The sequence below is a fragment of the Thalia democratica genome, chromosome 5, assembly GCF_965202585.1.
Source record: "Thalia democratica chromosome 5, ktThaDemo2.hap1.1, whole genome shotgun sequence".
Classification (NCBI taxonomy): domain Eukaryota; kingdom Metazoa; phylum Chordata; class Thaliacea; order Salpida; family Salpidae; genus Thalia; species Thalia democratica.
The window spans coordinates 57,236,914-57,309,002 of record NC_139169.1 but is presented as its reverse complement, the minus strand read 5'-3'; the positions used below and the strand labels follow the sequence as shown (position 1 = coordinate 57,309,002).

At 26.2% G+C, this 72,089-nt stretch overlaps 2 protein-coding genes across 2 annotated transcripts; one reads left to right on the top strand and one right to left on the bottom strand.

The window, feature by feature from the left end:
• The first annotated feature begins 12,633 nt into the window (after positions 1 to 12,633).
• On the top strand, positions 12,634 to 19,455 carry LOC145835380 (uncharacterized). Its single transcript, XM_082942943.1, has 6 exons — positions 12,634 to 12,717; positions 14,933 to 14,952; positions 15,176 to 15,224; positions 16,826 to 16,936; positions 17,708 to 17,824; positions 19,378 to 19,455. The coding sequence occupies exons 1-6, from the start codon at positions 12,715 to 12,717 to the stop codon at positions 19,396 to 19,398; spliced, it is 321 nt and encodes a 106-aa protein (XP_082799069.1). The 5' UTR covers positions 12,634 to 12,714; the 3' UTR covers positions 19,399 to 19,455.
• A 27,062-nt stretch (positions 19,456 to 46,517) lies between these two features.
• On the bottom strand, positions 46,518 to 51,909 carry LOC145836663 (chondroitin sulfate synthase 1-like). The gene is made up of 7 exons (XM_082944449.1): positions 51,774 to 51,909; positions 51,320 to 51,517; positions 50,800 to 50,926; positions 50,199 to 50,399; positions 49,771 to 49,953; positions 49,299 to 49,538; positions 46,518 to 47,861 (listed from the first exon to the last, which is right to left on the bottom strand). The coding sequence occupies exons 1-7, from the start codon at positions 51,800 to 51,802 to the stop codon at positions 46,518 to 46,520; spliced, it is 2,322 nt and encodes a 773-aa protein (XP_082800575.1). The 5' UTR covers positions 51,803 to 51,909.
• Between the last annotated feature and the right edge of the window lie 20,180 nt (positions 51,910 to 72,089).

The window sequence follows — 72,089 nt, the reverse complement described above, 5'->3', positions numbered from 1 at the left end:
AAAATCAAATTTATATATTATTGATATTTTTTACAAACCACTACTAACAAACTTCTTACAGTTACTAAATATTTGTAATATCGCTTCTATAAATTCTAATTTGTATAATAATATATTTAATGTCATAGGTTTAATTAAAAGATAAATAGAAGTACGTTTTATTAAGTATTACAATATCTTACAAAAAAATATATATATCATATTCAACTATCTTCTGTAGCTTTAGTAAACAAAAGATATTTATATAAGTCTTGTATGATGAGTATACTTAATTAGTTGTCATTTAGAATACACAACTTCTTAAAGATTCTTTTAAGATAATGTATAATAATTTTGTTTTTCAGATATTTTCTTTTAATTAAACCTTTGACACTAATTATATCATTACACAAATTAGAATTTCTTTTTAAAATTTCTAATATACTATAATTACCTAAACAACAGCACATTTTTTTTTTAATTTATTAAACTTGTTTAGCAACTAACGAAATTTCACTGTAATAAAGTCAAATATTAGTAGAAATAATTCTATAAAATTAAACTTAAGCAGTAAGCTTATCAAATTTAAACAAATAAAGTTGTTAAAATAGTGCTTGTGATAAAAAAATGAAAAAGAAGTTTCCGTTTTTTCTTTTTAGTGTTTAACCAAGTTAAAAAAAAATTAAAGTTTTAAGTATTGCTTAGTTTTTTAATATTATTAGCTTCAGTTAAGAATTTCATTTTAGACTGCTAAAGTAAAACTACACTTACAAAAAAAAATCTTTTTTGTTCCATTAAATAAGGCAATAATATAAATTCAACTATTGAGTTCAAAACAAATAAATAAGACACAGTAATCTATCTACAAGGGAGATTGATAATTAATAATTTATTACTTTAAGAAAAATAATTACTAAGTTTCACCGCAGAGCGTATTTTCAAATTGTAGATCTGTAGTAAAATAATGATGTTAAAATGACAAAAAATTCAAACCATTTTTTTATTATTTGTCATGTTTACCATAATTACTTTACTACAGATCTAAAAATATATAACAGAATGCATTTCATTTTGTTTAAATTTATTTAAGTACTTTCAAATAGGACTCGTCAGAAATTGTTTCCTACTGGATTGCAATGAATACAAACTGAAATAAAATTATACTGCAGTTTAAAGTTTTAAGATATAAAATGACGTAATAATCAAATGTTTAAAATTAAATAAGTTCTAATGCTAAACAAATTTGGTATACTAATAAAACTCAGTAGAATTAAAACAATCTAAATGAAGAAGCGATAAAAATTTTAAATTAAAACTATGCTTAAAAATAAAGTTTAACAAGAAACTAATTACTTTAAAATTACTAATATAAGGATTTAAAAAGTGTAGTTTGGTAAACGAACTTTTTCTGCTGACATAAACTGGGCCTTAAAGATTGAATACATAAGGCTTCCAGAATATGCAATTGAAAAGAGTTCTCCGCTCTCACTAAGACTGAAAAATTGTCCTTTTTATAATTTTTAACACACTCAGGATTGTCCAACAAAATACAGATCTACAATTTGAAATTCCGCTCTGCAGTGAAACTTAGTTATTGTTTTTCTCAAAGTAATAAATTATTAATAATATAAATTTACAACAAAAAGTTATTAGTCGTAAAAAAGTCAGTCAAAACTTTAGTTTACTATGTAAATTTACTTTTTATTATTCGGTTATTATAATAACTTACAAAAATAAATTCTTTATATATTTTAGTTTTTGTTTTGTTTTCTTTAATGAATTATCATTAGCTATAAAATGTATCGTTCACTATGAACTATATTTAAATTTTAAAATGATTTATAGAACCCGCTAACATACTTTATAATTTTATTAGATGCAAAAATACTAACGGGACCTAAACAACCTTTAAAAAATAAATTTTATGAACTTTGCAATTTTATTAAGGTAAAAATACTTATAAATTACACGATACACTACTTTTAACTAAGTTTAAGCTTAATACTCTTTACAAAAAATTGTTAATACATTTGTACTACTGGACTAAGTTAAGACTTTAGTAAATGTTCAAGCTCATTAAATATCAATAGTGTTAAGAAAAAAATCACAAAATACCTTAACATTCAACAAGATAATGATAATCTTTAAATTTTGTTAAAAGTATAAAGTTGTAGATTAAATATTATAAATAAGAATAAAACAAACTGTAGACTATTTTACGTTAATATGATGTTTGCTATTTATTTTAAACGTCATGGAAACAAATTTTATATTTTTCAAGTAGAACTTTGTTAATAGTCGGCAGCAAAAACTTCTATTTAGAAAAAAAATTGTAGTAATACACTTTCTATGAACATTGAAAAATGTCTTTTGAAATCTAAATTAATCAGGACGTAATAAATAACTACACAAACTTATATTTATGCCTATGAAAAATAAAAACTCAAGTAAGTATCATTTAAAAGTGTTAATTAAATAAATAAAGTATCAGGTTTTTGATTTCTTAGTCGTTCTGTAAATCTCAATCTTTTTTACTATTTGGGATCTAAAATTCAAAGAAAAACAGTTCACCTTCTCTTAATCAGGATTTCCCAAAGGGACTGATATCGCACCCTTTGGTGAAATTTTAGTAATTCGAGAGCAATATCTAGTAAGGGAGTGAATGGAGTGGCGATATTGCAGTTTTGGCAATTATAAAACTTTTTTTAGCTTGCTGATTAGTGTTGGACTTTTAACTAGTAAGGCGGAACAACAGTAAACGAGTTATTAACTAGATATTCTGGGTTTTGTAGTGAAGAGTAAAAAAATTCTAGTTGTAACTTAAACTACAACTGCGATTTGCAAAGATTTGTTTTTTCAAAAATTGGCCCGCTTCTACCAAAAGCCTGCCGATTCCTGGATTTGGAAGAGCATATTTTATTGTTTGACAAGGGGACGATTACAAAAATGAGTTTAGACAATGATAAGCACTATACCTTAATGAAAAGCTACGATCTAATTTACTCCAGTAGTATTTACAGCATAAGGTTTCACAATTAATTACTTTTTTTTTTTTTAAGTTTGTCGAAAACTAAATATATAACGATTGTTTTAACTGTCTTAAAAAAGTGTATTGTTTTTATTTATTAATATTTCTTTTTACAACTATATAGCTTCTTTTAGCTACAAAATAAAAGCAACTAGAGTCTAATTATTAAGACTACTGTTTTTTTACTTAAAAACATATCTTTTTAATATAAAAGCAATGATAATTTAGAAAAACTTATTTTGAAAGCTACTTCTTTAAGTTTCATTACTTTAGTTCTAGAATAAGTTAGGTGAACTTTTTACTCGGACGGTCAAAATTACTAGAAAAAGTCTTTCTCAAGTTGGATTTGGTAAAACAAAGCATATTCAAAGAACGCATAATTTTAAGTTATGCACTATAGAAATTAAAAAATTGTTTAGAAGCAAAATTATAATAAAAAAAATCATTTAACAAGGATTAAAATAAAACTAAGAACAAAATTCGAAATACTTGTTCATAAAAAACTTAATTTTAGTTATTTTTTTCGAGTTTAAAAATACGTTGCGAGCCAGAAAATTCTATTGACATGACGCACTTGGTCGTACGTTCTTAACCCACCCATAATTTAGTAAATAAAAAGTCAATTCTGTTTCAAAGACCGTTTTAATAAAATTTCAGGACACCTAAGGAATTATTTTTTAAGATACTTAGAAAACTTTCAAAAGTATTAGTTTTTTTTAATTCTCAGTTAAGCGCGGTTTTAGTTTACCGTAGCCAGCGTACTAATTTCCTTCAGCCTTGCACTAAAAATTAAACTAGTACTTTAATTGCTATATTTAAAACCTTTTTAAAACCAATCTTAATAAAATAATTAAATCTGATTTTTTATAAACGTATTTGAATTTTTTATTGATTTAGGTAAGAAATAAGTTCTTAATAGTAATTTAATATTTTAACTTTATTCGGATTAACGGTATAAAAGTAAATAAATAAGTACTTAAAATTTTTTTAAACAAATGTTTTTAGGGTCTTAAAAAGCATGAAGCAAGTAAAAACATTAATCTTTATAACAGTAAAAAAGTTTTAATCAAACTTATTTAGCATTAAGTTCTTAATTTATATAATATAAACAATTATCAGTTTAAATTTTATCCGTTGTAACGTTAATTTTTTTATAATATAAAAATGTTATTTTACAAATACTTAAAAGCAGTTAACGTTTGCAACTAGTTTTTTTGCGATAAGCGTGTAGCTAAATATACCAAAATAACAAAAGGCCGTGCTCAAATTCAGCCATGAAAATTAGCTGGCTACCTGTCAACATGTCAAGCAACCTGCAAAAAGGTTGTAAAAATTATATGAAAAAATTAGCAGTTCACGTTAGATTTCAAGGCCAGAGACATAAGCTGTAATACAACGTATTTGACGTGGGACTGCGAGCCCGCAGACGTGAACTGTCAAGTGATACAAAACAGTATTCGTAGGATTTCTATGACGTCTATTCCGTATTAATCGACGTTAAACTTCCCATTAGACACATGTGCAGAAAAATTCAAGCGTCGTGCACCGTTTTGTAATTTTGTTCGTAAATTTTGTAAGATATACATAGTTTTCGTTAATATTTTGTAACTAAGCCAAGTTCCTATACCTAGTTATACCATTTAAAGAAGAAGATTAGATAACATAAATTAAAAATAACAAGGTTAGCAGTATGCTGATCATGACAATTTTGATACATGTTATTGCTTTTTAAGAACTTCTTCTCTTGAAGCCAATCCGACAATCAGTCAATTTACGTTTTACTCGGTTTTTTGCGAACAATCAAACGATAAAGAAGTGGGTTTTAAATCGTTAAGCTGCTTCATTATTTAGTACTTATCAATTTCGTTTTTAATTGATAGAGACATATTTTACAAAAAACATCAACATTTTCATACCGTTTCTCAAGTAATGAAAATATTTTATCTCATTCGAAAGTATTAGGAAAAAAAACTGAAAGAAAATTAGTTTAGAGATACTCGATTATAGGTGTTTGGTAAGCCTTTAATAGATATTCAATGTACTTTAGTGTACAAAAATAACTAATCATGCAAAAATTCAATCATTCAGCTAATCGGGATTTTAGCAAACACCTATAAAAGTGTACATAATATACTGAACAGGTTCCATTTCTTGACAATTTTGACTTAAAGATCAGTTTGAAAAAGGATTTTTTTTTAAATAAATAATAGAACTGTAATACAACAAAATAAACATTACAATTAAACCCTACACAGTTAAGCATACCCAATTTTATCCTACACAATAAAGCATACCCTATTTAACGCAAATACATTTTTGCTTTGTTATTATCACCAATTTGGAACTGGGGCATTGAAGTCTTTAACCTACGCAGTGCAAATTGTACTTTATTTTTTATGGGAACCACAACAGCAGTAGTGTGCTCTTCCTCAACGTTATTATGATCCCCATCAGCTTCATTTGTCTCATCAGTTCTGGCATCATTCAAATCATCTGAAAACATTGAAAGCGAGTCCAAAGATTGATGACTTTCATTGTCCTCTTCTGAGCTAGGTTGGTCTCGACGCCAACCATTAAAAGACTTTGCATCATTACTCGTTGAGATTGGATTAAACAACCTCAAAAACCTTCTATTTCTTTGCGTCAATCTCCGTGAGCCATCAATTTTCACCACAAAATGATCATGTGGAAGCACCTCCATAACAACTCCACTCCTGTCTCATTTACGTGGATGGTTGCCGCTCTGGTTCTGCAGTAGACACCTACTGCCGACGTACAAAGGTCGCACCTTCATAGCTTTGTGAGTGATAAATTCTGCATTTTTGACGAATCTTGTACGCAGTGCCTCTTTTAATTTCCATGCTTCACTCCATACATGTGATTGCTCCATACAGATCGCACTGCAGGATAAAAAAGTTTGTCCAGCTTGTTTAAAAAAGCAAAACCATCTCGCAATTGTCGTCCATGTATAATTTCAGCTAGGGATACTTTACAGTCGCTGTCAGGGGTGTTCCTTAACTGAAGCATCGCACTAAATCTATCGCTATCTAGGCTACCTGATTCAGTAACATTAGACCTTAGGAGTTTTTTTGCTTGCTTTAAAGCGACTTCTGTTCTTCCGTTTGACCTTGGATAGTATACTGAAGCTACTCGATGTGTGACATCCCAGGTTTTAAGAAATTCTTTTGTTGAACTAGACAAAAATTCTGATCCACCATCACTTGATATTCCGTCATGTACTCTAAATCTATAAAATAAGTCTCGTAGGCACTTAATCAAATCACGCAAACCTGCTTGAGATGTTCCGCTGGGTGTTGAAAATATTTCTGTCCAACCTGACAATCTGTCGCCTACTACTAGAAAATTGTTGCTAGCAAACTGGAAAAAATGTAAATATCTTCTCGAAAGGACTTGTAAGAGGATCAGATAACTCTTGTGGTAACGATGGTTGAGAAGGAAAGTTTTGGTCGCAGCTTTGACACTTTTCTCGAATTGATTCAATGTCCTGTGTAATCCCAGCCCAGAAGACAATCTGTTAAGCACGAGCATGCATTGATTTTACACCTTGGTGCGCTGAATGCAACTTATTGAGAACACGAGGTCGTAAACTTAAAGGCACCACTACTCTGTCCTTCTAAAGTATAACTCCATCACTCACGTACAAAGCACCATTGTATCTAAAATACGCTGACAAAGATTCATCTTGTTTTAAACTTCGACCTTTTTTGATACACCTAAAAACTCTTGAAAGTAGTTTATCGTTTAACTTCTCTTCAACAATTTCTTCCCAAGTTATTGCGGTTGAACCACGTACTTTATTACTTAATGAAGCAATAAGAAGTGATTCATTAACCAAGTCAACATCATGCGAATTCATTTCACTTGACAAGGTATGATAACGTGATGCAGCGTCTGCAGCTAAATTGGTTTTACCAGGCATGTACTGTACTTCAAAAAGCCATGGTAGTGTGCGCTGTTTCAGTGTAAATATTCGTGTGTTCTGAATTTCGTTTAAAGCACAATCACTTAAAATATTTACTAGTGGCTTATGATCTGTAACAACCACAAGATCTTTGCAGCCCTTTGAAAAATACTTTGTCTGCTCTAACGACCAATCAATGGCAAGCGACTCTCCTTCAATGGCAGCATAATTCTTTTCTGCTCTATTTAAAAACCTTGAACCTGCAAGTGTCACCTTCTAACCACTGGTGCATCAGTCTGGTAATCGGCGATTGCAATTGCAGTGTTTCTGTATGAGAAAGTAGCCTAAGCCTTGCTTCGACCAGTCAGGTCTTAGACATATCAACTTTCCAAGATCAAAAATTTGTACACCGCTTCTTATTGCATCAACAATCATTTGTTTTAACTCATTAAATGCTTGGTTCAAAATTTCTGTTTGATTGAATTTGTGTTTTGGGCTGAGAAAGTCTCTAAAAGGTGTCATAACTGTACGAAGTTTGACATAGTTGGATACTTGATTTATTAGGCCAAACCAGCTCCGTATATTTGTTACAGACTTTGGTGTTGGGAATTTCCAAATTGAGTCTAAGTACTTTGGTTAATGTTCTATGCGTTTGTTTGAAATTTTGAAATCTGCAAAATCAACTAACTTCTTTGGGTTAAGGACTATGCCTACTTTTCCAACTTTTGACAAAAAATCTATTGTTTTACACCAGTGACACTCTAATTTAGAATCATAAATTCAGAATGATTTACAGACCATTCATTTCTGTACAAATCAGATATTATAGCTGAAAAACGTCGATTATAACCATCACCAAACGAAACAAAGCCTTAAGGTGCTCTGGTATAACGAAACCTATCAAACGGAATGATAAATGTTGTGAGATGCCTATCACTTTCTCTCGAAGGAACTCCATGATACCCGTTCCAAGCATCTGTTAAAGTCTTGAATGTTCCTGTTGGAATTCTGCGTGCCAACTTAAACGGAGTTTCTGAAGCACATGTCTCTCTCTTGCAATACTTGTTAAGAGGTGAGGGATCTACAGTTCTTCTAGGTGACCCATCTTGTTTCCTTGTGACAATCATACGATAACACCAGATTACAGGTTCACCAAATGGGACACGTTTTTAACATCTAACTTCTTATCCCTAATGAGATCCGCTTCAACCTGATTTTGCCAATGAATTGGCACGTGTGCCGGAGTATGAAAAACACGAGATTTAGCATTATCTTCCAAATTAATTTCAAGTGGGGGCCGACTCATTTGATTAAGTGGTTTATGCGGACATATATTAAAAGTAGAAGCTGCATATCTTTGTAGAAGCCACTCACTCATCTTATTCACATTTTTATTTGTAGCCTTAAATGGAAGCTTGCATAGTTTATCTGGAACTTAGCTTCTTGTTGGGCGATTGCAGGTTACCTCGTGTGAGTTGAGTTACTTTGATCTTTTTCATTTAAATTTGCAACAACTTTAGAATACTGATGAGGCAGCTGAGAACCAATAGTGGGAAAATCTCTACTTATAATTAGGAGTTCAACCATTGTTTCATACGAGAGAAAAAACCCAGTAAGTGACTCACTGACATAAAACTCTATTGCAGCTGATTACCTCATTCTTTCCAGACATTCCACTAACAGTAGCTCTGAAAGCGCCTAAGACATTTGCTGGATTTTTTTTGCAGCCCAAATTGTGACTGATACAAGAGATAGTTTATTCTCACCAAAACCAGCATCTTGAAAGTTTTTTCATCTCCAAAGATTTGATTGTGCATCAGTATTAGCTATAACGCACTTACCATAACAAACTTATTTGTGCCGTATTTAGATACTTTAATTGATGCACGTGGATGGTCTAATGTCTTAGCTCTATAAAAATTTTTCTTGTCAAAAACATTGTTGTTCAATATAATTCGTTTATTAGCGTGTAATGACATTACTTGTGTATTCTGTTGCATAAAACAGGAACTATCATCATGGGTTTGAACAGAATTAACCTTTAAAGAGAAATTATACGGTAAATATATTTTACATGAAAAATAACTCCTTGTTGAATTAAGTGACTTTACAACTATGTAAAATATCTGAAACAAAACAAATATAAACATATAAACTAAAATGAGCTAAAGCTTAATAATTCTACAGATAATCTTTTTTTTACTCTCTTTTAAAACAATTATAAGTGCAATTTGCTTCCTTTATTTTAGAAAAGCATATTTTTACTAGATAAATATTATATAGTTTATTGAACGATAAAAAAAGACGCTCAAAGTATTTGGTCCTAGGACCTGGTGCACGAAGAACCTTTGTTTATCGGGTCGCACACCACGGATACCTTTAAACGTCTTGTCCAGTACATAATAAATAAAAACTCAACAAAATATCGATTTATAAAATACCTTTGCAAATTTGTTATTAATTAAATTCACTGATATATTAATGGAAAGTGTTTCGTTATTTAACGTAATTTTAATTGATACTTAGAATTATAAAATAATGTCTGTAATTATAAAAAACTTCATTTTAAGATGAAAGCTAACAAGTAGTGCGTAATTAATATTTTGTATTTGTAAAAGTTGTGCTTAAGTGTGAAAAATTGTAAAATATGTAAAGTTTGCGACTAGTGATCTACCGGATCTGGCCGGATCCTAGTTGAGATTTGACCGAATCTGGATCCAACAATTTAAAAAAACTAAAACTATTTTTTTTATAAAAACGAAACATTTGTTATTTTAATGAACATAGAAAAGACAAAATTAACCACTAAGCAAAAACAATTAACTACTTTTAGTGTTTTACAAACTGTAACTATGTAGGTTTACAATATTTTTACAATGAAATCGTTTTTAATTGCTTTAGAAGTTACAAAAATCTTAATTAATAATCTAAATACTTATGTTTTACTTGCTCTTTATTAGCATGTGATCTGCTTATTTCGATCAGAAAAGGTTAATGTTTAGTAGTTAAGCTTTTTACTTTATATTTTAATTTTTTATTTTTTTTCAGTTTATAATAACTTTTAATACAAACTTTATAACACAGAACTACTTTTTAAAATACAATTTTTATAGCTTAAAAAAAAGCAGTTAAAAACTTAGATTTTATAGAGTTATTATTTTATTACTGTGTAACAAAAAAATTATTTTAACTGCTTTAAAACAGTCTAAACTTGACAATGAAGGTTACTTAAGTTAAAAAGTGCTAACCTTAGTTTAAGTTAAAAAAACCAAGTAAACTTTATTTTGGATATTAAAACAAATGCTTTAAATAGATTGCGAAAGTGTTTTTAGTTTAAATAACTTAAAAAAATAAGAATGCTTAATATAGAGTCGTTATTTAAATAAAAGCGTTACTTAAAGTTTTACTAAAAGGAAAAACAGCTACTAGATGTACATTAAGATTATTAAAAATTGACAAAAAAAACTATTAGTGAGCAATACTTTTCAAAACTGATGAAAATATTTTATTTTGATAAGTTTTAACAATTAGTAATAGCCTATTGTACTTCACTCAAATTAATTTGAAATACACTAATTAAATTTGAGATCTGCAACGTACGACCCGCATAAACTGTTTTTTTGAAACTATGAAAAGCTTTCTGAGATCCATATTAAAATACATAAAATTTATTATTTGAGGTTTGAAACTAACACCTGGTATTTTAAGGTCAGTAATAAGTTTAACCTATGAGGTATGATTTTATAGGTAACTACTTATTTTTTATTCTTATCTGGTAAATTTAGCCCACTCACTGAAAACATTGCTTAAATTGACTAAAAGTTTTTGCTGGCCTTAATTTACACAGTCCAACAAAATTTACTTTTATCATACTTATTTATAAATAAAATTATAGTTTCTATTTTTTATTGTTACTAAACTAACACAAACGATTTAACTTTGATACTTATATAAGTTTTACTAAACTTGATTTAGTTTTAGTCAGAATGTTTATGTTTTATGTATATTTTAATTTAGTATTTCGAACCTATACTTATATATTGCTTCTAAAACTATTTACTAAGCTTGTTTCTACTCTAAAAAATCCATTTTTTTATGTTTATAAGTAGTTTTTGGACATTGTTTGATTTAAAAGCTATATAAAGTAAAATTAAGAAATTATGAAGCCCATTAATTACTTTTGTGACACAACTATTACAATGTAAAATTTACTAAATTTATATGCTAATATATCTTTGCTTATTTACAACAACAAAAAAAAACAATATTTTATTTTTTTTTTGTAAAAAAATTAACATATATTCTCAAAAAAAAAACTTTGAAAAAAGTTTAAAAACATAATATATAAAGTTTAATTAAAGGCTAAGGTTATTTGTTTTGTATTTTAGATTTCAAAATAAAGTACTTTTTTGAACTTATGTATAACTAAATTTGAATTTAAATTTTGCAATAAAAGAAAAAAAAGGATTTATATTTACATAACTGAATATTTTTTGTAGAGATTATTAAAAAAAATTGTTTCTTTTTCTATTTTTGAATATTTTATTCAGTAAAGTATAGAATAGTGTAAAAATGTTTTATACTGTATGAATCGAATCGATTACAGTAGTTGGCATCAAAAAAATTTATATAAATATTTAAAGAAATTATCTGTGAATGTTTTTTTATTATTAATAATTTATTATTGATTAAGAGTTATAGGACAGGCTCTGTCTGCACTACAGGGTTTACTAAAAAAATGCTTTGATAAACTTTAGTTGCCTGGTTTATATGTAAAAAGTCGCCACATTATTACTCAAACATGAAAATTTAATTATATATTTTTTTATTATTATTCAGTACTCAGAACTCTTCAAAACTTAAACTTTGGATACCTTGCTTTAAAAATTAGATATTCAAACTAGTTTTACCAAAAAAGTATACCCATAGAAATTTACTAAAAAAATCTGTACTGCGATGAAATTATGTAAAGTAATAAATAACGTTTTAAAAATAAACAAAATAACCTACTTCAAATCGTTCATTTAAAAAAAAAGATAATAGAGAAGAATTGTTTTATAAGTAACAGTAAAAAATAAAAAACACAAAAAAAAAACAAAAAAAACAAACATTTATATCAGATTATTTAAAGTAAAGACTATAATACTCGCGCAGTTTACTGAAACCTTCTTTACTTTGTTTGATTTTTTCGCAGTTATGTACTGCATACTTGTTATTAATAAATTAAATTTGTTCCAGCGTTTTATTACAACTGTCTTTTCGAAGCAAAAAAATTATAAATGATTTTTTTTTATATCTTGGTATTTTAAAACATATATTTTTTTACATTAGTTTGTCACGATTAGACGCAATCGACGACCTAAATTTAATTTTTTTTGATTTACTACAGCTAGTTTTACTCCATGCTCAAATTTTGGCAACTACGATTTTGTTGAGAAACATTTGTGAGCCATTTAGAATTAATAAGTTAGATCTAAGCATAATGTGCTCACATTATACATCAGTTTAATTGACCTTAGACGATTTTTTCATTTTATCGCAAAAGGTCAATGACTATATTGTTTTATGCCTTAAACAAATCTTTGAATTTTCTAAATAACATTGCTTGGGTAACTTTTTAATGCGGACATCATTTGTACAAAAATAAAAAGTCCCTTAGTTTTACTGTTTTGAGCTATACTCTGTTAAAAAAAAACACAAAAAAGCCATTTTGTTCATAAGTTGAATACTCTTCTATAGACATAAATTTTTCTTAACAATTTCTTGTTAAAAAAGGAAATTCAGAATGGTATGTTTTCATTGACTAATTATTTATATTTTTAAATTACAATATGTTTACCAGAAAAGTTTTGTTTTAAATTTTATACTCTGATTTTTTCATAAACTGAATTAAAGATTAAATTAATTGACAACTTATAGATGTCATTTACACTATTGATTTTTGTATAATGTTAGTGTAGTTTTCTAACATTTACTCTTTAGATTAAATGCTAATTTTCTATAGAATCATCTAAAATAAATGTATAGACATAAATTACTTACAGGTTTATCTATTAAATATTAACACATTAAGCTTACCATTTTGTGTTAATAGCTAGATATAATACGAAACAATAATTTATAACTTTAAAACAAAGAAGTTGATATTTTTGTAGGTGCCAAACACTGGTTTGCAAATGTTTTAGGATTGATGAATTTAAAAATGTACCTTTTTCCAGTTTACCATGTTTTAAGAATACTTAAACTTTCATGCATGATTGTCAATCATTAATATATATGTTGTGTATTAATTAAACTTCTACCATCATTATAAAACTAAAAATTCAGTATTAGTTTAAGCTTTCCACACCTTACTCAGCTTTATATTTTCATTGTAATAATAATGTAAATAGCAGAAACTTTAACTATTGTCAATCTTCACATACATCCAGATTCAGTTAATATGGTAATATGTTAAAAGCTAGACAATAAAATCTAAATGACATTCAATAAAGTAAAACAGCTCTAGCAGTATGTTTTTTTGAAAAATTATATTAAGGGCTGGTCCCACCTAAATTTATAAGTTCTTATCTAATGAAGTCTTAGATATCAGACATTTTTAACCGCCTCAAAAATTCATAGTAATTATTGAGATATGAGCAGTCAAAGTTGGTGACCTCATTAGGTTCCTAATGGAATGAGCAAAATAAAATTGCATAAAAAGACCAGCAATCTTCTTTAAATCTTAGGAAAATATAATATTAAATTTTAATATTCCTGCAGGAATTTTTTTGACATTGGAAAAAAAAAAACTTTTATTTAACAAAATCACTAATTTGTTTTTGTCTAAGATATTTATTATTTTAATGTTTTCAAAATTCGAGCATTGTACTTGTAATCTATAAAAGAAACTTGCCTGAAAATTTGAGGTCTCTAGCTCAAAAAATGAAGAAGGTAAAATTTTAGTCAGTTTTGAAATTCCAAAAAAATTGAACCCAAAAATTTACGGTCCATAAGATTGTATGGGAAACTTTTATAAAAATATCAATATCTCAAGAGTTGAATAAGAGTTTTATTTCTGTAAAAACTGGCTTGTAAATTGTACTTCAATCTTTCATATATAAGATCTAATGTAATTTTTAGTTAGTAAAAAAAAATGCTGGACCCCCCTATGCCATTATTTATACCCACATGGAGCTACAAATATTTTAATAAAATTTTTGTATGGTAAAATAGTATCTTAAAAATATGGAGTAACATGAAAAATTTCAGTAAACCATATCAATGGTCTTTTCTAACTTTTCTAACCTTTTCTAAAGCTGTGCACAGAGAATTACTGAGAATTTTTTTTCTGTACATTGGACAAGGAAAAACATAAATGATTTATACACTACAAAATTTTAGTTTATGTATACTATATTTTAATCTTTTCAAAAAACATTAAATTTATGCTGCAATAAGCTTTTTCTGAAAGAAAAACATAATTTTTAATCATGTAAAAAATTCCAACTTGATGAATTTCTGTGCACATTTGTATATTTTTAATGTTTCCATTCAAAGAAGCTCCACACCCAAGGTTCACTAAACTTTAAAATAAGAATTACCAAGTGAAAAAAATATTTAACACCTTAAGTATCTGAAAATTTTGCTTTAAAGTAGTCAACTTCATACTGTATTGTTACTAAAATATTACTTTTTAAATCAAACCTTAGTCTTACAGTTTAAATTTTACATACAATCGTTAATTTATTAACTGGCTGAAAAGTATTAAAATAAGATTATTTGATTAATTTATTACAGTGTAAATCACACAAATACTAGTATTTGGCATAAATAAATTTGACAACACTAGCAATAATTTATTAAAAATAATCTTATGTTTCAAATCTTGATCACAAACTTTTTCCTCCATTTAGGAGTAATCTTAAACAAATTCATTTTTTGGTGTGGTACTGTAGAATTCACTTATTTGTTAACTGTAGCAACTTTTAGTAATTTATTATTTAAACCTCAATTTTTTTCAGGTCAACGTTCCCAAATCCAGGTAAGTCCATTTATTCAAATGTTTTGCTGTACAAAATTTTAAAGTTGTTTATTTTAAGATTAAAATTTACCATTGGACATAATTGTTAACACATTTAAATTAAAATGCAGTTTGTTCTCTTAAATCTTTATCAAATTAATATAGCCTTAAAACTTTTTTTTCAAGTTAATTTTAAAATTCCTCTGGACTGCTATTTTTCCTAATATAAACTAATAATTTTTAGGAAAACCTACTGCTCTTCCAAAAAATGTCATCGCCATAGGCTTTTCAAGGTTAGTTTTAATAAAATAGTAATATTGTTAAATAATTAGTATTTAAGATAGGTTTTTATTTGAAGTCTTGAATACTTAATCAAAATTTGATAGTTATCTTGATTTTTCATAATCTCTAATTAAAAAGAAGTAAATAATCATTGATCATTTTTGTACAGATCATGTTCACAGTTCAAAGGTTGCATGTACATTCTAAATTGTTTTAATTTTGAAATACATGTAAACTATTATTTATTTATATATGTCCATGTGGTATGGTCTGAATAGATAATTATTAAGGTTGCTTGAAAGCTTGTAGTCCTGTAAATTGACAATTTAGGCTAAAAAAGTCTGTCATATAGACAATTATTAAGATTGTTTTTAATAATTTTTTTATTAAAAAACTTATATTAATTACCTTAGAAATGCCTTTTATATGTTGTGAAACTTATCTAGACAGTCTTTTTAACTTTAACTCTAATAATTTAAAAATAGTTCCAAAACTTTTACTTTTGAAAACCTGGAATAAACTTCTCAAAAACAATGGTTTAACCCTGAGTTTACTTAAAATTTTGTCAATTTTCACAATGCAATTTAATTTATAGAATTTTTAGAACTATGGTTAAAGTTGCTTTTACAGATTTATAATTTATTGATTAAATTTTTAGGTCAAGCCCATAGGAAAATTTCAATTTTTTTTTCAACATTTGTTTTCAAAAAATATTTTATAACTTATTGTTTTTCTATATCTATAGCATATTTTTTTTTCTTTCAAGAAAAAAGTATAAATATGCATTTTAGAAATCTCATTAAAATTGTTCCATTTTTGACCTGCTGATTCATGGTTTAGCCAGTCCACAATATGTTCTATTGATGAGAAGAAAACAAAAGCATTGTAAAATTAGACTTAAATTAAAGTCTATCTCATTAAGTTTTTCAAAGTAAATACCTCTAGTATTTAGATAATATTCTTGTAGCATGTAGTCTGTGGTAACAAATTATTCGAAACTGAAACATAAATTTAATCACTTGAAAACTTTTTGAAGCACTTAAAATTTACAGTTCGTTGACAGCTTCATATCTTATTGCCCGGAACAATTCCTGCAAATTTCAAGTATTAAACTTAAGTAAAATGTATAAGATTTTTATTTCTTAAAAAGAAAAAATATGAGATAGAACTCTAATGATTTATATTAAATTACTGTTTAAATTTTCTCCTCCTATAAGGAACCCATTTTACTTTTCGATTTTAATCAGCTATGTCACAAAATTCTTCAAATATTAGAAATCAGTAAAAAACATCTTTTAGGTAGTCTTAAAGTTAAATCTCTACATAAAACATATAAATATTCAAAAATAATTTATTGCTCCTCCTAATAGCCAAACAAATGTTATTGTCACCTCTAATTTCATTGTTTATTTAATTCTTTATTAAAATTTAGCTGCTTCTAAATGATCATAAACTCCAAAATTTGCCGTGTAATAAATTATCTAAGTTTGGAACTATAAATTGTCTACAGAAACTATAAATGAGCTTAAGATTTAATTAAGTGCTCTGTGTAGAAAACATAAGTAAGAATTAAATGAATTTATCACCAGCTTACTTACTTGATATATTTTAGGTGACCCAGTACAAAGCAGGTAAAGCCTCACTTACTGCCCAAGGTAAACGTCGTTATGACAGAAAACAATCTGGATACGGAGGTCAGACCAAACCAGTCTTCCACAAGAAGGTTATTAGCTTGAATTAAAATAAATTTTTGTAAGCTAATAAATTTTTATTATTATTACTATTCATTGACAACAGCACAATAGTGAATTATTAAACTAAGAAATAATCTTAATTTTAAAGTTATATCTTTTTAAAAGATGTTGCTGTTGAAAGTTTGTGATATTGAGTTTATAATTGTGGTTCTTTATTAAATTTTGTTATTCAAGGTTAAACATAAGCTTATGATCCATCCTTGCAAGCTAACACACAACTATAAATAAGCTATTTATCATACTGATTGATTTCTTAAAATTTCCCTTCTGAAATTTAAATGAAATCTTTTAGTTTTATCTTAAGATAATTTTTACATACATACTTACTATTTTTGTTCAAAACAATTGGTGTTATAAAATTGCTGATGTCTAAGTAATTAAAATATATTTCAACTTAATTTAAAGGTTATATTTATTATTTTCTATAACAAGTTGGTTATTTTTATTTTCTACCAAACATCAAATTTTTTTTATTGGTTTTGTATAAATTAAAAATATGTTTTTCTCTGTATCACTTAAATATGGGTACTTAACAAGTATAGTTCCTGTTCCTATTAGCTTTAATATACTACCCAAGTTTTTAAATTGATGTTTTTTGACAATAAATTATTTTTACAGTTAAATAAACAATTTTTTTAATTGAATTTAACTATGACATGTATGATTTACTAAGATTTAATTTATAGTTGTATGTTTATAATAAATCTTATGTATATATAGCTGAATAATTAAATTCCTAGGCCAAAACCACCAAAAAAGTAGTACTCCGTCTGGAATGTACCAAATGCAAGTCAAGGAAACAGCTTCCATTGAAAAGATGCAAGCACTTCGAACTTGGAGGAGATAAGAAGAGGAAGGTGAGTATATTGTTATAATATTTATATTTTACAATGAATGTTCAAGTAGTAATTACTTTACATCAGTTTGTTTTTGCAGGCAGTTTTTAAATCTAGCTTATTTACTCTGATAGAAATTAGTTCTAAATTAAAGTGTGAACAACTTTTGGTTTAACTTATTTTTAAAGCATCTTGAAAATTAATTCTTATTTAGAAATTGTCAGTCTCATTAAGCTGAATATATGGTTGCTACTGATACATTAAAGTTTTCATGACCATATTGAAGTAGAAGTTTTTCTACTTGATTCCCTTTTAATTTTATATAAATATAGAAAAATACTCATTCTTCTAATTGGTCATATTTATTATTATTTGTTGGTGGTAACCATAAATAATGATGATAAATTTTACCAATTTTGACCATGAAATTTAAGTTAAGTTTTTACTGAATATTCTATTAAACATTAAGCTACATATTTCATTTCTATTTTAAGTTAAAAACTAAGAATTTAATTCTTAATCTGTAAACATTTTCTGATTAAAAATTTTTTATTGATAATATTATTATATATCTTGTAAAAACCTTCAACTTAAAAATACGATCAGCTTTATAATTTTTGATAAAACCTAAAGATTACACTTTCTCTTTTTAACTGTTTATTCCTTCCTTCAGGAACTAATATTTGATAACTAGTGTTTTTACAAAGTATATTTATTAATACCTTTTTGGTAATGTCTTCCATCATTATTTACTTGCCCATTCTACTCACCATTTCTGTAGTTTTCAATATACTAACTAGTTTTTAGAGTAAGTAAATTTTTGTGTTCAGCTTCATATTATTTTCATCTTACAGAATCACTATTTTATGAAACATATTTTCATTTACTTTCTCAATAGCTCTTAAAAGATTAAAAAAAAAGATTTAATTAAATAGTTTACTGTACACCGCTTAGACATAAATATGAATATTTGTTATCTGGCCTAGGAAACTAGTAAAAAGATATAATAATTATGAGACCATCACAAAATCAAAGAAGTTAATTTAATAATAAAACTTAGTGCAAAACTTAAAACTATAAATGAAACTCTAGAATGATTGAAGCTAATAAGTATTTAATGAATATTATGATAATTAGTTATAAAAGTAAAAGTGCTTCGTAGCTTTTAAGTAGAGTTTCAATAACTATATTTTTTCATACTACTGACTATGTCTTAAAATTTTAAAATTATAATTTATCTTATTTTTGTACTTAATGTTTTCTGTTTGTAAATTAATTAAGTGTAAGAATAGTTGAATGAAACAAAATTATAACAAAAGATTTTGTATTATAACCAATTTAAGTCATATAACAATAACTATAAACATTTTACCATCATTTAAACGCTTTACCATCAAAAAACATATAGTTTTTAATTACTAAAACTAAAAAATTAAATTAGATTATTCAGAAGATATATATGTAAAACTGTTGATTAAATAGTATCTCTTACCATATTTTGATAAATTTTTGTTATTTATAAATTTTATTGAAGTTTAAGATATATTTTACTAACTGTTATATTTTACTTACAGGGACAAATGATCCAGTTCTAGATGAAAAATTCAATAGGATATTCTTTTGTGTTTTTTAATAAACTTTAGAAAATACGATTGCATTTGTTTTGCTTTTCTTAGTTTAACTTCATAATCCAAGTAAATTAAGCTCTGTTGTTGTATTTTCTGTTGTAACGAAATTGATCTGTACACTTTGATTTTATAAGTATGTATATTTCAAACTACTCACTAGGCAAAAATTGTAACCATTTTTTGAAGTTGAACTTTGAACGATTTTTAAGAAAATTACAGTTATTGTATTGATTGACTGACTCAATATTACATTCTTACAAATAATTTCATTGCGAGTGAGTAAATGATCTTGAAAACAGATTATCTAAAATTAAAGTTAATGTATATAGTGAGATGTGAATGAAGGATTAGATAGACTTTGTTATTAAATAAAAATAATTGGATTTTACGATAACTTGGATCCGTTTTTTATTTGGAAATATTCCAGATCTGAAGTCGGAAACAAATCTGGATAGTGCTTAATTTTGACTAGGTTTAGTTATTTTGGATATTTTTGATATTTTACACAGAATAAAATTATGAAAACATGTCTGTTAATTAAATAATAAAACCCAATTTATATAAATTTACTGAAGGATTAATTAAATTAGTAAAAATAATGTTTGTAGTTAACAGTAGACTACCAATTAAGTACGCAAATTGAACCTAACCAAAAAGTGCGTACTTAGCACGGTTAGACCGTACTTTTTGACGACATAGTATAATACGAAATTAGTTGTTTGTTTTCTTACAACTAGTCACCAAATAAACAAGTCTTTTAATTTTAAATAACATTAAATACATAATTCAAATCTGCAAAATTTCTAATAGACTTTAAAATGATTTATTTTTTTCTGTATAAAGTTTCTACAAAATTAATACATACATTTAATATAGATACTTAAATAACAGTACTGTCACAATCTCAGGCCACTTGGACTACTCAGGTTTAGTCACCCTAGTTTAAAAATTGTGAAAGTCTTAGACTAACTCAGCAGGTTGGCAATTCTACCTGGAAACATAAAATAATCTGGAAAAACTTGATGATTGAAAGTCTAGGCAAAGAAACTGGAATTTCTTAGAAGTTTTAATATAATATCCTTTATTTTGATAAATGGATTGTACATATAATGACACAGTTTAAAATGTAGATTTTTTTGGATAAATGAGTACTTTAGGCGGGGTGCGTACCAAAAAAAGTGCGTACTTAGCGGTAGTCTACTGAAGATTAAATTCTGTAATGGGATGAAAATACATACTAAGCTAAATTTGGCTGTTGGTTTTGAATTTTTATTTTGATTAGTATAAATAACCTGCAACAAATTCGCATTTTTATGTGCAAGACTTCATCTTTGGTTTAAACACTTCCCATTTTTTTAACCACCAAACCCAAAATAAATTTGGTTTTTAAAGATAACATAAAAAATCTTCTAAATAAATGAATGTCAAAAATCATTGGATTGAGAACCGATGCTAATAAAAATCTGGGATTTTAACTTTCTACTTGTGAAGAAACAAAGCTTTTAATAGACCATCGAATAATATTTGAATATTCTTTCATATGAATACCTATTTAGAGTATTTGTATGATAATATACTATTCAAGACATTTACCTTTATTTTTATACAATAAATTAACTTTTAAAAATCCTGGAAGAGATTCAGAAATCATGAGAGAAATTCACCTAGAAACATGATAACCGTTTAAATATATAAAAGGTTTAAATTAATCGCACTTTTCAAAATTACTAATCTTGGTTAGAGATATTTAACTATTTATTCATAAAAGTTATTCCAAAACCAATGATCAGCAGGCATTTGGTAGCTGTGTGTGGGCAAAGTTTTGATAATAAATGGGTCGCATTTTTAGTTTAAAACATTCCTAAAACTTTTAGTGTGAGGTTTGAGTACCAATTAAAACTTGCGACTTATTTCACTTCAAATCATAGATAATCTATTTTTTTCACGGGACACTTATATTTTGCAGTTCGCTGACCCCTGTTTTCTCACCAGTTTCATCAGCCAAGTGAATAAAACAGTACTTTTTTAATAATTAAATTTCTTATTGCAAACTTCCCAAAAAAACCTTAAAATTTACATATGAAGTAATTTTTTTGTTAAGTTTTAATATTCATTTAAATAATTATAATCTAAAGACAATAACTTGTTTGTCTTACTTTGTACTTCTTTTATATGAAAAATGCTTATAAAGTAGCAGCACAAGATCTTTTCAATATTCTTTTATAGTTCAAGGCAGTTTTTAGTTGTTTTATATATAAGTTAATGAAAAAAAGTACTTTAAAAAAACCAAGAATTACAGATAGATACGTATATTGAAAATAAGTCCGATTTTTTAAAATCGAGTATAAAAACATTGTCATAAATTTTAATAGAACTCATTGTTTACGAAGTTCTACAATCATTACTTTATTACCTTATAAAGTTATAAAAGTTAGTTTTCAAAGATGTATTTAATATTTCAAAAATTAAATGATGAAAACCAGCAATAACTATTTCGATTAAGTTTTTCTGTACAACCAAGTCCAACTTGGCTGTTAATAAAGAGACCTATAGAAATTAAGTTTTTATACATAGTAACACACTATTTAATGTGACTTTGGTTACTAAATACAAAAAACAACTAATGGAATTTTTAAATATGGACGGATCATACATGTAAGTTTAACGATAAAGTTCAAATTTTATAGTAATATTTTTATAAGTTATAAGAAAGTTTGTTCATTATCATATAAAATAACAGAGTTTAATTAAACCTTCAAAGAAACTTGCAACTTTTACTTCCACTAGTTCGTAAAAACTGATATAATTTTACTTATACTTTTCAAACATCTAAATATTTTAAAGCAAATTTTGAAGAAAATAAATATTTTAAACTGTAAAATACATCAAATATTTTTTTGCATTATCATAATTAATCTAATAGTGATAAAATATTTTCTTGTATAGTTTAAAGATCTAAAAAGTAAGGTTAGTCATTTAAAATCTCCTGTTGACGACGTATCTTTTTTTTTAGAGAATCTTGAGTGAAAAGCAACTCAAAATTTGTATTAAATTTTTTTCTGAAAAGTTTCTACAATTATAGTTTTGGCAAAAAGCAAGAAAATGGTTCCTAACAGTTTTTTATTGTTAAAGACTTGCTTTTAAACAGTTTTTTCATTTTAATCTTCAAAAATAATACGGCTCTAAGAAGACAAACTTCGTAGCAAATTCATACTTAAAATAGGGTTTTAAAAAAACTTGTTAGTAAGTTATAAAACATGACTGACCCTTGCTATAAAAGATCATAAACGTTTAGCAGATCAAAAAATGCTTACATAATAAATTGCTCGGAATTTACAAGTCTACTAGTACTCAGTTTTAGTAAATTAAAACAAAGTCTCTGACTTTTGACAATGATGCAAATTCCTTAGTTTAGAAATCCTTTTATAAACTAATAGACCTGTATAGTTTTATAAAAACATGTATAAATTTGCGCGTTTAAAATACTAGGATATTTTTAATAATATCATATGAAAAACAAGAGTTCTTGTCGTTATTTACGCAAAAAAGTAAAAAAAAAATCTGATTTTTTTTTCTTCATGAAACTACATCAGTATGATTAACTCATAGTGATGAGAACTATAAAAGTATCATTAAGAACTGAAAAAAGTTATTTAAGGTATAAAAACGTTATAAACGTTATTTGAAATAAATTAGAAATAATATTTTCTTAGACTGAAAGTAGTTAACTTATAAAATAAAAATAAATAGTGCTTCAGCTTGTATAAAAGAATTGTGCTTTCCCCATTAAAGAAAGTGGGAACAATTCTCTTCAGTAAATAAATAGGTAAATGACAAAAACTATACTTTTTAGCAGTTTCTCAGAAAGAAATAATAGTATCAAAGATGCATAAGGTTATATAGTAGTTACTTATAAAATTTAAAAACAACTTATTTACTCGTTATTAATTTTTAAGGCATTAAACTAAGCATAAAGTAAAAGCATGTACATTGTACATGCTTGAAAAAAAAGTTTGATAATTAAAAGCTCAGTTTTAAACTATCACAGTTTGAAGTTTATTTAAATGATGCACGATTCGACAAACTAGTTTTTTTTGGACACAAGGTCCTAGGGCTAATTAGTTTAAAGCTTGTTTTTTCGTTCAATAGATATTAGTGTCTAATTAGGAAAATAATAGACAAGCCGTTTTTAAAATGAAAATATAGTATTTTTTGTTTTAAATTTTATTCAAAGTTTAATCTCAGATGTAAAGAATTATATTTTGTTTTTAGCTGTAAAACGTCCTACAAGAGACTATGATAAAATTTCAATTTTTCCAAATGACTCAAATAATGACATTATTGTCTATTGAACGACAAGGAAAGCTATCAAAATAATTGGTAGAAGGGCCTGAAGTAAAAAAAAAACACTTTTTGCTTATCGAGTCGTACACATACAGTTTAACTTCTTGTCCAGAACAATGTAAAAACTAACAAAACATAAAAATAAACACTTTAAAACACGAATCGGTGCACATATTCTGCAGTAAATAAAAGTTCAACAACTTTTACAATGTAGAATTTACTTTATATTGTTAAAAAAGTAAACAAATAATTAAAGTATAAAACAGTATTTAACAAAAAGTCGCAGCAAACAGTTTAAAACTATAAAAAAAAACGTTAAAATATTTTAAAATTAAATTTTAGATACAGCTTTTACAAGGTTGACCATTTTTTCTAAAAATAAAACCTAAAGATACAGAATTTAAGCAAAAAAAAACATTTTTAAGAGCATATATATAATATAAAAAACTAAACTAGTTATGAAGTAACTAATACACAAAAGAAAAAATCATACATCAATTAAAATTTTATTATTTATAAAACACTTCTATAGTAGCATTACAGTATTTATTTAGCAATTTAGTACTATAAAAAAAATTCATTTTACCTAAAGTTAATTTCATATCAAAAATAGAACTAAAAAACTTGTAAGTTTAAAATCAAGAAAAAAATAACTTGAAGAAAATTCTTAAAAAATAGTAGCCACCCTGTTTTACGATTAAAATCTGACCTGTGAAGTGCATAATAACGTCTAATAAAATTTCAAAACAGCACACACACATTGTTGCAAAAACTCTTATACTCTAATGGTGTTTTAAAATATTTTTGAGTCGGAATAAAAAGTTATTTTACAATATTAGAACTACTACACTGTTGTGCTAGCTTGAATTTGTAAAAGGGCAATTCATATCTAATAAGAATTAAAAAAAAAACACTGTCAAACACAAATTTCGGCTCATACTTTTTTTACAAAAGTTTAATCAATTCAGTGTTTAGGATTGTGAAGTTTAGTTTATAAATACAATATTAGTAAAGCTTTATAATCAGTGAAAGTTGCTTAAGTTCTTTGTTAAATTGAAAAAAAGCTAAAAGTTTTCATAAAACATTGTCCTTTATATAAAAAAGCAAACACCTAAGGCATTTTTATTTGTAATACTTCCCACTTTTAGCTCTTTAAGTTGTAAATATAATATAATTAGAATAATCTTACTTTAAAATCTTATAGTTTTCGAACAGGAGTTTTAAAATCAGTATAATAACAATTAAGTCAAGGGCCAGGTATATGACTTTTGCACGGTGTCGCTTTTCGGGGAAGCCAGCAAATTATTTATTTTAATTTTAACCTGGATTTTCGACAAATAATATTGATAACGCGGTTTACTAAAGGCTTGTATAATTTTTTTTAGTAAAATTTAAATGCGTTCAACTTCATTTTAACTAATTTGTGTAAACTTGAAACAAAATAAAGTGTGAAATATTTTTTTTTTCAATTGATTCTGAGGTTTTATTAATATTTGAAAATCAGTGCTAAAAACCGAAAGCTTTCGATTTGTGCATAATGCATATCTGACACGTTCTCAATAGAGTGTGTAACCCGATCATGGTTTTAGTGCGCTTATGCATTTTATTTTAATTTTCGTTTTAAAAGTATATTAAAGTCAAATTAATTTGTTTTGAATAAAAAAGAAAATAAAAAAGAATAAGTTTTAGAGCATGTTATAATAATGTTCAAAATTAATGGAGTACTAACATTCAAGTGTTGTATAGATTTTTGTAGGTATATTCAAAACAAATTTTTGAAAAAAAAACATATATATATTGTTACTATCAGAAATTAAATTGTCTCAAAAGTTGAATAGTTATCATAGACTTTATGAAAAAGATGTTGAGGTTTACAGCTAATAAAATTGTGGGAGTATTTGAAAATAGTAGTTAACAAACATAAAAAATGAAGAAGTAGAATAATTAGTCTGAAAACCTAAGTCATATAACTTAAAATATATTCCTTGAGTTTAGTGTAAATTTTTATTTTGCTTTTAGTTTGTTTTTAGTTTAGTTGTATTCTTACTTTACTTCACTTCTAAATATATTTTAATTAGGTTTTGTTTTAACAGTTTATTATTATTTTTTTGCTTTACTTTATAGTAATTAATCAAAAACTTTAGTTTAACTTTAAATTTTAAACTTAATTCAATTTATATATTTCCTAGTTTTATATTCATTCATAAAATGGTACTTTGTGCAAAACTGACGCCGTGAATAAACTGACATACTGTGGAAGAGTAACACTCTATGAACTTTTGAACCTACCCAATATACTTTAAGAAAAAATCAACATAAAAACTATTGTTTTTATGTTAAATGGATAATTTTGACAATGGAAAATTTTACTGATTACTTTAGATATGTATAGAACGAAAAGTACTAAACAGGGTGCTTGACTATTCAAATTAAGACAATTCAATAACGACAGTTATAATTCTTACAATTTTTTACAAAGGATCAAAACTCAAAAAGTAATACATTCTTAATTAAAAAAAACAATGCGTACGTAGGTCTATTTAATACCTACAAAAAGCTTTTTTTTTTTGAAAAATTTCTAGATACTTTTGAAGATATGACTAAAATAAGTTTCAAATTGTAGTTACTCTTAGTAATTACAAATTATTCTGTTTTTAGTTTTTTTTCCAAAAACAAAAAAAAATTAGGTTAGACCAACATAGATATTTTTTATTTTCCCCAATATATTGTAATTTTTTAGCTGTGACCCTTTAAATTTTTTATAGAATTGAACTGTTGAAATTTGAATTGTCCGAGTTAGAATTTTCATTTAACCATTAGAACAATCATCTTTTCTTAAGATAAAACTAAAGCTTGACTTTCAAAGTAAGATAAAATCATCATGGCGTTTGATTAAATGTTTGGCTGTGAAAGCTTACTATCATCTTTAAAATATATAAGTCAAACTAAAAATCATATAATTTTTACTACTTATATTTTTATATAACTTTTAAATAACTTAAATACTTTTTTAAATATAAAAACTATGCAGAAATAACTAAGCATAGGTACATTAGATTAAAACAGATTTATGGATTAAAATGGAAAATTTATTTCTATAAGTAAAATAACTGAACTTAAAAAATGCAAGCGAGCATGCTTTAAACCAGGGGTCGGCAGGTAGTTGATGCTCGCGCGCCAAATTTTAAGCTTCCAAATTCTTCGAGAGCCGCAGTTTTAGTTTTAGTGACATTTGCTTAATTTTTTTGTAACAGTCACACTAGATAAAATTTTACTTTTGTTCACTTTATTATTTTAAATGACTTCTAGCTACACATTGAACACCTATTTAAACTATAAACATTTATTAGAAAATTTACAGTAACTAATATACTTAAGTGTTATTGAATTAAGTACTTTTTTACGCATTTTATAAGTAAAACTTAATATATTTGTAATTTACTTGCAACCTAACTCACTTTAAAAACCTAGCTAGAAAAATAGTTCCAGGTCACTTTTATACAATTTTTATATTATTAATTTTTTTTTGCATATTTTTAAAACATTTATTTATAAAAATAACTTTTGTGTCTTAAATAATTTATACTCGTTAAAAAATTCAGTAATTAGTTAACTAAATAAAATTAATGCCTATTTGTATTGTAGAAAGCTTAAACAAATTCTTTGACATAAATTCTTCTCAAATACTTTAATAAAATAACTTGTTAGTAATAAATTAGTTTTTTACATGGTTGCCATGCCACTTTAAAAGCAAAAATGACTGAGTTATATCAAACTAGCCTTAGTTCATTAAAAGTTGAAAAAGCAAAAAACTTGCTGTTAGTCAAGTTTACATATTTAATTAAAATACCATCATTATAAAAAAGTAAACATATGTAAGAAGACAAGATAAAAATTACATTTGATAAACTACACTTCAGTCATAAAAACTATTCTGAGAATTCAAAGATTTGTTCAAAGTGTTTGAAATAAAAGTTTCACACACACATAAGTTTTTTTTTAAATTTTTTAAACAGGTTTAACTTTTTCGGAGTTTTTCGAATTTTTAAACTAGCCTGCTGTTTGGCAACCCTTTTTTAATTAAAGTTCACAAAATAAAGTTATAACTCAGTTTATTTGCAGTAAATCAAATGTAAAAAAAAATTATAAGCCAACTTGAATGGACAATTAAGTTTCTTAATCATTTTTAACGAAAGTATAAAAATTTATTAAGCCATTAATAGAGTAGAAAAGCTTATTTGTTATTAAGCTGTATAGCAATTCTTTATCTGCAATAAAAACATTGAATAAAAAAAGAGTAAATGTAAAATATAAAACGAGCTAAAAGAATTAAAAAAACGTTAGTTAGGAGTTATTTTAAGAAACGAAAAAACAAAAACAAATCGCCAAAGTCAGTTCAAACAAAGAACATGATTATCTTCAATAACTACAAACTGATCAGAAAAAAAAGTGTTAAGGCTAGTTATAAAATAGCAATAATAATCATTAAAAAGAAGTCACCGTTAAGAATTTTATTTTTTTTATTAATTTATGTTTGTGGTAGTAAAAACATTTGTTTACTTCTTCAATGACAACAAAAATTGGCGTTTATGAAAAGCCTGAAGATTACAAAGCTGCATAAAACAAATCAGAACTTTAATCAATCGTTAAGATGAGAGCACTGATGCAACAAATATTGCTCATCTGAGATTTTTAATTCGAGGTGTTTTTACTAACTTTGAAATTTTAAAACAACTTCAAGGTTAAGTTCCAATGAAGAGCACAACAATATGTAAATACATTTTAAAAGCAAAGGTGCAACACACCAAACAAATACTTTAATAGTACAATTCTTTCATCTATTTTTTGTATAAAGTTAAAATAAAGATAAAAAAATGTCTTAAAGAATTTAATATACTGTTAAGCTACTTTAGATGTGTTTTTTATTAAAAGAATATCTGTATGTTGGATTTTTTGTATCAAATCAAAATTTCCTTACTTAACATGTAAAAATTGTTTGAAATTCTAGGGTTTTTCGAAAATTCTAACTTCAAGCCTTTTCCAAATTTTTAAGCATAAATTTTCAAATTTATAGCTTTTCCGGGGTTCAAGTTTTTTGGCAACACTGATTATTCACATTTATATGTATTATGTATACAATAATTTCGAATTATTTCGATACTTCAAATTAAACCAGCTGCAAGACTTATAAATTGCCATACATTATAATTCAAACCAACACTGTGAATTAAATTAAATATACACCATAAGTTTGATTTGCCACTTTTAAGAGCAAAAAAGCCAGCCTGAGTGACCAAAACCTAGCCTGATATTTTCGTAAACAAAAAACAAATTTTAACCAAAAACTGAAAAAATTACTAAATTAGCTTGAAATTTGAAGTCTTCAAATAGTCATAATTTAAGTGTGTGGCAATATTTAGTTGTTTATTTGCAAAAAAAAGCATTGTTTGAAAAGTTTAAGTGTACACATATATATGTCAAATTTGTTGTTTTTAATGTGTACACACTTAGATATTACATGTATAACCGATATTGTTAGAAAAACTTATATAAACGAAATTTAATCTAAGTTAAGTATCAAATAAAAAGTGGTTAAAAATATAAGCATCTTTTTAAATTTGTGTGCATAGGAAACAATTTAAAGTGCAAAGAAAACTTCTGAAAAATCTAAATGAGTCAAAATAAAAATCAAATAAACCTTATTTTTTGTTATTATGTTGATTTTGTTCACACTCGAGAATAACATTTAGTAATTAAACATCTCCAAAAAGAAACTTAGGTATAAAAAATATTAAAAAAAAATACCTAAACTGTAAAGAAATGACATTTTAGTTAATTACTGTGCATTATTTTTGTAGAAAATGGAAAACTTTTTAAATTAGTTTATTTACTTAATAGGCATTATATAGATAATTTACTAAATCAAAGCTCTCTTTTTCAGATAATTATTTGTTGTGGTAAGAAAAAGTTATTATGAAACTGAAAAAAAACCCTGTTAGAATGCTAATCTGCCTTTTTCATATTTTAAAGCAAAATCTTTCAGTTAAAATTTTAAAACTGTATACAACGACTTGAAATGAAATATATCAAATTAAACCAAACTACCTAAAAAGTTTAACTTAAAATATATTTTTGCTTTGCGGGCCACATTTACATGCTCGAAGGCCACAATTTTTTCTTTTTTGGGCCGCATTCCATTCAAAAATTTAACGTTCTCGCGGGCCGCAGACTTACCCTTCGCGGGCCGCAGTTGGCCCGCGGGCCGCAGTTTGCCGACCCCTGCTTTAAACATTTGATTCTTTAGAAGGGTATTATAATATGTAGTAAATTTAAAAAGACAATAATTATTAAGGCTGTGAGTGTCACATTTTAAAAGAAAAGTGTTTAGATTTGAAATAAACTTCCGTTTTTTCAATAAATCACTTTTTATTTCCGGATTGAAAATTTTATTATGTTTTTTAAACTTTTTTAAGTATTTTTCTTTTAGATATAAGTGTTAATAGCTTTTAAATTAAAACTTGTTGTTATTTAGAAGATTTCAGAATTTAATAATAAAGTTTTATTTTTTATTCTTTAATAATTGTTTACTAAAGCTACCTTTGTTTTAAAAAATTAGCTGAAGTGTATAAATTTTGTATTTTCAGATCAATAGAACTTTAAAATGATAATTTTAAAAGTAGCTATTACATTGGTGGCATTATTACATCTTCCAGGTTATTTGTTTTTCTTTTGAAAATAAAAATTAGCTAAAAAAAAAAAGTGATTAAAAAAATAAAATGATTTTTTTTTGTATACTAAGACTAGCATTATCAGTTAAATCTTTTTGTTTTTAGTTAATGTAATTTTAACAAATTATCTTTTAAACTTAATTAAATTTAGCATCTTATTTAACACGTTTAAGCTAATAATAGCTTTAAATTAAAAAAAGACTTATTGAAATTTGGAATGATGGTTTACAGTAAATTTAATTTTGTTTTTCCTTAAAATTAAATATTTGAAATGTAAATAGTTTAAACTTTTTATAAAACTTAAACAAATTGTTTTTAGAAAATTATGAAACTGTTGTATTAAGATAATTTCTATGATAAAAATTTAAATGTAAAAACGATAAAACATACAAGCAAGTCAATAAAAAAAATTGTAAATAATTTTTTTGTTTACATGAACAATATAAATAATCACTTTTTACTATGCAGGTGGAAGTTTGGTCGATGCAGTATCAGTGGATTGCACAACCGACTCGATTGAAATTTTGTTTGTTAATATTGTATATTTTCATATCTACATGACGATTTTAGTTTTTTTGAAATCTTATAAAAGCTATTGCTAAAAACGTTGCATAAGAGAAATCTTAATGAGTTGAAATGCTTGATTACTTTTTAGATAGGAAACCCGAAACTTTTTAAATTATATTGTTTATCAAGCGTTGTCCATTTATTAACAAAGTTTAAATGTATAGCTGAAGATGTTTTGTTTTTAAATTTTTGTGTATAAGATAAGTTATTTCACAAAAAAAAAATCACGTTTACGAGACCAACAATTTGTAGATCTTAGACTAATAAAAACAAGTTAACCGAAATATTTAGAGCAACAATAAATTTTTCTAAAAAACAAGATTATATATTTAATTTAAAGTTTCAAAAAAAGTACTTTAACGACCTACTAAAGCTATACATTATAAACTAAATTTATAAATAAGTATGTTTTTGTATATACTAAAAAAAGCTAAGTTATATCTCTTTTAAGTAGAATATAAAATTCAATTTACAAAACAAAATATATTTAAAACCAAGTTGATGAGCCATATTGAAAACGTGGTTTTCATCAATGAACATTGCTTATAACTATGTTGTACAAGTTTAGATTCTTAAATAATTTTCGTGAAAGTGTGTATAAAAATTATGAAACACCTACTTAAAGCTAAAATTAAAAAAATAAAGTTATATTCTTAAACTTCAGCTACTAACTAAGCTGTGCTGTCAACATTATTTTCTTTGAAATACTTTATTTTACTTGGGTTTGTTGAATAATAAAATCTTAATATAAAAATAATAGATCAGGCTTACTTACTATTTTTTCTTTAGAAAAACTAACCTATTTAAGTATAATAATGTGCTCTTATGCTAAATGTTTAAAAATGACAAAATATATTTTTCTTAACATTTTTAGCCAAACGAGCAAAAATGTCACACTGAAACAATTTATTCTGCAGGGTCCCCAATCTCGTGCAGCCCACCGGCTTTCTCGACGGCGACATCCAGCTGATACTCGGAGACTCGGACGTTTGCGACAATGCTGCCGGCACTGTTGTATCCGAATGTGTAGCCAGCCAAATCACCGAAGGCTATCGCTTCGAAATAACCAACTTCACCGCATGCAGTCCCACGTATAAATCAGAAAATAACGTTGGTTTTTGGCTTCAAAAAAAAGTGCAATAATTTAGTTGTAGTTATATCTTAAGAAAATTGAAGTCTTTTAAGCTTTTGTTTTATATCGAGTGCGTGTGTCTGAATTGAAACGGATTAATTAAGTTTTGAGAAGTGTTAATGGTTTTAAATAATAATCGTAAAAGTTTTCAACATACTTCAAGTTTTAATCTTCTTTTTTTAAAGGTGGGTGAAATATAAAATATAGTTATATGAAGAATGTTTGTTAAGGAATGTAAAGTATCCAATGCATTGCTTATCCAAAATATTGATTGTTCAATAGTCAATGTTAAAACTGTTTCATTAAAAAGCTTTTTGCAAAAATTTTATTGAAATCAATTTTAGAGTCATTATCGAACATAGACTTTGTTAAAAATCACATACTGAAAATATAAAAAAGTTTCAATTGTTGTTATTAAATTATATTCAATTTTCAACGTTTATAACAATTTTATATTGAAACTATGGTGTTGAAAAAAACTGTAACGCTTCATATTACAAAAAAACTTTAAAGTTTTAAAATTAAGTTAAAATTAACATGGCATTGACTACAAATACTACTTTATATCTGAATCAAAGTTAGATTTTTATAGACTTTAATAAACCTTAAAAAGATTTTAAAACTTTTACCTTTTGCATTGTCTATCATTTTAAAATTTTCAGCTTTAAATTTTGGTATGATTAAATTCATATTATTTATAAGGTTGCTGGTTATTTAAAAGATTTGTATTAACAAAAATAGTAGTTCAATAAACGTAAAAAGTTTAAAATCGGTTAATTAAAATTTTAATTTGATATAAAATTTTTGTCGCGGTCCTATCATGGAAAACTATAACGTGATCTTCTTGAGTTTACTACATTAATAATTTAAATTAGGTTTTCAGATTATTGAATCACCTAAAAAAAAAAATAAAAAGCTTATTTTAACTGCAATACTTAGAAATTTATACAACCAATAGTAAGATTTTCCTTCTTTTAATTATTAACTTTTAAAAATTGTTTAAGCTTAATATAGCATATAGGAAGTAAAACGAAAATGAATGGTTAATATTCATATTCTGAGGATAATTAAATAATCTGAAAGACATTTTAGTATTTTGCTTTGTTTATACAATACACTTAGAACGTAGCATTGAAGTCAAGCCATTAAAAGCAAATTTAAATGACTTTTTTCTTCAAAAATTTTGGAAGTATGAAATTATGTTATAATTAATATGCTTCAAAAAAATAAAGTTTTCTGTAAAAAGTTTATTATAAAAATCGAAGAAAGCAATTTATAAAATAAGTTACGATAAAGTTTTGTTAACAATATTCGCAAATTAAACCTAAGTTTATTTAATCATTAATTGCATGTATACTGTAGTAAGTTGAATATGATGTTATGGTTTCTGACAATAGAACATTGAAATAAATTTTATTTTATATATAAAACTTTACAAAGCTTTCGTTAACTGAGCGTAAAACTTTGTCTAAGTTAGAGTTCACATTACCAATAAATTTATAATAAATTAAACTCATTTGTATAAAATTATAGCTATTAATGTTCTGCTAGTCTTAAAGTTTTTAACAAACTAAATACTAAACTGAAACAACTATAGTATTGTAGAAATAGCTCATTTTATTGCATTTTTTATTCCATATCAGTTTCATTTTGCTACTCATTACAATCATTGTAGCATTTAGCCATTAAAAGAAAAAACTTGCAGCAGTTCTAAAAATACACTTTATTAATCTAACAGGTTCTGTCTATACAATATAAAGTTGCAAGGTATCCGCATACGGAATCTGGAAGTCTCATTAGAAGAACAGAATGCGGCCACTTTTACATTCAATGCGATTACCATTACAATACGACTGTAAACATGACAAGCCCCCCACTTGACATGGCCGATTTGCAGTTAGTTTATAAAAAAACATTACCTCTATGTACATCAAACACGTGTTTTAAATATTCTTAAAGAAGTTATACTTCATATATTCTTTTTTCTTCAAAAAAATTAAAAGAGTTAGTTGTTTAGAAAATAGAACTCACCAGTTTACAAATTGATAATGTTAAAAAGTAACTAAAAGAAATTTTATACTTAAATAAGTAGCTTCTGTAATTAACGTTATTAATTTTGGTAGCTTTTGATTTTGTACGAAAACATTAAGATTTTCTTGCAGCCAAGAAAAAAAAAGAAGGTTTTGTTTCAATACAACGTAGAAATGAATTCAAATGTTTTAATGTTTTAGTTTAAAAAAGCTAAACAACAATTTCACTTGTATTCACTGCTTGAAATAAAAACAATGTGTAACTTGGACTGCAATGCGCAAACATCATTTTAACTAAAAAAAGAATAGAAACCGTTACTTTTTGCAAAACTAACTGATTTTCTTTTTAGATAGTTAAACTTAATTAGCATAGTGTACATTCAGTTCTCGCTAGCAACTGTAACAGTTTTTGTTGAAACAAGCTAATTTGATGTTACGCAGGCCTGTGGAACCGACCGCTGCAAACCTGACGGCAAACAGCTCGTACTCGGTCGACCTCGAGTTCACCACGGGGGATTACACCGCGCTCGAAACTTGCCTGGTGTCGAACATGGGCGACATGATCTACGTCAGGGCCAGGGTGACTCCGACCAGCGGTTCCGCAGAAGACTTGGCAGTTTCTGTAAGCTTCATGTTGAACTGTTTTCTATCTGGTATTTTGTAGAAAAAAAAAGTATCGTAAGTCTTATAAAAGCTTCAAGTCAATTCAATTTAGTTGTTATACTATATTATTGATATAGTTTTCTTATATAAACGTACGAAACGGGATAAAACCTTTAGACTTGAATTTTAGGGAAGCTGTAGGTTTTAAAAAAGAGATTGCAATAAGTTAAAGCATATTAGCTAGTAAATAATGAAGTTTTAATTGATTAAACTGTATTTTAGTGTTTTGCCGGATCCTGGTTTCAACACAGATCTAGATCCGGCCGGTTCCCAATTAAGATCAGACCGGTTCTAGATAAAATTAATTGACGAGCAAGAAGGTTATTTTTTGTAAAAACAAAAAAAAAAACACTCAAAGTAAAAAATAAAAAATCTGGACAGACACAAAGAAAGTATAAACTACGGTATTAGATATGTTTACCTATTGTAATTGATAGTTAGATATACTTAAGGTTTAAAAATAATCATCGTTGCTATAGAACTTACAAAAATATTTGATTAAAATTTAGATGTAAAATATATTTTACACTAAATTGAATATGTTTTAATTGGATCAATAAAACGATGTTGATACATAGTAATTTTACTTCCTTTTTTCATCAAACACAAACAATTTTTTTTCCAGTACTGTTTAAAGTTTAATGAATTTGTATTTGATATGAGTTTATTTGTAACTAAAGGTATGTAATAGAGTGAACAATGTTTCATAACGAAATTTTTCGAAAAAAAAAGTATTTAACTTCTTGAGCCTAAGAAGAGAACACCTAAATGCTAAAGTATTCAATTAATTTTTGTACTGATTTTTCATTTTTGTACATAAGGTCTGGTTAACTTCTCTAATTGGTGGGCTAGGTGTAACGGCCTATGTACATTACTTTTCCTACTCTATCAAAAAATAACTGGTTCGAAAATCTATACACCAGATTTTTTTATATAAATCTATCTAATTACTAGCTTAGATAATAGTAGGCTAGAGATAGACAAGGTATGGCCCGCGGACCTTATCTTAATTGCTAAGCAGAAAACTCTGGCGTGCGACTAAATCTTTAGGTTGAGTACAGCTAGTGCAAAACGACTGAAACTGAGCCAACTTACAACAAAGTTTTTCATTATACTACTTTTTTCATTTTCCGTGTACAGTGGTGTTTATAACAAAACTATATTTATAGAAAAAACTAGTTCTAGCCGGATCTTAATTATTAAAAAACGGGTCCGGTAAATCACTTTTCAATAAAGTTTATCTGTTAAAACATAATTCTAAACATAAAAAAAGTTTCTTTTTAAATTAAATTAAAACTTCAGGTTACTAACTGTTTTGCAACTCAAGACGGATCTTCTCTCACACCAAAATATGATATAATTGATGAAAATGGGTAAGAGAATAACTAATATTAATAGAAATATAATAATTATTAAATCTGTAAAAGTTGTTTTATCTTAAGTTCACCGCAAATCACGACTATAAGTGTTAGTTATGATAAATTTCAATTAAATAAGAAGATTCGAACTTTTTAAATAAAATCAACTAAAAAATTTGCCATGCAGGTGCATAGTCCTGGTCGACAACGAGTCGAGTGACGACAAGGGCATCAACGCTGAGGGGGACGCGGTCCAAGCCGAGTTCTACTTCAAGTCGTTCATATGGCGGGCGTCCAACGAGAACGAGCTGTACGTTCATTGTGACGTGTTGGTATGTCCCAATGAGCTGGGAGTGTGTGTGAACAGCCTGCCGACCATCGACGTTTGTTTTATGAGTTAATGTAGAGTACACGAGTTTAAAACTAAGAAAATAAAACAGTTTAATTTTTTAAGTTTTTTTTTTGTTATAACTTTGTTTGCAAAAATTGCAATTATTTATTTTTACAAATCATCAAAAGCTTACAAGACGTAGTTATTAATAATTATGTCAATTCAAAGCTGCTAAGCTAGAAATGACTAAAGTGTTTCCTAATTTTTTAAGTGCACAATAGATTACCCTAGAAAATAATTGTGTGCACAGTTTAGTATATAAATTAGTTAAAAACGGCTACTAATATTTTTGCATAGTTATAACTTACTACTGCAAAGTTTATTAAACCTCGTTAAAAACTACCAAGAAATACTTTTTGAAATCAATCTACGATAAAGTCTTAACTTTAAAAAACTTTTAAGACTTTGTGAAGCATTGCTAGTAGTTATTTTATCAAAATAAAAAACAACAGCTTGAAGATTAGTTATATAAAAAACAGAGCTGCTCAAAAGAAGTCTCATCCCGTTTTAGAAGAAGCTCTAACCTTGACGAACATGCCTTCCGAAAGAGCGTTGTTAGCCGTCCACTGTCAATAAGTAGGGCCATGGATACTCAGAACTGGACTCCAAACGTGAATGTTCTTACTAGAACTACTAAAACTGAACTTTAAACCTTAAACTTTACTATGAATAAAAATCAAACGCTTTTGTTTTTAACTCTTTTATATAACAAAAAATAAGGTTTAAGCGAATTTTTAAAACTTTTGTTTGAATAGCTTTGAAGTTTTAATTTGATAGGTTTTCAAATAATTTAACTTTTGGAAAGTTAAAAAAAAATTTATTAATAGAATTGTTGGTTTAAAAAGTTTATGTAATAACTTAACTTGTGTAAAATATAAATGGTACAACTAATACAGTAAAATAAATATATAAATCATCTTTATCAATTTTTGAATATATCATAACTATTGACTAAATTAATAGATTAACTTAAAGTAGTAAAACTCTAGTTTTTAATTTTATGCCAAACACTGATTAAACTCAAAGATCGAAAAACACTTTTAAACTTTATAAATTAGTTAGATGATTTTTTTTTTATTAAAAAGGTTAACTCAATCAAACTTTTAGAACTAAAACTTTCAAACATTCATGAAGTTTGTTTTATAAACCTAGTTTTTTAAAAAACTTCACAAAACAGTGCTAACAATAAAAGCGACTGAATTATAAAGTAAAATATAAAAAAAAAGTTCTGAACATTTTGAATTTTGTTACTAAAATCTTAGTAAAAAAGTTAGTGGTCTAACTCTAATATCAATAAATTCTGCTTTTTTTAGTAAGGCGTATAATGTAGCATTTGTTGATTACTTATATAGTTTATTTTAAGATTTAATTTTTAACATTTATATATATATATATATATATATACATTTCGGATTTGTTGACTTAAACTTAACAACTAATCTTTTATCTTCAATTGATTTTAAGTTGTTTCTATTTATATTAATCTTTTCACATACATGATTTTTAATTTTTGCTGTTACTAGAAAGTAGAAGCATAGTTTGAAAAGATTTTTTAAGTCTGGCTAAGTAGTGCAAATTAAATAATTTCAAGATAGAAGTTAAAAAAGTAAAAGTAGTTGTCATCATTTTATTAAAACAAATATTTTAGGACTGCTAAAACTTTTTGATAAGAGCTTATAAATAAAATGTTATGAATTAGTAATAAAGAATATAGATTTTTTAACTCCAGTTACATTTAATTTTAGTAAAACATATAACTTAAATATGTAAGAAAAACGAATACCATAAAAGCGTCTAATTTAAATTAAGTTGTGACGGTAAATATATTTGATACACGAAATGGTACATTTGAGGGTAAATATTTTAGAAGAACATCTTAAAGAAATAACTGTTTACTGTCTTTTGAATTTTTACACTGGTTAGTTAGTGGTTAGGTACTACAGATATGAATAATTTATGACAGAGTTATAAAATGAGCTATAAAAAAAAATTGATATTTAAGTTTGATGAGTTTTTACAGACTATGAGTTAAAGAATGAAACAGTAATATTGTTTTGTTCAATCATATCTTTTAATTAGCGTTTGAACTAAAAGTAGATAACGATGTTTTTTCATGTTAGATGAATACGCTATTCTTAACAAGTTTAAAATCAATGAGAATAAAATTTAGTTTAAATAATTTGTTGAAACTGACTGTTTTTAAGGTAAGAAAATGATGTGGAAGCCAAAGATAAAAGAAAAGTCTATTTTCATTGTATTTTAAACTTGAAAACAAATCTTATATTATAAAACATCCTTGTGCTTACAACATAAAGGAAACAAAAATAGAACATTACAATTTTTCGTGCATGAAAAATAGTTACATGCTTGTATAATAACTCTAACTGGTCTTTGATCATTATCACAGTGGATAACTTGTTACTAAACGCTAGTTAAAAAGTATAAAGTTTTATGTTTTACAGACACTTATTACACTGTTTTAAACTTTAATTGTAATTCTTATTTTTGTACAAATATGGTTATAGTTTATAAGCTTTAACGGAAAAATGTTAGAAAAAGGACGCGATAAACAAGAGTTTGGAAAAATGTCAACTAAATAAGTGCGTTGAATAAATTATGAAGTTTTTCTTGTTAAAAGAACTTTTCTCTTGATCAACAGCATTAAAACGCTTATTTGTTTTAAGTATATTCAAACTTTATATGTACAGTACAGCATTGTAAAAGCCTTCTCATGACTTTTTTACTTTATAGTACTACTTAGTGTTTTAATCTAAATTAAACTTTGAAAAAAGAGTTTACAGTGTTTTTTAATTATTTTGTACATATTTTATATAAAAAAATATTTTTCAGAACAAAAAATGTTTTCAATTTAAAATCTTTTAAAAATTTCAAGTGTTATTTTGAAGAACTTGGTTTAAAAAACTTTTTTTTTTAGAATATGAAAATATGAATCTTGAAAATGTTTTGGATTATGACAACAATTTATGTTTTTTTCATATTTGAACAGTATTTTTCGCAATGTTCATGCCCAGATAAATTCTATGGATACGAAAATTATTGTTACAGAGTTTTTGGTTTATTAGAAAACGAAAGGTTCGTAGTTAAGCTAAAACAAACCTGTTTAGTAAGTATGCATAAATAATATAATTTAAAAGATTAACATGAGATTGTTTTTATGTAATTTGTTGACAGCTTTGTAATTGAGTTGTAAAAAAATTAAATTCTATTTAAATGTTTTTACTCCTTTTTATTTTTTAGAGTTTTTAAAAAATAAATTCATCTTATAGTTATTTTTAGAATATTTGGTAACAAAAAAAAAGTAAAATCAAATAAATATAGCAAGTCTAAGTATTCAAAATGTTAAAAAAATTTGATAATATGAATAGTTTTCAATTTTAATTATAGGAGAACTGTATAAGAATTATACGACTGAAGTAGGTAAATATTATTAACATATTACGCTATACTTGTTATTAAACACAAGTAAGTTTAATGGAAAAATTTATTGTTAGCACATAGGTTATAAAAAAAAGATTTATTAATATGTCAAAAATAATCTTATGTACACAAATTGATTAAACAAGACTTAATACTTAATAAACTTTTTACATATAGAACTAGTTCAGTTAACATCACAAACTATGGACATTTTACTTTTTTATCACTTTTCAACAGCATTCAAGATTACTGGGAGGCAAAAGAGACATGTAACAACCATGAAGGTAACTTGCTGACTATAAAAAGCGAGGAAACGAGTCAAGAGTTGTCATTTATTTTAAAAATATTCTACAAAGCTGAAGAAGATCACTCGTTTTGGATTGGACTTAATGACAAGTTTTTATTTTTTTTGCTAAAACGAGATAAAATAAATTTCAAATAAAATTACCTATAAAAGTATATTGTATCAGGAAAAATTACCCAAAATAAAGTTTAAGTTCAAAGTAAGTACTGAAACGTTTACTTTTTAAATAAAGTTACGAGGAAGGGGTTTTTCGGTGGGAGTCACCTGAACTGGATGACAAAGTTCATCTCCAAGGAGATGATTTTAACCAATGGCAGGCTGGTGAGCCAGACAACGGGAGTAAAAGAGCAAGAAACGGAAAAATTCCCTTGAGTGAAAATTGCGTGGTATGGAAGTTCAGCGAGTTTCCGAAGTGGGACGATATTTTGTGTAACTTGCGGAAGATGTTTATTTGTGAGGTAAATTTTGATGACAGTAATTGAAATAAAAGCTTGAATTTTCCTGTTCTTTAATAAGATTTAGTGTAGTTTAAACATTTTGTTAAAATCTATTAACTTGAAGAAGATTAAATGGCACAGGTTTCGTAGAAACAACATTTTGAGGAATTTAGCTAGATTAGTTCATCGTAGCATTAGTGTCTTATTTTGTGCAATTTAATAGTGTTGTAAGGTCGATTCTAAGTTAGTGCAATTTTTATTGGTTTTAAATTGAAAAACTACCATATATATGTTTTTATTTATTTACGTTATTGTAGTTATATATAATATATTTGTTATGGTATATCATTTTTAGACAACCCATCTCTAAAACTTAAACATAATACTAAAGTTAAAAACTACAAAGCTCGAAACAGGTATAAATTTCTACAATAAAATACAAGTATAACACTTTTTATGCGAATGAGTAAATCTAAAAGTTTTTTACGAACAAGTATAGCTTGTTGGTTACTATGTTATAATATACTTAACTACTTACTTGGAAAAACATTTCAATGGGATTCTAATATAATTTATGATTTTAATTCTTATGACAATTGCAAAATTAAAAAAACTGTTTTTGATACAATGCTTTTTATTGTACTTAATTATAAAAACATCAAGTTTAAAAACATTCAAAAATAAAAGGGCATGTAAAGTATTCGACTTAAATTTTTCACAGACTAACTTAGATAGCTGTAGTATAAAACTATAAAGTATGATTAAAAAAAAAATTGTTGTACTTTGTGATTGGTTTTAGTTAAAACTTATGCATAAGTAAAATAAGTTGTTATAAGTATAGTTTTTAGACTTTTAAAAAAGTTATACTAAAATAAGTTACTATAAAATAGTACAGATAAAAATATATATATATGTTCTTGAAAAAAATTCTTTTAAACCTTTGTTTAAAGTAAAGTTTTGTATAAAAGTACGTAATTATTTAAGTAAAACTTTACGATGCTTATTTGTAAAGGGACGGATTTGTTTAGAAAAAACTATTTTGAGTGCCACTGTATTTTAAAAATCAAACTTAAAACAAAAAGGAACTTTTTATAATCGATACTACATGATACAAAAACTGAATTAATACTATTGCTTACTCATAATTAAATTAAGACCAAGTTTCAAGATTTTTAACATAAAAACAAGAGCTTTTTTTGTTTTGCCCAAGCTGTTTTTTAACTTAAAGTTACATCACTCGCCTTGATGGCCGTAGTTTTCTACCATTGCTTAAAAACCTAAAAAGTTTGAAAAGCGTCCTTGATTAGTAAGAACTAAAAACTATTATGCCAGAAACAAAAAATGAACTGTAAAACTTAACAATGTAGTCTTTCAAATTACTTAGAAATGATAATACATCTGTTTTGTTTAATAAATACTTAAGCAAATGTAAATTAATTCTTGCTATACTAAAATGTTTAAGTTTTTACCTAAGTACTTAGGTATAAAAATATTTAGACTAAAAAAGCTAATTTCCAACTCAATAAATACTCGAAAAAATATACATGTTTGACAAAGTTTACATTTGTTACATGAGGAGTAAAGTATTTTGACTCAATTTAAGTTAATTAATCTTTACTTATAAAACTAATTTAAAATCAATAAAAAGTGGCTTTACGAACTTTGCATTGTATGACTTTTAAACAAGCGATTTTCTATGTAATTATAGTAAGTGTAGATTAATTAGTGAAGTACTTTAAGAGTGATTTTTAGTTGAAAGCAAACTTGTGACATGAATTTATATACAACTATACAAATTAGATAATTATACAAATTTTGATAGGGTTTGTATAAACTAAATTTAATAATGCTTTAATTTTATTTGGTAGTAAAGGTATTTATTTTATGTTAATGTATACTTTTTTGACAGACAAAATTAGAGAAAAATGAAAAAGAAAGTTTTTCATCGAACAAGACGACTGAAACGCATGGAAGCTCTTTTGTTAGTTTAAAACTGAAGTTTTTAGTGATTCAAACTAATATTTTCATTATAAACTTTTAACTTTAAAACTACTTATACTGTTATGTTATTTAAAAACATAAAAAAAGATAGGTTTTTTAACACAGCCAATGTTTGTAGTTATAAATTGATTATAAAGCCGTTTAAACAAAGATTTTTAGTTGAATTTTTAATAGTATAGACTAATATTTGAGCAAGTTGGGTTAAAACAGCATCAAATTGTTTAATTATAATGTTTTTTTTGAGTATATGTTTATAACGGCAAAAATCATTGTACACAAATTAAATTTTATGTCTTTATTTTGTAGTACTACGCTAATAGACCGGTCTTATTTAAAAAGTATTTCTGTGCCAAATAAATATAGGTTAAAGATTAAAAATATTTTTTTCACTCGAAGTTTTTTTTAATTTAATTTGATTGTTTTTCTTTAATTGGTTTTATATAATTTAACTTTCATGTTTGTATAAAGGTTTTACATCTAAAAAATAGTACTTATTTTGTTTCAGCTCTGTATTGTTTGTAAAAAGTAAAGATAAAATTATACACTGCATAAAGAATATATGTAAAAGTAGCAGATTTAAAGATTTACAGACAAAATTTAAAGCTGTAACACTTATAACATATTATAATACACAAGGTGCTAAGATGTCTAAACATTTATTTATAACTACAACTAAAATCATTTCTATAAGTATGCTGTGTATAATATAACAACCATTCTTAATTAATTTTATTATGATAGAAAGCTCGATGAAAAACTGAAATTTTGTATGATTTAAGTTTTTTATTAAATATTTATGTTAAATTAAAAACTTACAACATAAATAAAGTATTTAAAACAATTAAAACTAAATTGAATAACTTTTATCATAGTAAACTCAATTAAAAAAAAAATCTTTTTAAATAAACCTAACATAAACCTTTGCTTTAACGTAAATAAATCTTTTATAAAGGTTTTTACCGAAAGTTTTGTAGACTCAAAAAATAACTCCCATGGAAATTCATCTTTCAATTATTCTGATGATTCCTCCCCTAGAGTTATTGAAAAGACACTAAAACAAGTTTCAAACTCTTCAGTCTGGAAAAAAAGTATTAGACCATACATACTTTTTTAGAAAAATTAAGTTTATTAAACTTGTAACTTTTTAACAACATTTACTCTTAGTAAAAAGTTTCTATTTAGAACCAAGTAAAAAAAAATCAGTGAACTATAGAGAAAATAATCTTACAAGGTCTTAGTTATGCATAAATAAACTTTAAAAAGTATACTGATCAAGTTGAAATTTTATACTTTTGTAAAGAATTAACGATCTCTGTATTATATCAAAAAATATCTTTAAGTAAAATATATATTTGGCTGGCAAAAAACTAAAAAATTATAAATTTGTTGATACAAGTTTAAAATGTGAAATTAAAAAAGGAGTTTTTATTTCAAAAAAACTAAACAAAAACTTAAATATAAATAGTATAAAAAACTGTCACTTGAAAAAATTTAAAGATTTTTGTTTATAACGTTTTCAAATGCTTGGTTTTATTACAAAGTAGTAAGGTATTTACAAGTACTAATTTATACTAGTTTCAATAGCTCTTTCTATAGACATGCAAAAGTAAAATTGTTTATTGTCTTAGTTAATTGCGTAAGACTGACATGTTTTATTTTTACAGATATGTGGTATATAGTGGGAGGGGGTTGTGTATTTCTTGTTATTGTTTCTATACTTGTGATTACAACGTTTACGAAAAAAAGAAAAACAAAGAAGCTGAGAAAGCATCAAATAGGAGTCCTAAAACAAACTGGTCGATATATTTAAAAAAATAATGTCTTACATATTGAACTGTTTAAAAATAAATTAAATTAAAATGTATGTTTTTAATTCTTAATGCGAATCAGTACTGTAATGTTAAAACTTTACTTGCGTAATCAACTACGTTTTTCACTTTCCGTTTTTTAGCTGCTTTACAAACGGTTTTAGATTTTTTTAGCAGTTATTATAACAATTTGTTAATAAAACAAACTATGCAATATTTGATATAGGATTATACCCAGGAATGTCAAGCTATCGTCAGAACCGATACAACCTAAGCAACAACAACATGACGATACCACAAGCCTTGTTGCCCCCTGTTAAAATCGTGTACCTCCCATTGACCGTGCAAGAGGCTCCGAACCAGCACCAAAAAGACAACAATAAATTAAAAATTGAAAGTTTAGAGTAATAACTTAAAATAATAATTTTAATAATTATAACCTCGTATATTGATAGCAAACGCATTGATTTTTGGCGATTATGTAAATAGTTTGTTTGAACTGCGAAATGTAGTTTAATAACTTAATATAACTTTTTACAAAAAGGAAGAGAACAAACATTTATTTATTTTTTTTTACTGTTCAACTAATACTTATATCTGTGAAAGAATAAAAATTAATTCTACCATTCTAAATAATTCAAAATTTGGCTGTAATTTGAGGTAACTTAAGATTGCTACTTACTACTAAAATACTTTGCCAGTAAGTTTTTACTAGCAAAACTTTAATCTACTGTTTTCAACTTTTGCTATATAAATTACTTAAAAAAAAAATTAAATTCTAAGTTGTTTGTTAAATTCTACATTATTTTAAAAATTGTTATTTATTAAAACTAATATTAGTAATAAAACGTAAAGCTAAATAATATGTGGTGTCAGTAAAGCTTATATTTTAAATACCTATAGATTTACTTATATTTAACAATAAAGAGATAAAATAAACATAGTTTTTATACAACAATCTAAGAACTTAAATGTATAAAAGCTATTTTATGCACATATTAACTTTTCTTTATTTGTTGTATAAAATAAAAAATTCTAACGTTTTAGAGTAGTTTAATTAAATTTTTGGAAACTTGCATAACACAGTAAAATAGTTATAAATATAAGAAAACATTACTAAAATTTTAAAGATTGATTGAAGTTTATTTGCAGAACATAGTTTATAAAAAATCAAAAGGTTATGCAGCAAGTTTAGCAAAACTAACAATTATTATACAGTGTTGTTTAAATAACAATAGTTTTTAAAAACTTAATCTAAAAACTATAGTTTTGACTTATGAGTCTTTTATCGTAAAAAACACTTAAAGTGTTTAAATATTTAATTAATTATCAATTGTAATGTTTTTTAGTTCGAGAAGTTTAAATTTAGTTTTGAGTTAAACTTAAAAGAAAAGAAGATTAGATAAGTTAATTTAGTCAAACATAAATCTCAGAATGTCTTTTTAAATTCCAATCAAGTTTAATCTGCCAAATATCATATAAAATCTAATCTGATATTTTTTCTACGTATAGTCTGAAGGTAGTTTATTATTTTTTTTTACTTTTTAGAATATAAAGTAATAAAAAAATAATACTAGATTATGATATGTTTAAATCTTAAACAATTAGATTACATATGCATAGTAGCAATTAAGACTAATACAAAACAACATCGAAGCTGTAACAAACTATTCGGACGTTTACGGAAAGAACTAAAACCAAAAACTAAAATTTAAAAAAGTTAAAATTAGTTATTGACGTTAGTAATTACAAAAAATTCAATACGAAAGTTTGTTTTTCAAAACGAGCATACATGACCAGCTTTCCTTTTCAAAAATTTAACTTCACCGTTAACTTTTCTCTTTGTTACCATAAACATACTTTTTCAACAAGCAGTAAAGCGTTATCATCTTTCATCTTCCTTTTTACCTTCATCATCTCTTCTGTTGTTCCTGTGATAGCTGCTCAGCAGCCAAACGTCTCGCAGGTCGTAGACGTGAGCGATCGAGGAAGCCCGCGACGCAACGCACATGTCCAGCTGGTTCTCGGGAAGTCCCGGGTCGCAGTTGCTGGGGTGGTAAACGTGCACCAGGGTCGGGTCGGCCGCCCTGACGACCTCGATGCGGTCCGTGTTGTACCCCAAATTGAACCGTTCGCCCTCATGCCCCAAAAACTTGTCAACCAGGTCCACGTCTTCCAAGCCCCAGCCCCTTATGGAGGAGTCGAACCCTCCCGAGTTGATGAAGTCGTTCTGATACACGCACAACAGCCCGTACCCGTAAGACCTCCAGAAGCCGGCCCGTTCACTGAAGCGGAAGTGGTCAGCGCGCGGCTTTATGTTGTCATTCAAGGATTGCGACAGAGACGCCGAAAAGTCTTTGATCGTGAACTTTCCCGCGCGCTGCCACTTGGACTTCACCCGCGAAAAGGAGGGGCTGAACTCGCTGAACAGGACGGGATAAAACACGCGCTTCCCCATTTCCGTGTTCCTGCGGCACTTTTCCAAAAAGTGAGCGGTGAAAAAGACGTCGACGTCGCAAAAGAACAGCAGCGAGTTTTTGCCGAAGTGCGACGCGCCAAGCTCGAGCCCCGCTCCCCTGGAGAACTCGGCTTCGATTTTTATCAGTTCGAGGTAGTGGTTCGGGTACGCTATTTTGTACTCGTGAATCAAAGCAGTCGTCTCATTGGACTCTGAGTTTTGGTCCGGGAATTGGTCGAATAAAACCACTAGCAAACTGACTTTGTCGCCTTTCGACAAGCTAGTAGCCTCTAAATGTCTCATAAAAGTCTTAAAGGTTTTAAGCCTCCCGGAAAGGGGCACAACTATGTTTACAGTTTCTGAATCCAATCGTCGCAAGTACGGATAGCGCATTTGTGAGGACGCCTTCGCTTCAAAAAGAGCGGCTTCAGCGTCGTTTTTGTCATAGATGTCGTATCTTTGAACGCTCTTCGGACCCAACATGAACTTTACTTTCTGAACAATCGACCTGATCGGCTTCAATACCGATTTAATTTCTTCAGTGTTCAAAGGTTCTAACTCCTTCAGGAAGCACCTGGAAAATGTCTGAACTGCATACGCGTGCTTCCTGACGTTTATCGACTTGCCCTGCCCTCGCTTGTAAGACAGGACCACGTCCAATATGTACTCGGGCCCGTACAGCGGCACAACGCGACGGTACCCGTAGTTTATGTGCTTGAAGTCCACCTTCCGCCCCTCCGTTTTCGGGTTGTTGTTAATCTTGTCCACGACCTGCAAGGTGTTAAAATTAAAGCTAATAGTAATAAATATGTTTACATTAGAACTGATCTTAAGACTTTATAGATATTTAAGTTTTATAGTTATTTGAGTTGTATAATATTTAGTCTGACATTTTAATTTTTTATAAAAATATATTTTTCATAAATATAAACTTTCTATGCTTCATGTTTAAAACTATTTGATCCAAGCTTGAATTTTATATATATATATACTGATGTTAGGATATCTAAAAATTTTTCTGTCATTTTTCTTTAATTACATTTAGTTTATTAGTTTTAAATACAGTTAAGTCAATTTTATTGAAAAAGTAGCTTTCTTATACATTTTACAATCTCAAAAATATATGTTTTTAACTTGCTACGTCTTCTATCTTTTAAAGTTTAATTGAACATTACTTTTACCTTGCGTGTTTTATTATTTTAAAGCATATTATTGAAAAGTTTAAGCTAAAAGCTAAGGAAAAAATACTATTAGTTAAGCTAATGAAAAAATAATTTAAATAGTACCTACATCCAATAGATACTCAGGAATTTTAAGAAAAGAAGGACCAATATATAACTTATGTTTCAGTCGAAATTAAAGTTTCAAATTTTTCAAATATGATCTCAAATTTTGATTATTTGTAACATTCAATAAGAATATTAGTTACTAAAGTAGAATCTGAAGACAAGTAGAAAAAAAAAGGGATTTTAAAAACAAAGGCAAGTGATCATTACGATGAACAAACTCTGTACTAACTTGTTTAAGAATTCATCTATTAACGCTAATTTGTGTTACTTCGCACACCTGTTGTTGCTAGTAATTGTTGTACTTATTTTTAATGGACCATTAACTTTTATTAACTTAAAAATCATACAAAATAATCTACTAACGTTGAGAAGCTATATAGTGTGAAAATTAAAATTTTCTGATTAACAGGACTAATGTTTCTTAAAGTATTTTGGCTTGTTTTTCTAAGTATAAAGCTTAATAACTAAGAAAATCTACAAAAATAAAATAAAATTTTTGTAATTTTTGTTAGAACCAAAAAGTATTTGTCTATATTTTTTAAACCTAAAAAAAATATCTTACTTAAATGTTTTATTAAAAATGACCGTGCTTAAACTTCTTTTAAAATAAAGTAGTTTTTTTGAGCAAGAGTTAACCTTGCTAAAAATAGCACTTATTTAGACATTTAATTAAAATTTTAACTAATTTAACAGAAAATAATGTTAATTTAATTTAAACAATCTATCACCTACAAACTGAAATAAAGAACTATTAAATTATTATACTAAAACAAAATATTTATTTATAGAGGTTTTGTTTAAGTTATGCACAAAGTTTTTGGAATATCACTTTAAAACTAAACTTAAAGATATTCGTTTGTAACTAAGAGCAAAAAAAAAAACCTAAAAGACGATTGTTAATACTAAAACAACTAATTACTTGTTTGACAATATTTCTCAGAACAAACTGCTGCGGGCTAGGGTTGCTCCTTCTAGGCTGTCCCGGGTTTTCGTGGGAATACTGGATCCTGTCCGTGAACATGTCCCACTTTATCACTTCGCGGCCTTTCTTGGGTTGAAACCGCCGCAAAGAAGGAGTCTTGCCCATTGCTGTTTCTGAAGTAGACACCTCATGGCGAGTGAAGTTTGCCATGGAATAAAGCTCACGTTTGAAATCAATCTGTGAAGTTAAACTCAATAATTTAAAGAAGATACTGATAAATATATAGTTATGTAAACTAAACCAACAAGTTGTTCCTGCTAATGTACTATATGTATTAAAACAAATTAAAAGTCTTAGTTAGCGCGAAACTTAGCAAACAAATTATCAAAAAACTGTGCAAAACCAATTATATCAATTATAAAAGCAACCATTCTTCCAATAAATATATAGTAATAAAAACTACACCAACAAGTTGTTCCTGCAGTTGTTTTATCTTGTGAGAGAGCATGAAGTGGTGAAGTTTGAGCTGATAAGTCGGCTTCTTGTTGGGATGCATCGTCGCTGCATCTGTGAGCTTGGAGTTCTGCGTCTCGTCCCAAGCGTCGATGTACCCCTTTCTAAATATGTAGTGCTCGTAAAACAACTGCTTCACCTTCAATAGTTTAAAAAATATTGTTTTTTTTAGTTAAAATAGAACTTTTGGACAATCTGATAAAATATTTATAGTTGTATTTAAAACTTTTTATAAATGATAAAGAAGTGTTCTACTAAAACTTGATTGAATTTTACAGTTTTATAAGTGGTAATACAGGTAATACAGGCACAATTGAAAGCTACACATATTATTTAAAAAACGTTTTTAGTTTATAATTCTTATAAAACAATAGTGTAACAAACCTCATACGTCCAGGGACAGTTGACGCCGGCGAACTTTCTAAGGCACCTGGAAATTTCCACGTCCTCGTGCCACGTGTACATTTCTGACATGCACTGCTGCACTTTGGAACCGACCAATCGCAGCGCTTCCCTGCTCATGATCACTCCCGGCCCGCCCATGCAGTAGTTCTCGTCTTTTTGCAAGCTCAAGCTTCCACGCTCCTTTTATGGAATTTCAAAGTAGTATGTAATTTTTTTCTAGTTGTAATTATGTTTTGAAACTATATTTTTAGTAACTTTTTATCAACCAATATAATCAGATCAAACTGATTCAATAAGTTAAAAAAAAACTAAGTAATTTTTTTTATTTAATTACACTTGAATTTACAGCTCGTTATAAACATATTATACAAAACTTTGTAAATAAATCTAAAAGTGTTTTTTTGATTAATTTTTTCAGATATGAATTATAGTCTAAGACCAAAAGAATTAAAGTACTTTTATTTAATTAAAAAGTTCTCTAAAATATGACATCGTAATCCAAAATAAAAACAGATATTTTTTGTAATAAGTATTTCATAAAACTTTATTAATATTTTGCATAAATCTAATTAAAGCTCACCTCATCATTACCAATACCAGCTTGCCCGAGCACAATCGGCTTGCTACTGTTCATTTTTCTTAACATCTTTTCAAGTTTCTCTGCATTCACATAAACGTCATCATCGGCACGCATAAACCATTCGTAGCTGAAAAATTACTTATGATGTTATTTATTAGAATTTAAAATATATAAGTAAAGTCCTAAAGTTTTTTCAAACAAAGTTTACTCAAAGACCAAAAGTTTTTATATCATTTAAAGTTCCTAACTTTTAAAGTTTAAGTAAAAACTTTTGTACTTTCAAGAACTTATTTATAAAAAACATTTGTTTACTCTCAAAATTTTTAGATTAATAAAATTTTTCCCCTTATCTCTAACTAATATTACCATAATTTCTTAACCTAAACCGTTACCACTAACCTACCCAAACAAATACTAAACCAAACAAATAAAACTTTTACTTGTGAAAATTTTATTATTAAGTTTAGTTTTAAAGTTTAAGTAGAATCCTTGTAAAAATCTTGAGACAAAAAAGAAATACCCGGAATCAATGTACTGTTTGTACATGTTCCTCAACATCATGAAAGACTTTTTTTGAGGCGGATAAGCTTCGTCATCAACCGTTGTGAGGTAGTGGATGTTTGTGACGTTTGTCGCTTCAAACTGTGCATTTTCTCCCACGTAGAACTCTATGGAGCCCGGTATATGCCGCTTCCAAGTGTCACAGATTGCGCGTCCTCTGTTTGAAAAAAACAATGCTGTAGTTCTAAGTCTTAGGTTTTCAAAAATTTACTTAAGTAGTAATTCTTTTAAGTTAAAGTAGTGTTTATTTTAAACACAATAAAATCTAGTGCTGTTTGAAAGTAACTGGATTTTATTTTTTATGTAAGCATGTTTATAAAACAGTTTTGTAGCTTTAGTATTCTTAAAGCATTTAGTTTTGTTTTATCAAATAAAATAAAGAACATTTTAAATATGTTTAAATAATAAAAAACCTCGTATTGATATACTTTCCAGCTGTCATTACTCCGACGTATAAAAAATTTTCCTCCCCAGCACTCACTTCCGCCTTCACACTTTTGTTTTCCGATCCGAACTTGCACTGGTTGGGTATCCTCAAAACTTCTTCCTCCGCTGCCTTCACGGCCTCCTTAAAATTCCTACCATCGTCGATCGTCTCGTAGAAGTTCTCCAGCTCCCGGCTCTTCTCTCTTCTTGCTTCCGGATCTTCAACTCTATAAGTCTGGTCCGAGGCAGCGAATTTGTCGCAGTTGATGAAAACGTCGTTTTTGAAATATTTTACATCTTTTTGCGATCGAGACGGGTTTCTCATGTAGTTGGAGAAGAGGAGGCCGAAGGCAAAGCTGAGGAGAAAAGTCACCACTTGGCGGCGGTTGGGCCTCATCCGCGAGCTAGAGATCATTTCTCGGATGCTGGGTGGCGATGCATTTAAAAGGTGGTTTTTATTGCATCTAAATTTAATTGTTATAATAAGTTTAACAACTATGTTATCTAAATAAATAGTAAATAGACGTTTTCTGTTAGTACTTAAAAAAAACTTTAGTGTAAAAAAATAATTGTATTTTTCGTTGTTGAAACTAAAACTAGTTTGTAAAAATCAAAAAAGTACTTATGTTTTTTAAGAAAACAAAAAAGAATTTAAACGTGTAATTTTTTTTTCAGAAAAAAAAAACTTTTACTTTAATTTTTACATGTTTTTATAAAACTTAATGTATAACATAAAGCTTCAACGGAAAATAATAAAAAAACAACTGAAAAAAGCTTCAACTTAAACTATAAAACAATTTAAACAAATACTAATACTTAAACCTAATAAAAATACAACCATAAAAAAAAGCAATTGATATTTTTTTATTCCTATACAGTTAATAAAGATTTAGTAAACTCAAGAACATTTTTATTAATCTATGTTTTAAGTAATGTTTTCTTTTGCAACTAAAGTAAAAATTTTCATAATTTTAAATTTATTTTTGCAAGGAGTATACATAATAAAAGTATTTAAAATAATTAAAGTTACTAAAGTATAAAATTTTCATAAATTTATGTTCATTACATGGTAAATTTAACATTGTTTTTTTACAATATTGAAAATTATTAGAGCAAAACGTGGTATTTTGTGGTATTTAAACAAACAAATTTTAAAATAAAAATGTGCCAAAAACCATATTAAGTTTGTTTTAAGCATTTTTTCAAACATTAATAAAACAATTAAGAAAAATTCAATATTTTATACGAGAATTTTAAAACTAGTTTGGTTTAAATAAGTTTATATTGTTTAGAAGACAAATTTTAACCTTTAAAAATCAGTTTTTTACTATGTTTACTGTTTGAAAACTTGTTAAATACTTTATCTTATAACTCAGTTAAAAAACTATTATTTTTGATTTAACTGTTTATAAAAAAAACTTTTATTGCTTAAACTATAAAGTAAACTTTAAAACTTCTAAAAAATATGCCAAATTTTTTGTCAAGTAAATTAGCAAAATTATGAAATTATATTTGTTTTTATAAACTAAAGTACAATATAATTATTACAAGATACTTTATTTATAAGATTTACCACACAAATAAGAACAAATTGAAAAGCTTTTTACACACAAAAAAAAAAAAACAAAGTTTATGTGCCTGTACAATATTAATTTTTTTACAATATTAATTGTAAAATTTTTAGGCTTATAAACTTTAAAGACTTTATAAAATTAGTAAACCTAAAAAAATATAACAGGTAGTTCAAATTAGTGCCTTTACTTTGAAAGGATTTCATGATGTACACAGTAATTTTACACTAGTTTGTTCAGGAACAGGTCACTTTTGCACGGAGACACTTTTGCACGAAGGGACATTTTTGCATGACGACTCTTTTGCACGAGCAGAAGTGACAATTTTGCACGCAGTGTCACTTTTGCACGAGTGGACAATTTTGCACGACAACTATTTTGCACGAGCGTCTTTTTAGCACAAGGGGACACTTTTGCACGACGGGTCATTTTTGCACGAGAGTAAAAAAAATATATAAAGTAAAAAGAAAAGATATAGAAATAAAAAACTAATAAAAAAAAGGCTACTGACCGAGGGTAAGGGTTAGTGGTAACAGTGATTGCAAAAATAAAAAAGAAAAAATTACAAAAAAACAAATGAATAAATTTACTCGAAAAAGCAAAACAAAATAAATTAATAAAAAGAAAAAAAGAAAAAAAGTTACCGACCGAGGGTAAGGGTTTGAGGTAACAGTGACAAAAATGTGTACCTAATAAAAATTGTTGATCAAAAAAATATAAAATAAAAATATAAAAAGTCTAAAAAATCAATTATAAAAACCAAAAAAAAATTACCAACCGAGATTAAGGGTAATGGGTAAAAGTGAAAGCTAAAAAAAAAAAGAAGTTAATTAAAAAAAAATTAACATTATTTTCAACCTGTGCAAAACTTTCTTCGTGAAAAAGTGTCCCCTCGTGCAAAAGAGTCGCCAAGCAAAATTGTCCACTCGTGCAAAAGTGAAGCCGTGCAAAAGTATCCTCGTGCAAAGGTGACTTCATGCAAAAATTCACCCAGTGCCAAAGTGTCCCCTCGTGCAAAAGTGACACTTACCCAGTTTGTTCAGTTATGAATTTTTATGACTGCAAGCTTTTTCAATTAATACCTTAAACACTTATTCCGAAATTATGTAAGCATTAGGATCGTAATTTTGTTCTAGTGTGTAAGATAAACCTAGAAATTTATAATATTTTGTAATAGGCGTTTTCTGAAACGCTTTTAGTGGGTGTTTGTTGAATGACAAGCCATAAAAAGTTTTTCTTTTAAAAAATACACTTTACTTTTGTTTACTTTTGTCAAATAAAATAGGGCTGCTTAAAGGTGTTTGTCATATTGCACATGACGAAAGCTTAATGTTTATCGTTGCAAAAAGAGAGAGTAAAATATAACTGCTTTAACCTAAAAATTATAGAAAAAGTACAAATTACATGAAAAAGTATATCTACTTTACTAACTAAAGTAGCTAATAAAGCAAATTTTCTTGATATGTAGAATCTAAAAAACATATTACTTAAAGAATAAAAAGTTAATCCTGTTTAAGTAAAATATTATTATCATTATTTAAAAAGTACTATATATTCTAGCCGCGGGCTTTAAGTTAAACATCTGTAAATACTAATGAAAGTTGCTACGTATTTATGTTACTGTTCCGATATTTTATATAGCTACAAAAACTGTTTGATTTCAATTGTTTGTCTTTATTTTCCTGATAAATTTTTAACAAAAAGTTAATATAATTTATTTTTTCTCAATTTTAGAACAACTTATAACGTTTTTATAGCTTTGTACTTTTAAAGTATTAACAAATATTTAAAGTACTTTGCACAAAAACAAAAAGAGGTTAGTATAATATAAATTCGAATAACTATCGACGTAAACAACTGACTAAAAATAGAACAAATAAAATTATGTAATAAATTTACTAAGAGTTTAAGCACTGATCTAGGTTTATGCATGTAAGAAATGCAAAAATATTTGTACTTTGTTTTAAACCGCTCATCCGTACAAACGTAAATTTGTTGCAATACGCCGCAATTTCATTCTAAAAACTTTACTTAAAAGAACTTCAAAACTTAGTAACTTTATTTTTCATAAGAAATTAAAATGTTTATTTGCCATGCTTTTTCTTTTTTTTTTCTTTAGGAACACGTGGAACAATAAAACAATTTATTAGAACACTGTAGTGTAAAAAATAAAAAAACACTAGTTTTGTAATGGTAAAAGCAAAATAGAATGCTTTGCAACAACTTTCTTAAAAACAACTAGAGAGGTGTTTTTTTATATTGAAATATTGTTTTGTTTTGCAAGTAATTTAGTTTAATCATACTTTACGCAGTTCTTTTTTTGTAAGTATTTGTGTCCAAACTAGTTAATTTAAAATTTCTTACACGTAAAAATATTCCTAAGTAAAAATAGATTAAAACACTTCCAATGAAAGTTGTTAAACATTTAAAAAAGAAATTGTATAAATTTATAAAATGAAATAAACTACTGCTAGATCAGGTGTATTAAAGAATAAAAAATTATTAGAAAAAGAAACTTAACACTTCAACGAATGCTGCAAAACTTAAAACATGCTTTTAAAAATTAATTTGGCATTAATACAAATTTCCAACAAAAATTAAAAGACTTCGAAGCTGAACAAAGTTTAAGATATCTGGTATTATGCATACTTAACATATTTCAACATATAGTCCTCACTTAAAATATATATTTAGTTATAATCTAACAAATAATTCTCATGTAAAGCTTACTAAAAGTGTAACACATTTTCAAAGAAAAGTTAAGTTTGTACTCCTAAACTTACTGGTTGATTTTGTATACATTAAAAAAAAAATATTTATATTTATTAATCCATTATAATTACTTATATCATATAGTTAAACGTTTATACACTTCGTTATAAGTTACATTTTTTTAAAAACTAACTTTGTATGGTAAATATTTTTTTAAATAAGAACAAAATGATTTCAAAAATGTAAATTGGTAAACAAAAAGTAAACAAAAGTTTTATTATTAACCAAAAAGTTATAAAGCTCTTTAAACTATAGAGTGTATAACATAATTATAAATTAAGTGCAAATTTTTCTACCGTCTTTGTTACTATTTATTATAAATATATACAACTTATTTTCGTAGATTTTGAAAAAAATAATTTGCGACTAACAATCTGAAGTAATTTTGTTATTGTTTTATTTCAAACTTTTGATATTTTAAGTGGTAATGTAAACTTTTAACAATAAACTGAAAGGAGTTGTTGTTGACCTTTAAAAACTAAACCCACTCGATAGTTCAAATACCAGCACAATCTAGAGTTGTTACGTTTATATTGTTGTAGTATAAGTTTAAGTAAGTCTGTAAATGTGTCACTTTTTAAGTATTAAAAGTACCAGTCTATACTGAAATAAATGAATATGTACCATAACAGTTGTTTTAGTACGGTTTGAATAAAAAGTATGCTAGGTAAAAAAATAAATGGAAGTAACAATGATTGATATTAACTTTTACCTTGACTCATGTTCGCCTTTTCAGACAAAAGATTTAATTCATATTTTAGACGTTGTACTATAAGTCAAACTTTAGTGTTTTATTGTTATATGTTGCTTTATACAAATTTGTAAAAAAAAACAATAAAAAAAGTTCACTGAAAAACATAAAGTAGTTGTTTTAAAAAACAAACAACTAATCACACAGAAAGAAAAAAATTAAAAATAATTCAAATACTTGTAAAGCTACTTTTCTGTCGATTTTAAAAGACAAACAACTCTAAAGAAAAACCTAAAAAAGTCTTATGATTCCAATTTTTAATCAGTGTAATTTTTATAATAGCTCGCTACGGGAGCAATTTGTATTTGAATAGGTGAATATTTTTCGCCTCGACGATTTTCTCTCTTTTTTAGCCGTCCTCTCGCATCTTCAGTAATTTTTCATCATTCAACCATGACAGCGAGTTTGCCGTGCCAAGACGGGTTGCTTCTTTATGAATGATACAAACATCTTTTGTTGTTCGGTACCTGACAAAAAGCACATTACCATTACACCCTCAAATTACGAAATAAACTTTTACAAAAGTTTTTGCTGTTAATTGCATTTTTGTGAACTTTTTATCCTCAACAATCAGTTTTTATAATTTTCTACAATAATTTATGGAAAAACATCAATTATAGAATAGACACAAATATAATAGGTATTTAAAAGTTAAAAGAGTGAAAAAAAGAAGTGGATTAAATTAAGTTAAAAATTTTGTTGTTTTATTTAAACTTCGTTTAAAGTTTATGTTTTGTATACAACGTTGAGTGACATATACTGATGATATAAACAAATTGTACAGTACAAACTTTTGTTGTTATACATCAACTTACTAAGTCAAGTTATTAAAAGTTAACAAAATGTTTTTTATAAACTAATAACTATAAATACTATACTTTTAGTATACTTTATATATTCTAGATAAACTTAACCTAAAAATACGTTTAATTACAATGAAAATGTTTAATAAACACTCGGTTAAGGTTATACATTTCATTAATTGAGTTTTTTTTAATATATGTAAACTAAAAGATGGAAAAAATATGGAGAGAAAAGAGATCAATTTTTTAATTACTTAAATAAAGTTAAAAGTTGTTTTTATTCTGATTTATTCTAATAGTTTATTTATTTATCGAACAAAATAAGTTAAACTTAAAAATGATCGTATGAAAATAATAATTAAAAAAAAAGCTATTCATGCAGACTTATTAGAAAGATTATTTTTCTTTTGTTTAACAAATTATTTGGGATTGTTAAACATTTCATAGAAAGTCTATTCTGCAACATATTTTATATCAATTATAATATAAATAATTTTAAGTTAAACATTTTGTTTGTGTTAAGAAAATAAACATTTACTGTCACTATACTTATTAATTTAATAAAACTGAATTTAACAAAAAAAATTGACACAAATGATTATATGCTTTGCTAAAGTTTGCTAACCTGTCTTATCAAAAAGTTATAGTATGTTTAAATATGTTGAACATGATTTTTATTTATAAGTAAAAATACTTTCATCTTTCATATGAAAAATGTACTAATTGAAGTTTAGTAAAGTATACACAAAAAGTTTGGTTTAACTCTTAGTCACTTCATAACTAAATAAGTTATACTCGCAATTTGATATATATCTCCCGTTTATCACTATTACCATTACTTCTATAGTTGATAAAAAAGTTTATAAATCATACTATTATAATTAATTACAATACTACAAATTATAATACAGAATTTTTTTTTATTAGCTATATACTATATAAACACAGAACAATTTTTTACCTAAACAAATGTTATTGTTAGTACATCAACATAATAGTTCATAACAAGAACGTATCAATCTCATTACAGAGTACTTCATCTAATAAGCCATTAGCAAACACTTACGACTACTGTGCTTTCAAACTTTTGATTTTTTCGAGCAGTTCTTCGTAGGACTTCCAAATGAACAGAGGATCGTTAATACCACCTGATATCACATTTTTGTACATCAGTCTTCCTCTAACGACAGGAAATGATATTTCATCCGATGACTGGCAATTGACATCAATTTGAATGTACAATCCATTGTATTTTTTTCCATCATACTTCTTTGTTTTTCCCAAATTGATAACCACATCGCCAGTTCCTTTGTATTCTTGATTCCAAATGCTTAAGTCTTTATAAAGTTCGGGAAGAATTTTTTCTTTTAGAAAATAAGCACAGGTATTACTGTTAAAAAAGTTCCATTTCTCATTGTTTGAAGACATTATTTATTTTCCAAAGCTGTTATAATATGAAATGTGATTTGGATTTATTTAATTTTGAACTAAAATTATTTTTGAGCAAGTCTAACAAATGTTAACCTTTAGTTATCTTATACAGTTAAAACTATATATACTAAAAGTAGTTTTAACATTACGTATTGTATTGTTCATGAAACGAAAAGGTTGTTTAGTGTAGTTTTTAATTTAATGCAAATATTTTAGATAATTATGTCAAAAACTCATACTTCATTTTTTACCTGAATAAAAATGTATACAATAGTTACTTAATCTACTGTACTATTAAGGTTTTAAATACAAATAAAAAAGTAAACCATACCTTTATATTTCACATGTTAGATAATATATCAAGTTAAAGATTAGTTACTAATGGCAAATTCTTAATCTATCAAAACTAGTGTTTTTACATATTTAGATAACAAATAGTTTTAAAGACGGAATTTAAATCAAATGTATTAATAAAAACAATAAAAATCTATTTAAAAAAATAAATTTGTAAATAATAGAAATAGATTTTAATTTTCAATAAACTTGGGTTAAAGTAAAAAAAAACCTTTATTTATTTTTTCTTTCATCAATTTAAGTTAACAAGCCTTTTTAACTTTCGATAAAGAAAAGTTAAAATAAAAGTTAGATAACAGATTTTTAAATCATAAAATGACTAGGTAAAAAAGCCTTAACAATATAAAGAAAACTATTTAAAGTTCGAAATAGACTAAGGATTATAGCGTATTTTAAAATGTAGTTTTATAAGATGACAAATTTTTGTAATAAGAATTAAATTCAATTTCACATCTGTTGACTTTTGAAAAACTTTAATGATAAAAAAATAAGGCTTTATAAACAATGCACGTAAACTGTATAATGGTATTATTAGAGCTTGATTAGTTGTTTTCTAAAAAAAAACTAAAAAAACCAATTTATACATACTTTTATATTTATTTTAAAGTTTATGTTAAAAGACCTTTAGAAAGATAACTACAGCTAAAAATTCTTTTTTAAACCAATTGTTATAAAAATATAAAGTACTAAAGTTTTCACTTGATTCAGTAGGTTAAAAGGAACTTGCCAATTGATTTAAACGTTATTGTTATATATTTTAAAAATATATCCTTTAAAACTGAATGAGTATTCAAACTTCACTAAAAAGATTTTTAGTTTATTTTTAACTGTACTTTTACAACTTAAAAAGTATAAAAAGTTTATCTCTTCAAATTTTGAATAATTTCTTTGAAACTTTCTTCTGTATTTGTAATTCTTAAGCTAAAAGTTAAAGTTATAAATTTTAAGTTATCTAGTTTTTGAATGAACTTTTGTACATATAGAAAACAATTTCGTTAATAACTTTATTGAAGTAAATTTAAATGTTTTATAAACCGTTAAAAAAGTTTGTGAGATACATAGGTTTTTAAGTAAAATGAAAAATTATTTATTTTTACGACTACAAATTACAACCTAAAAAATTGAGTTAAGTACATATGTAATTAGAAAAGTAGATAAACACTTTATTTAATTTTTTAAATACTGTTGTACATGTTATTTTGTGTTACCTAGTATACTAAATTTTAAGTTATACTAGCTACCATAACTTTTATAAATTAAATTTTGATTTGTTATTTAATACAAAAAAAACAAAGATCAAAGAATAAAAAGTTCGTAATAGTTTATTACAAAATTAAAATATATTATTTGTTCTTACTTTGTACATATAAACTTTTTTTTATTTATAGAGTTGCTTAAATATTTCAGTTTATTATCTTTTCTAAATTTTCAAGCTGATTATTCTATGACAAATAAAATTTGACGGCAACTGAAAAGTTTTCCCAACTTTAAATCTAGCATATCATTTTCATTATAGGGTTCGGTTTTACGAGAACCAGATGAGCGTTTTTTCAACGTTTTGGGCCCTTTCCTGTATGATTGTTACTAAACATATTTATACTTAAAGGTAATAACTAGATTAATTTTAAGTAAATCAAAAAGTCAAAAGTTATGTAAAACGTTTGTTATCTGCTTCTGTTTTATTTCAAATACTGAAAAACTAAAATTACTGAAAGTTGCATTTTGAAATTAAGAAGTAAAAGTATATAAAAACTAGCTAATAACTTAACATTTACGTATGTTTTTTTACATAAAATTTTATCAACATGTTTGTATATTTAAATTTACAATACTGGAATTACTGATTCTATTGTAAGAAATTAAATTTCATAAACAGATAAAACACTATAAAGCTATTAATTACGTACTAGGCTAAGTAATAAAATATAAATTTAGAAATTAAATGAACAACTGTAAAGAAGAATGTTATAATAATTAACACAATAAAAAAACTTAATAGAAACATAAAATTTAGCTATAGTTTAAGTAGCATTTAACTTATTTAATTGTTACTAATACACCTTTATAAAATTAGTAATTTACAAATTAGTTATAATTTTTATGTCTATTGTTCTAATGTTGAAAAAATAACTAATTTATAAACGAGTAGTAAATGTTTATTTTGAATATATTTCATTTTTGTTTTAATAAAAGTAGGTTTTAAAGTAGCAAGTAGGTTGTATATTGCTTGTTTTATCAGAAAAAACAACTTCTGTTAAACGCAACAGTAACATGAAAACTTTTATACTAAAAAATAGTAATTACAATTAAGTTTAATTACAATTGCTTAAGTAAATGTTAAATTATCTAATAGGCAATTTTATTTAAGGCATTATTCAGTTTTAACGTTTTCAAAATTATATTACAGTTTCATTTGCAAAGTATGTTTGTTTAGTTTTTTTTTGAGGAAGTTTTTGGTTTTTAAAAAGCACAATTAAAGAAGCTTTATTTTATTTTTTCTAAATAGTAAAAACTCTCTTTATAAAGATTAAATTATTAAGTTATTTACTTTTTCTGTTTTATTATTTTGGTATGATTTTTTTTTCATGTAAATTTTTTTTAAATTTTAGTTTAGATTTTTTTTTACTTTTTTGATACTGTACAATGCTTAATAATATAATCTTAATACGTTTTATACTTTTAGAGTTATTTAAATAAGTTTAAGTTTAAAAATATAAATAATAAGATATTTGATTTTTTTACAAACTACAACATTAAAAATTGATCCATAAGTTTCAAAAAAGTATAGTATTTTTTTAAGTAAATTTATAGCTTTAGTATTAAAACTAAAGTTTTTTTTTGTAGCTGTTCTAGTTTTCTTAATTTATCCAAGACTTGTTTAGGCTGATAGTTTATTAAATATTAGATAGATATTTTTTTTTTCAAAAAATGTTTGTAGAATTATTAAACATACGAGTATATTGCATTTAAGGACTCACATTAATTTTCTAACTGTTATTTTAATTTTCTAAGTAGTTAATCTTAAGGTTAAACTAAAGCTTGAGCAAAGGCTTGATTAAGCGATTTAAAACTGCGCTTAATATAAAAACTTCTGTTTTTGTTAAAATTTTAATTTGTGAAACACTAAATAAAAAAATATACAAAGTTTTTTAATAGATTAAAGCAATAATTTCGTAAAATGTATGACCTCACTAAACCTTAACTTATTGAGGTTTTCATGTTTTGAAAGTTTAAAAAAATAGAATTTATAGCTCAAAGTCAAAAGTTCTCTGTAAGTATACAGAGGTAAACAAAGATTTGGTTTCAGTAATATAAAAAAATTTTGTGCTATTTACTGGAATTTAAACATTGTCGGAAAATAAAGTACATTACAGAAAGTATGAAGTCGGTTTGATTTAACTTTTGTACCTTGAAAAGTTAATAAATACTTTAAAGGTTTCCCTTTAAATAAACATACTTATAATTTTTATCTACAAAACTAAAAATTAACAAATCTTTTGCTTGCAATTATTCATAAAACTTGTTTTACTATTTTTTAGCATATCAACAAAAAAGTGGTTTTATGAAGTGTTAAATTAAAGTATTACTCTAAAATTAATTTGTTTAAAATTTTAGTGATATGCTTAACTAATAATTTTATAAATAAACGACAAAGAAAACCCGCAGTTTTTTTTTTTTAATTTTGGATCTTAGTTGGCATAGTTTTAATAAATTATGTCACCGTCAAAAATTACATGATTAAAAACGAAAACTGCTTAGACAAACATAAAATACAAAACGATATCAGAGAATTCTTCTCTAAGTATTTATTAAAGGCTATAAATATTTTGTTTTTTTTAAAATTGTATAGTTTTTTTAAACATTATGATTTTTTATTTGGTGTTGTAAGTCTGATTTAAAAGTAGTAATGTTAATATATGACATAAAGTTTGTATGTTTTACTGAACCCAAATAAGCTAATATAATTTAGGTTAAAGCTGATTTAAAATGTCTATTTTGTCATCGTACAATCTTTTAATTGTAGATAAAGAGTTTTATTACTATTCAAAATAAGTTTGTTTTATAAAAAAGAAATAGCGTATAAAAAAGCTATACGTGAAAACTGTTTTTTAAATCCTCAAGATATTAAAGTTTAACTAACTAAAATTTAAAGTGTGAGTTTTTGTATAGTAAAATCAAACTTAATGATTAATAAATAGTACTTACCAATTTTCAGTGTGGTGTTTCCCTCAAATCTTAGATAATAAATTAAGACTTTAAACTGATTATTAGCTTATGGTTAACAAATAAGAAAATACAGAATTTTAAAATACTTAAAGTATACTACTGAAAACTTTTAGGGATAATCACCTAAATTTAGAAACCTTAATTTTAGTCCCTAAGGTTATGAAAAGTTAGTCTATGGTAGTAAACTTATAACTACACTACATGGATTATGAATTTAAGTAACTATATTTAGATATTTTTGTAATTTCAGTTTCTAGAGTAATCTACCTTTTTAGTTTTTACTTCGATTAAATTAAAAAAAAATCAATAGATTAAATTACAATTTTTGTTATTATAGACCAGGGTTTCCCAAACTCTTTTTCAAAAGGCCCCCTTGAATGAAAACCAAAAAGCTATTGCCCCCTCCAACAAAATTTCCTAAAAACTACAATTAAAAACGCCTAAGACCTTTTTTTCTGTTCTTCATCATTAAATCCAGAATATCTAGTGTAAGGTTTAACTATGGCCTTGTGGCTCTCCCTTTTACGACTTGTGGCCCCCTAAATTTCCTAAATATTTTTCATAATATCTAGTATAAGTTTTAAAACTACTATTAGAAACGCCTAAGACCTTTTTATGCTCTTCATCATCAATTTCGAAATATCTAGTGTGAGTTTCAAATTATGACCTTATCAGGCCCTTTTGCTGCTCATGGCCCCTAAATTTTTGTAATGGCGGACTTTGGGAAACCCTATTATAGACCATCAAAAAGTAAACAAACAACATTTTAAAATTGTAGTTTTTACTAAAATATGTAAGTTAAAAACGTAATTTTGAAGTTTTCAAGAAATATCATAAACAATTAAAAGTTTCATACTCCTAATAAGGCTAAATACGTTTCACATTTTTTATATACCATATACAATAATCAAGTCTATTATTTCAGTTTAAGTACAAATTGACCTAAACAATATACTGATTAGATAAAAGGAACAAAAATTGTAATATTTTTACTAAAAAAATCCTTAAACTGTTTTTCTTATTTAATAAATAATGTAAATACATATTAACAGGCTCAAGTAATTTTATTTTAAGTTGCTTTGGGATAGAATTTATAAGATTAAATTTTCCGCAGTTTTCATTAATTCGATAACTTGATGTACCAAGATTTTGAGTCGTTTGTGCTGCTCGGTAGCAGACAAGTGACACTTGGTGCGTACTAAAACGAAATATACTTCTACATTTAAAGACTTAATTGTCTAATAAGTATAAAAACAATTCTAAAAAATTTAAAGATATCTATTACGCGAACTTTTGTTTTCATTATATCTTCTTAAAAGTATGTGCCTTCAGTTTAGCTTTTAACTATAACTTTTTTTTTTAAGCAAAAGACACATTTTTTTTTAACTTATGTTATATGAATATAAACTAAAATTAATATCTTGAACCGACAATGCTTGTTATACGTAATAAGTAACTTGTATAATTTAGACCTGTTTTTATTTATACACATCATCACGGATTCCTATACTCATAATTGCAATATTTGTTAGCACTCTTTGCGCTTATGTTTGTTTTATTATAGTATTCGGACTAGACTTTGTAAAAGGCACAGTGTTTAATTAAGAAAAAATACACGGAAGTAAGATTTAAATAATCTTTTTAACTTACATAAACCCTACTACCGAGTATTTTTTAATACTAAACACAGTGCTTTTTACCAAATCAGATTCGGATACTTTGGCTTTTTAGACTACTTTTGGAAACTATCCTCAACTTAAACGACTCTAAATAAGTTGTAAGTGCATTTTTAAAAAGATTGAATTTTAATCTAATTTTTGCTAATCTTATAAAGTATAAAAGTATAAGAAATAATAACATTAAATAAATTTAGTTTAGTTGAAGTAAAAAGATAGTTTTTAACCAATGATATTATCAATTATATTTTTATTTTTTCGAATAAAAACGTTTATAAACATAATACAAGTTGAATGAAGTTAAAAACTGACCGTTGACTTTTGATTTTTGTTTTAAGAGAACTAAAGACGTTTAAAAATATAATCAAGAGGTTCCAAGACTATAAATATAAACGGCGCAACAGATAAACTTGTTATGGATTATTTTATTTAATCTCACACTAAAATTAAACCAAACTTTTATGAAACCACAACTTTTATAAGTATGAATACTATGAAAAACTTAAACGATTTATTTTTATTAAAACTATAAACTATTCTTAATCTTGGAAAGTATTTTAGAAGAAACTTTATAAAATCAAATACAATTTAAAATAGTTTTAAAACTAATGTTGTGTTTATCTGTTATAAGAAGAAAATTATGATGATTTAATCTTTACAAAATTTTAGGTGAGACTATGAGTAACTTTTTTAATAAAAAGATTAATATGATAACTAAAGTAAGTTATTGGAGCTACCTTAAGTATATTTTATAACATACAATTCTTATCTTTAAAGTTTAGTTTATACTAGTTCTACTTACTTAACAACTTTGTAATTATCTTTAACTGTTAGAGGCCTAATAAACTCACTTTTAAAAGCTTTATAAAGTAAGTTATATCAAATGATATCAAATTTGTGTTATTCTCTTTAAAAACAATTAAAACTACATTTATTTACTTACAAGTGAAAAAAGTCTGCACAATAACTATTGTTTGAGAGTTTTGTAAAACAGATTTAATCTTTTTTGTATTATCCTATTAGATTATTAATCTGTGCTAATATTAGTCAGTAAAATTAATTTTTTAACAAAATTTATCAATTTTTAATTTTTTTTTGAAATTATGAGTTGTTTTTTAACAAATTTAGTGTTCAGTTATTTTTATCAAGTTTAAATAAGTTTTTATACTATTATATCAGTTTTCTAAAGACTTTAAAAGTTTTACTTGTAAAAAGTGTTTAATTAGAAAAAACAATACACTTTTTGAATTTACTTTTTTGAAAGCTCTAAGTTCATTTACAACTTAAAAAAATTAATTCGTTTATTACTGAACTTAGTTAAACTAGGCTTCATTATGACACTTATACGAGAGAAATTTTTGGAAAACTACGTTTTATTGTGTTGATTTAAATTAAATATACTAAGTAAATAAGTGAGAGTTTTAAAATAGTGATAGTAAGAATATAGTGATAGTTTTTTTGCAATAAATAAAAATAATACTTATTTTTCTTCTCTTTTCTAAGGTATTTTTAAGTTTTAGAAATAAAAAACAACAACTGTACATCCTAGTTTAAGAATTTAAAATGTTAAAAACTACTCGGTAACTTTTAAGCATTGATCTACTTGATTTAAAAAGTATTTTAGCATCACATTATTTAGCAGATGGTAAAATATTTATTATACAAAATGAACTACATTTTTAACAAAGTCATACATTTTTTTCTGAGCTTTATACCAACAAATTGTTAAAACTCGTCTTAGGTGTAGATATACAATTTAATGTGTATTTTTTTGCAGAGAGTGCACACTAGATTTTAATCACTATCAATAGCACTCTTAGATCTCGTTCTTTGGATACAGAAATGAACGAAAACTTGATATCGCAAAAACCTGATGGTAGTATAGATGCTAATGCGATGCAACCCTTAATTAACTCACAAACGAACAGTCACCATTTAAGTATTAATTCTTTCAAATACAATCCAAGTAATGTTGACTACCACAGATGCATACCTCGCTCAACTACTCATGATATTAGTACTAGTGGAAAGGATGACCAAAATATAACGAGCAGCATTTACAATGACATCATAACGAAAAACTTGCACGTACCATCAAAATCCACTCATAATCATAATAACGAGGATTCGAGATTTTTACAAGGTTAAAGTTTACAATTTTGCACTTCTACTACAAAAATATCATGTACGAAATTAAAACTCACCACAGTTTTGCATTTAGTATCATAAGATTTGAAAACTGTTGACAAAAAAATTTAATCTATTTAATGAGAAAACAAACAAAAACTATAAAAAAAAAGTCAAATTTCAAAATGGGCTGTTTGTAAAACAAAACAAATGACTAAAAACAAAAACATATAAAATCTTTTTAGTTTTTATACAATAAGATTATAAATGTTTTTATCAACTAAAATTTCTTTGAATGTATATTTGGAAAGCTTTTAATTTAAATTTACTTTTTGTAAGTATGAGATTATTTTATAGCTTCGTTATAAACTTAAGAAACTGTTACTAGTCTGTTGTCATAAACTGCTAAAATAAAAACTTAGAAAATAATAAGAAAAAATTAAAATCACAACTACTAATTAAAACAATAATATATTTAATTTTATGTATTTAAGTATAGTTTACATAACTTTGCAATGATTAGTTTTAAAATGATATAACTTATTCATTTGTAATAGATATCCTTAGCTATTTCACTTTAATTTTCAACTGCAAATTATTCTTTTTTAAAACTGTTAATTCTTATTTTTTTAAGTAGTTTACATGATCCATTCAAAAGTTAACAAAATAATTTTTATAAACGAAAACTTATCAATGCTGATAACTTATTTTTGAATATAAAAAATGTTATCATAAACTTAAATGTCTTAAAAATTATTAAACAGCTTAAATAGCTATATATATTCTATTACATTATTAACTTGTTAGCCTTTGAAATAATTAGAAACATTAATTTGTACTCAAGTTTATTGAAAACTATATAAAAAACAGGACCAGTTGACTTACCAGACCAGCTACTTAAGCAACAAAGCAATGTTGGTGGTTCCTTAGATCACACAACAAAAGATGGTATGCACAAACAGTGGTCGAAAACTGCTAAACAATCTGATAATCCACCTAACGGTTTAAAAAGTTCTGAAGCATTTGAAAGTCAAAGTTTTCAAACCAAGACTAATACACAAGGTATACAGCAAAAATTAAAGACTATTTTATAACTAGATAAACTGTAGATACAAAACTGTAGATACAAAAAAAAAGTCAAAAAATTAAAACGGTTCTCTGACTAAGATCGTATCTTAAAAAAAGTAGTGCTAAATTTCGTTGTAAATATAAACTAAAGAATTTTTCAGCATTGAGTAACAAAAAAAAATCAATTACTACTTAAATCGAAATTTATTTAAGTTAAAAGCGATTTTCCGCAATTAATGTACTGTACAATTTAATAAAAAAAACTAATTTTATTAAACAACAAAATTATTATTTTTTCAACAGATAACGTAACAAATGGGTTTGAAAGTTCGTTAGTCTCATACAAAGAAGTTCTTGTACATCATGATAAACAAGTTAAAAATCTTGCGAGTGTTTTAAGTGGACTTAATAGAGAGTTTAAAGTGTTAAGTGAACACTGTAAAAAGCAGGATGAACAGTTTAAAATATTAAACGAAGAAAATGAACATATTAAAATAAATTTTGAGAGTTTAGCTATGCAGGTTCAGCATTTAAGTAATCAACAAGGTTAGACTGTCTGGTTAAAAATAACAAACATTAAAAAAACATTTTAGTTTAAAAAATAAACACTTGATATAAGATGAGTAATGATATATTTTATACTTTGTAAATATAATTACACGTATTATATACATTTAAACATTTTATAAATTAATAAGTTTGTGTACGAATCTATAACCGAAAGGTTTCTTCGTACACCAGGTCCTTAGACCAAACTTTTTGAGCGCTTTTTTATCGTTTAATGAACAATACATAGAGATATATTAATAACATACTCTGACTCACTAAATACAACTATTTAATGAAACTATTTTAAAAATTTTTATAGTTTTAATCTACATAAAAGTCTTTTTTTTATTTCGTTTAATTTAATATTTCCAACAAAATAATTAAACTGATAAAATCAAGAAATATTTTAACTTCGTGTATACACTACCATTTTTTTAGATAAAAACTAAATCTTAAAACTGTAGTCGTTGATAAATTAGAATATGATTAAGTAATAAAAACAGCACAAGTTCGTGGTTACAACATGCAAGCTAGCAATCAGGCAGATATGTTTAAAACTCCGTTACCAACCCCACAGAATGTTGTTTATCAAAGAACAAATCGAATCGTTCAATCAAGAGGTGTAGAAATTTATTTAAGTTCTGCTATTAATTAATAACTTTTATTCTTTTCAATTTTTAAGAGTTTTTGGTAAATTTTATTTTTGATTTAACATTTTAGTTTCGGACGACTGTTTGTATAAAAATAATTAGCTTTTAAAAAAAACTCTATGCTTAATCATAAACCTACAAAAATACTCGAAATAAATGAACTTTATCATACTACATTGTCACTACCTTAATAAATCTAAACTTATTTAATACACTTTTTTGCTTTAAACAAATAAAAATAAAGTACATTAAAGGAAATGGTCCATCAATGAGGCCGCACCCTTACCACCTTGCAATAAGACCCGGGTTGAAGCCCCACCAGCAAATGATGGTCACTAAGAACATGATGCCTCAGCATCACGCGATAACACCGCAGCAGCACGCTCAAATGCAGCAGCAGAGGATGCAGCAGATGCAGACTCATTACATGCAACAGCCAAGCACTATGGTTCACGTTCCTCAAGGGTTAGCTTCTATGTGTTTCTTGGTTTTAGATTGTAGTTGAAAAATTGTAAAAGCAATTGTTTTGTAAAAGTTCTTCTACATGAAGTGAAATATTAAAGTGCGAAAACTTTAAACATTTTTTAGATTGGTGAAAGTTTCAAGTATATAAATTTTAGCAGTAATAAAGTCAACTGAACTATAAAATAAATCCAATAAGTGTATCATAAAGTATTAAAAATTTCATGATGTTAAGACTTACTTAAGTTTCATTTTACGTTGCACCAAAAAAACTGATTGTAAATCAAAGCCTGTAAAAACAATATGCTAAAACCATAAGAACTTTTTTTTGCGTCAATTTAACTGCGAAATGTATTACAAAGTTAAAGTAAACTTCTAACCCTTTTAAAATGTTTATAAATTAGAAAAAACGTTTTAAAAATTTGTATTTAAGTTTAGCTACAAACTATTAAGTTTTATTTTATAACTAACTTTTGGTTTACGTCTTTATTTAGCTTTTGTTTTATATTTTCTACTACACTATCTTACTACCAAAGGTTATTTTTATTAGGTTCGTAACTTACAAATGTAAAAATAAAAAAAAACTATATGAATTAATATAAAAAACATATTTTCAAGTAAGTTTTAATAGTTTTTAGCTATACTAAAAACTAAAAAATTTAAATTTTCAAATTTAAATTTGCTGTAACAATATATTCTTTACTTAAACACTTTTGTGCTTGCATATATATGTTTTCGACAAAAATTATATAAAGTTTGGCAACATTTCTAGACTTTGTGTTTTTCTTTTATTTTGGTTACTTATAAGCACCTGCTTAACTTACACAAAAAATAAACCATTGATAAAATTTGTCATCAAAAGATATAAAAATTAAATATTAAAACATTACTTCAGGTGTATTTCAAATTATTCATTTAATGTTAAAAACAAACCAACTAAAACAGGCAGCTGATCGCACCTAACGGACACGCAATTATGGGCAACCCTCAGAGCGTCCAGGTCATGATGGCGAGAAACGGACCTTCCGTGGCTGCCGGAGGTGTAATTCAGCAAGGCAGGATCAGCGCTCGGTTAAACGACCTTCATCCAAGTCAAATGCACGCCATGAAGAGAAATCAGCAGTCGAAAGCTGCCCAGGCGCAGTTTCTCGCCATGTCGCAAAATCAGAACGTCAATTCGGTTGTGCAGGTTCAAGCTGCAAACAACCAGCAAGTCAAAGTGGTTCAGAAAGACAATCATGGTCAGCACGCTCGACCAATAGCACAATCTCAACCAAGTCATGTAAACCACAACGCTTATCACATGCAAGCTGTCCAGGCAAACCAACACTTGATGGCGCAGCATCAAAGGGCGTCAATGGCTCAAAACGGCCAATTAGCGCAGAGCAACGCGCATGCAGTGCAAAACAGTCAGCAGGCTGTAGGGTTTCCAGGAAACGTGCGAAGCTCAATTGTTTCAGTTCCTCAACAAAAACAAGTTACGATGGGTCAGCAGCATAACCAGCAGTCCTTGTTTCAAAACAACAACTATCAAAATGTGAACCAACAACAGGTTTTCTCTCAAAACCCAACTCCAAATAACAACCTTGGTTCCTACGGTTATAGTAAGTTCTCTGAAATCGTATATAAACTAATTAAAAAAAAACTTTTAAATATATTAAGCAAAAAAAAATCAAAAACTTTTTTTTATGATTATTTTTGTTGTGTTTATTAACCTAAAACTTTTTTGGGTTTGTATAAAAGAATTTTAAAATAAAAGTTAATAAAACTAGCAAGATGTCATGTCCTTAAAAAGGTACACATTTTTTGGGAAAATTAAAATTTTAATTTAGGTTTGCAAAAAAATCAAGCTGTTCCAAATG

Coding starts and splice junctions, on each gene's coding strand:
- LOC145836663 (XM_082944449.1), bottom strand. CDS start 51,802: ATGACAGCTGGAAAGTATATCAATACGAG. Junction 51,518..51,773: donor GGAAAGTATATCAATACGAG/GTTTTTTATTAT, acceptor TTTTTCAAACAG/AGGACGCGCAATCTGTGACA. Junction 47,862..49,298: donor TGAGAAATATTGTCAAACAA/GTAATTAGTTGT, acceptor AACACCTTGCAG/GTCGTGGACAAGATTAACAA.
- LOC145835380 (XM_082942943.1), top strand. Junction 14,953..15,175: donor GTCAACGTTCCCAAATCCAG/GTAAGTCCATTT, acceptor AATAATTTTTAG/GAAAACCTACTGCTCTTCCA. Junction 16,937..17,707: donor AACCAGTCTTCCACAAGAAG/GTTATTAGCTTG, acceptor TTAAATTCCTAG/GCCAAAACCACCAAAAAAGT.